Below are 72,089 nucleotides of genomic sequence, written 5' to 3' on the forward strand. Positions count from 1 at the left end.
CTCAAGCCATCAAGTCAAAAAAAAAAAAGGGTTTTCCCTTAAATTTTTTTTAAATCCAAACCATATCATTTGCTGCCTTGGCCACAGTGCAGATCTTCAAGCCCTTTGTTTTAAAAAAAAAATCAACATCCTTATTATTTCAAGAGGACTCTCATACCTTACGGTTAGTCGACCGTTGAGCAGTCAAGGCAATCGACTAAAGACATCCTGATCCACGATGGATAAATTTTGTTAAATAGATGGTCACTAATCTCTTTATTTCATGATTATTTCTTTCAAGAAACGCATCCAAAGACCGAAATAGGCGGCGATCAAAGGCCGCGTATCATTAGCGACTTTCCGCCACGACACCGGGCACGGATCAGGCAGTGACCATACCGTAAAATTGTCAATGTATTATTATTTTGGGGGTAAGAGAGACTGGACGCTACAAATTCAACTAGCTCGGTGATGCACCGTCGGACTGTCTACTCTCTAGCAATTTCCTAGTGCATCGCCATTCTGGACTGGACGCCACCGCTCTTTCTCAGCTAAGTACATTACATTTCTGTTTTTTATTTTATTTTATTCTGCATATTGCATCTGCAAATATCACCAAATAGCCTTTTTAAGCATTACCATTTAATTATTTATTATAAAAAAGAGAAAGGAAAAGAAAAGCACTCAATCATGGCACATCTTCCTCATGCACCCACGATTGCAGAGCAACTTCAAAATTTGCAGCAGTCGCTCACATATGAACGCATGCGAAGGCAAGAACTTGAAGATAAATTATTGCATTCTACACGCACCAAATCTGCACCGGCACCCAAGAAAAACAAAAATAGCAGAAAAGCCTTCACTTTCAAAGATTTTGATGGCACTAAAGATGCTAGCATGGTTCTAGCATGGGTTAGTCAACTAGATGACTACTTTCATGATGAAGACTTTCCCGAACGTGAAATGGTAAAGTGTGCATCCAATCATCTCACTAGCAGCGCTGCATTGTGGTGGAACGCCACCAAACAACATGGAAGAAGACCACGCACATGGAATGCATTTAAAAAGTGTTTTTATCCCAATTTTTGCCCACATAGTACAAAGCTAAGGCACGACGTCAATGGGATTTAATTCGACAGGATAGAAATGAAGATGTACAGGGTTACACTGACCGTTTTTGGAATTGTCTAATTCAATTGCAAGCTATTGAACATTTTAGTCGCAGGAAATTGAAGCGAAAGTACATATTAGGCTTGGCACTACAAATTAGTGCTGAGGTAGATATGTTCGAACCAGATTCTCTGTCAAAGTCCATTAATTTGGCTCTCAACGTAGAAAAGAAGAAAGGTGGACATTCCTCTCACACTGATCAACCTGCTAACACTAATCGCAACAAGAGACCTCCTTTTTCTCCTAACTTTGACATAAGTAAACACCAAAGCTGTACCTTTTTCAAAAGACGAAGATTTGACAATCCTCCTACCACTGCTCAACCTCATACGAGAAACAACCACAACCACACTCAGCAACGAGGCAACCAACATCCTTTCAACCAGCGTTCTCCTCCAAATTCTAATGGTCACAAAAAGGTGAAGTGTTTTACATGCTTTCAATATGGTCACTATGCAGATAAGTGCCAAATGGTCATGCTAAGGGCAATGGTCAATCCAATGGCCATTCCAATGGAGTCAACAGAAATTCAAATAAAAAACCCTTCAACAACAACCGCCGCAACGCAGCTACTCTTAACCTCATCGAAGATGCTATACTTGATGACAACGAAGTGGAAGTTAACTACGGTGAGGGATATGATCCTGATTATGATAACGATGACAACCCATCCTCGGGTACTCCTATATCTCCTCACACTTTGTTTAAAGTGCAAGGCACTGTTAAGGGTGAAAATGTCACCATTCTGCTAGATGATGGTAGTAGCCATGATTTCATTTCCACACAATTGGCACAGCAACTATCACTCTCTGAAATTTCATCCCCTCATAAGGTCAAAACTGTTTTTAATAATCAACGTTTTAATTGTAAAACTCAAGTCACTGTTGAAGTTTGCATTGGTGAATTCACACAAGCACGTACATTTTTGGTAGCACCATTGCATGGTCTTGATATGATTTTGGGAATGCCATTTCGTCATGAATTTGACCCGTTGATTAATTATAAAACACGTACAATGTCTCTCACTCATAATAATAAAACTTTCTCCATCCAAGCAACACTGGCACAACAAAAAATTCCACTTCTCTCTCACACTCAAGCCAAGCGAGCAATTCGAAAACAGGGGAAAACATATCTAGTATTGGTAAATCAAATTTCTGCTGAAACTGAAACTTCACGTCATTCCGCACACGATAAATTTCTCTCACAGTTTAAAGATTGTTTCATGCATGATCTGCCACCTGGAATTCCACCATCACGCCCTGAAGACCCATTAGGAGATTTCGGAGGTCTTTTGGAGGGCCTTTTGGAAGAGAGAGGAAAATAAGCTCCTCCAATGAGAGAAGAGCCTACGTTACGTAGAAAAATAGATTGATATTAACAAAAATATAAAACGTGTCCCTCTCCTCATTTAATAATCTAGTCGTCCTTGAAGACGATCACTCTCTTTCATTTAATGCGAGCACCTTTTTCAGAAGGTAGATGCGGTGCATTTGATACGGCTTACGTCATCACTAGAACTCAAAAAGGTACAAAACTATCAAGTGGTGGAAGATTTTGAAACTTTTGATACTGTCAATGCGTCCGGAACGCCCAAATATCCTAGAAATGAATGTCCAATTGCCTCGCTCCGACATCCAAAGAGGCAAAGAATGTCAAAAACCCCTAAAAGAACATTTTACTAACACCGCGCGAGGGGGCATTCCAAAATTTTGGACTGCCTCCTCGCGCGCCGTTAGTAAAAAGCCCCTTTTTTCCTCTTTTAGGGAGCTTTTTGAGAGGAAAATGTCAAAAAACCTCTAAAAAGGGGCTTTCTTGAAAGATAATTGTCCAAAAATCACTAAAAGGAGCTTTGTACTAGCGGTGCGCAGAGGGGCATTCTAGAATTTTAGAATGCCTCCTCGCACGCCTTAAGTAAAAAGCCCATTTTTGGGGGTTTTTTGACATTTTTTGCCTCTCCGGATGTCTGAATCAGACAAGTAGACATTCTTTTTTAGGGTATTTTGGCGTTCCGGACAGATTGGTGGTGTCAAAAGCCTCAAAATCTATCACTATTTGACAATTTGTGACTTTTCAACTTTCAGTGATGACGTAAGCTGCATTGAATGCGCCGCACCTGCCTCCTGAAAAAGACGCTCGCATTAAATAAAAAAGTGACCGCTTTCAAGGACGATTGGGAATATAAATCTACTTTTTAGAGTGTCTGGTTGCCTTTTTGGACGTACTCACAAGGTGCAAATGCATTTTAAAAAAAGTTTCTAGAGAGAGAAATACAATTTCTTACAAGGCCCTCCAAATGACCTCCGAAATTTTCTAATGACAAAATTGACATCATACCGGGTAGTGAACCTCCTTGTAGAGCACCTTATCATGTAAATCCTACCACACACAGGGAAATACAAACTCAAATCACTGATTTACTTGACTGAGGCCTAATCCGACCTAGTAGTTCACCATACGGAGCTCCATTACTTCTTGTCAAGAAGAAAAATGGAACCTTTCGTATGTGTATCGACTACAGGGCTTTAAACAAGATCACCATTAAGAATAGGTTTCCAATTCCTAGAGTGGATGACCTATTAGACAAACTGAAAGGGGCACACATCTTTAGCAAAATTGACCTTAAATCAGGATATCACCAAGTCAAAATGTTTGAACATGATGTCTACAAAACTGCTTTCAGAACACAAACTGGACACTATGAATTTCTTGTCATGTCATTTGGTTTGACAAATGCACCAGCTACATTCACACGCATGATGAATCTCATTTTCATTGACCATCAAGATTTTGTGATTGTATTTTTTGATGACATTTTGGTATTCAGTAAATCTGAAGAAGAGCATAAGCAACATTTAACACGTGTATTTGATCTGCTTGCACAAAATCACTTGTATTTAAATCCTGAAAAGAGTTCATTTTTCCAATCTGAAATTGAATATTTGGGACACATTGTATCGGGTAAGGGAATACATGTCGATCCAAAGAAAATTGAAGCCATTCAATCATGGCCTAGATCCAAAAACTTGCATGAGCTATGATCTTTTATTGGTCTTTGTAGCTATTATAGGAAATTTGTTCGTAATTTTGCTTACAAAGCACATTATTTGACTCTCTTATTGAAGAAAAACACGCCTTATGAATGGACTGATTTGCAAGAAAGCTCATTTAATGCACTTAAACATGCTTTGACTAATGCACCTGTATTGCAATTGCCTGATTTGGAAAGACCATTCTTTGTGGTAGTCACTGATGCTAGTGAAAAAGGTATCGGTGCAGTCCTTATGCAAGATAACCATCCAATTGCTTTCGAAAGTCGTAAATTCAAACCGTCTGAAACAAAGTTCAGTACTTATGATAAAGAGTTGACTGCTGTGGTACATGCACTGAAAATCTGGAAACACTATGTAATGGGTACTGACTTGATCATTAAACTGATCAACAAAGTATCAAATATTTACTTTCTCAACCCTTAATAGACGACATACATATTAAGTGGGCCGCTTTTATTCAAAGTTTTCAACCCAACATTCAATAACAACCTGGTAAAGAAAACGTTGTAGTAGCTGATGCTTTGAGTAGATGACCCTCACTTAACCATCTATCAACTATTACGGGAACTTCATTTGACTCTATGCCTGACACTTATGCACATGATGATGACTTCAAAACGACATGGTTGCACATGCTTGATAATTCTGTACACACATTCCTCGAATACACTATTCAAGAAAACTTACTTTATTTCAAACAAAAATTGTGTGTGAATAAACCTTTCTGTACATTAATTATTGAAGAATTGCACAAACCACCTTATGCTGGACATAGAGGATTTGCTGCAACTTTTCAAAATTTATGTCGTGATTTCTATTGGCCTACTATGAGAATGGATGTTAAACAGTATGTGTCAACTTGTTTGATTTGTCAAAAACTCAAAGCAGCTATATAGGTAAGAAATTGGGACTTTTACACCCTCTCCCCATTCCTGAAAGACCTTGGGAACATATTTCAATGGATTTTGTTACTAGTTTCCCACTCACAACGCACAAACATGACATGATATGGACTATTATTGATCGTTTCTCTAAACAAGCGTACTTTGTTCCATGTAAGAAAACACTCACAGCACATCAAGATGCACTTTTGTTTCTTAAGATTTTTTTTCCACATCATGGTTTGCCTAAAGTCATTATTTCTGATCGAGACTCGAAATTGTGTAGTGCTTTTTGGACTACTGTATTTGAAAATCTTGGTACTACACTTGACTTCACTTCTGCATTTCATCCTGAATCTAATGGTCAAACCGAAGTCACCAACCAAACTATTATTGACTTGTTAAAGGCTTATGTTTCTTCTCAACCTAAGAAATGGGATGATTACCTACATATTTTGCAATTTGCATACAACACCACTCACACCGCCATGGGTAAATCTCCATTTGAAATTGTATATGGTCACTCACTTTCTACTCCTGCTTCACGTCTTTCTAATGTTGTGCCTGTCCGCTGATGATTTCACTACTGACTTTCATGATATTTATGCAAGTGTGCATTCTTCCATTAAACACTCATAAGAACTTTACACCAAGCATGCTAACAAGCACCGCAAGGCACACCAATTCAAAGAAGGTGATCATGTTTTACTTCGCATCGAAAAACGAAGGATCAAAAGTGTTGATACTAATGTCTTTGTTAAGCTTGCTCCTCGTTTTTATGGACCTTTCAAAATTTCAGCTGTCATTAATGATGTTTCTTTTCGTTTAGACCTACCTGCACATTGGCACATTCACAATGCCTTTCACATTAGTCTTTTACTCCCATTCCGAGGACCCCTACCTACACACCACATTTATGAAGACCCACCTTCACTTGTAGACCAAGAAGAGCAACTCATCCTTGACAAAATAGTTGACCATGAGACCACCACTACACGCACTGGAATGGTTTATAACCGTTACCTTTTGACTTTCAAGGGCCACCCTAGAGAGGATGCTAAATGGATGCATGAAATTTTTTTTCGCAACTTTCCCGACCTTCTCCACACTTTCCATCACTCACGGTCCAATTGATTTCTCTATTGAGCAACCAAGGACAGTTTCTATCCCTGGTGGGAGGGATGTTACGAGACTGGGCACCCTCCTGTTGTAGTGGTTAGCTGCAATTGGGATAGCTGGGCGTAATGGTTAACTATGTGCTGTCTATTTATTTTACTAATTGAGTTGATGATGATTTTGTAGAGTGGAATGCGGGGAGTTGATGGAGAGGCGACGGCAATTACTCTTGGCCATTTTATATTTGCACAGTATCTTAGAACATCATTTCAATAAGCCACTATGGCTCTGTAAATAATTGTGGTGGGAACTCCCCTTATGGGTCATGCAAGAACTAATGAGCTTCACTCATTTGCAAAAGTAAAGTGGTTGTAAAAGAGGGGCCTCAATTTTTGTCACCTTAAACTCAAAATAATATATTAAATACCAACTCCACAAGAGAGGTGCCGTGGAGTTTGGGGCTAGATTTAGGCCTTTCTCTTGCAAATTCTCTTCTCTACACTCTCTTAAGCTATGGTTATTTTGTTGTGTACTCTCTAATCTAGTCTCCATCTCTTACACATCGCTTACACATCCCTTACACTCTCTTACAAGCTTGTCTATGTCAATTCTATGTTTACTCTGTGTGTGTGTGTGTGTCATAGTCTAGGTGAGTGAGTGTGCTAGGAAATTGGAAGAAGAGGTGGACAGTTTGATGGTGATGGCTTGAAAGCTTACGTTGAATATTCTAAGCGGTCGATCTCCCCCTCTTCTCCCAACAGTTTGATCCTCGATCGACTCACAACTTCATATAGACGGCATTGGCCATGAAGTTGGGCATTCAAGATTTCGACATGGGAGCTATGGTAACGAGCGACATAGCTTTCAAGGGATAGGAAGCCTTCGTTACTCTGTTATTGGGAAGCTGAGGCTTCATGTCCAAAGCTATGTCGACAAAAAAGACTTTTTCATCTCTCCTCTCCATCGTGAGGATGCTATCCTAGGGGCTCCATGGTTTGAGTGCATGGTTGCCAGTATGAAGTTCCCTGAAAGGAGAATCTTCTTCACCTACAGGGGGAAAGAACATGTATATAGATGCTAGTGAGCGTGGTCGCACTATTCCACTTGTAAATCCTCCTCCTTTTGATAAATCAATGAAGACCTCAGTTTCTACGTACATGATTTTTGTCTAAGAGTCTCTAAAGATCCTAATGTTTCATCAAATGTAAATGATAGGAGTCGAGAAGAGTTAGACTTGTCTAGTTTTCTAAAAGGATTCCAAGATGTGTTCATCGATGATATCCCTATGGACTTACCTCCAAAACGAGGGGATGATGACCATCACATTGAGCTCCTTCCAGGAAGCTCCCCGCCTAACAAGCCTCCTTATTGATTTTCTCAAGCTCAACAAGAGGAGATCGTGAGGCAAGTCAATGAATTGGTAGACAAAGGGATGATGAGACCTAGTTCCTCTACCTTTTGTTCTCCAGTCTTTTTAGTGCAGAACAAAGATGTGTGTAGACTATCGAGCACTAAACCATATCACTATCAAAAAAATATTTCCCGTCGTGCCTTGGGTAGAAGATCTGTTTGATAAGCTATAAGGTTCTACGTACTTTAGTAAGATTAACCTTAAAAGTGGCTATCATCAAATAAGAATAGTGCATGAAGATATCTTAAAGAATGTGTTTCGCACAACGTTTGGTCTTTATGAATATATAGTCATGCCTTTTGGCTTGACTAATGCACCAGCTACGTTCAGTCGTCTAATGGAGATAATTTTTAGACCTTATCGCAAATTCATTGGATGAATATCATCATCTACTCCAAGTCCTTGGAGGAACATAAGCAACATCTCCAAGAGACTTTTCAAGCATTGAGGGAGAATAAGATTTTTCTTACCAAAAGAAAAACGATTTTTCCTTCAAGAGATTCAATATCTAGGTCATATTATCTCTCAAGATGGTATCTATATGGACCGATGAAAGTTAGAGGTAATAAAATCATGGCCTAATCCAAGGAATCTACATGAGCTAAGAAGCTTTATTGGTATGTGCGCATACTATAGACACTTCATAGCAAAATTTTCTCAAATAGCAAGACCACTCCATGACTTGATTAAGAATAACGTTAAGTGCATATGGATTGCTCACGAGAAAAATGATTTTGATAAGCTCAAAGAAAAGCTTACCTCCCAACCAATCCTCGTACTTCCAGACCTCTCAAAGCCATTTGATGTCCAATGTGATGCTTGTGGTGATTGCCTTGGAGCAGTTTTACTTCAAGAAGGGCATTCCATAGCATATGAGATCCAAAGGCTCAATACCATTAGGGGAATTTTGAGGTCACTTTTGTGCCCTGTAAGAATATGTAGAGAGAGAATATATACTTTATATTAAAAATAGTGAAATGTTTGTAAAAAGGTGAGTTTGCGTCCTTTTTACCTCCGCGGAAACATCTCATTGTCAAATCTTTCTAGGATCTTTAGTATTCTAAAAAATACTCCCTCCAAAACTAACGAAAACGTCAGTTCTGGCCCAAAATTCAAAATTTCACTTGCTGAAACAAACCTTTTCTGTGTCGTCTTCTTCCTCGTATCTGCAGAGCTTTTCTCTATAGTACTATCTCTAACAAATACTGTTAATAGACTTCCATGGAGAAGAGAAGCTTATACCATCTACACATTGAGCTAAATGAAGAATATTGTCCAGTGCGCAAGAGAAACAAATGTGCAGAGGTGTCCTCGTCCATATTTGAAGCAATGCGGCAAGATTAAAAAAAACACATTGATCTCTGGACTGATGGAAGATTGTATCCAGTGGACCCAATGACAAAGAGCACTCCCCCATTATCAAATTGTTCATCTTTGATAAAATTTGTGGGTGATGGTCAAAGAGGGTTGCTGGTTTATACACAGAGTCTTGCGGTAGAGAGAGATATTCTTAAGTTAGAAGATCATTTGGCCAAACAAATGATAAATACTCTTAAACAACAGCTTGAGGAATGTAAAGAGAGCAACGAAAAGCTACAAACTCAACTCAAACAAGCTAGAAGAAAGAATACAATGTTAGGAAACAGACAAAGAGAAAAGAAGTCAAAGAACATTGAAGCCTTGAGACGTGGTGGAGGAGGTTGCAGCAGGAGAATCAGAGCAGCAAGGTATATATGCTTATTTTATATTGTTAAGTTGCTACTATTCTTTGTTAATATGCTTAGGTTACTTTTCTTTGTTAATATGCGTAGGTTACTTTTCTTTGTTAGGTTGTTAATCTTTTTGTTAGGTTGTTATTAAGACCCTATTGCAACTGTTCTTTATTAAATGATTTAATTTAGTTGATCACTTTTTGTTTATTTTGTTGGTGTCATTTGGACAAGATCAATAATCAGTTAATTTTGTACCTATCATGGTAAAAAGAGGGATCTTCAATTTGACGAGTTCAATAATATTTTCCTTGACTTGAAGACACTTAAGAAGGAAATGATCAGATTCTATGAGCTGGAGCATACAGAAGCAAATGGTGTTGTCAGTTTTGTGATAAAGCTTGATGAATGCGAGATTGTTAAGAACAGAAAAATTGAGAGGATTTCCATAACTTTAATGAGCAAAGCATTGAAACCGAAGGATACCAAGTACTTCAGCATGCAATCGGAGAAGAATGTCTGGTGGCTAGGTGCTTTTGAAGTAGAGAGTGAAGACTTTGATGTTCTAGATTGGGTTTTCCATCAAACAACAATACCCGAAGTCATTAATGCACAAGAATTAGGGGAAGAGCTTGAAGTTGAAGGGTTTGGAAGTTACAGGGTGGAATGGCACATGGGAGGAGACCTTAAAACCCTTAAATGTATGTACAATGTCTCCAAAGGAGCTATGGCAAAGAGCCCTTGTCTGTATTGTATGGCATCAACAAAAGAATGTAATCCTGCAAATTGGAACAAAGCACCCAATAGGCATACTCAAGATCCAAACTTCAAAGCAGTTTTAAATATTCCACTTGCTAATGTCCACATATACACTCTGCATGCTCTTTGCAAAATTGTGGAGAAAATTGTACATCTGTATGTGGGGTTTGCCTGGAAGTTACAGCCAAAAGCAGCTAGAGATGCTGCAATGAAATGTATTGAAAGGGTTTTATCAATAAGGTTAAGATTGAAACAGACCTGAAGAGATCTTCAAATGGAAACAATGTGCCTAGAAAGGTCTTTGTTGGTGGTGTGAAGGCCATAGCTTTCCTAGGGTTTCATGGCAAACTAGGAAAGGTAAATGCCAAGAAGGGTTCATCCAATGTGAAGTATAACCAGTGGAAAGCTCTCCACAATGCCATCAAAGATCATGGTCTTGAAGGTACATCAAGAAATGAGGTCCCATAGGATGTGGGCAAGCACATAGGATGCCATTGTGGCAAAATAACCAGCTCTAGAACCAATAAGTCCAGGGAAGAATCCAAAAATTCTGATGGCTTCCTCCTTTTCCACCAATATTAACTTCTCTAACCCTGGAGGAAGCTGATATGGACCAACAACCTTTGCAAGTGCTTTAATTGCAAGCATTGGCAGCAATGGTTCTCTTGTAAACTTGTTATGGAATATAATGACAGTCTCTTTGTTGAGCTTCCCAAGCTCTGGTTCCTTCCTAAATTTAATGGTCTGGAACCCTTCCCCCTGCCAAGGAATTTGTCTGTGTCCAGTATTTCAATCTCCAAAAATATGTCTTGGTTAATTGTTTGGCACATTAATTAGACAAAGCAAAATGGTCATAAACATACCTTAGGAGACTCATCCTCCTCAAAAAAGGCAGGTTCCCATATATCAATGGATCTAGTTGCCCTTACTTCATAATCTCTGGTCTTTTCCTCTCCCATATGCTCTATTTTAAGCCTTTTTTGGATCTCATTGAACTCCTCTTCAAAACGTACACCCTGTTGCTCATATCTCAGAACAATGTCCTGCACAAGCTTTCCAACACTTGAGCTGTCAATAAAATTTTCTGCCTCTGTGTCCAAGATTGCTAAGGGGCAAGAAGAGTAATCAATGAATCCTATGTCATTACATCCCCACTCCCTTAGATCAAAAAGATGTTGAATGTCATTCAGCAAAACATATTCCTTTTTGTTAACTTTGTATGTGGAAAATGTTGTTGTGCAATGCAAAGGATCAACATCTTCATCCTCAATGTCAACATTCTCCACTTTAGTGATGTTTTCTGCTTTAAATCTTGCAATGTCCAGCATCTCAATGCTTTGTAGTTTCTCTTCCTCTTCATGGAACTCCATCTCCCTCCTCTTCTTCCTCTTCCTCCTGGTCCTCCTCAGCCTGAGATATCTGCTTTGGAATCTGTTTGCCCTCTGGTGTTGGGAGTACACTGAAGAAAATGATAAGTCCAAGGTCATACTCTACCAACTGGCAATGCATATTACCATGAAATTTGCAAGGCTTTATGATCTTTTTCCAGTCCGGATGAAGGCTTGAACACTTCTTTGCAATACCTGTCCTTGCCAAGCTACCTGCTTTGCATATATCAAGAAAATGAACAAGATTATCAAGCCTGTGATCTTTGGTCAATGCTGTATATATCTCTATCAATTCACTAATTTGTGTGGAGAAGCCATCCACAAGTAGTTGAAGCTCAAAGGCATCATTAAAAATCTCTTTGACACTTTGAAATCTTGCAAGTTCATTAACTTTGTAAAGAAACGACATCAGCCTCTCATCAGCGGTCTCTTGCATATCCTCTGTATCCATTATGACAATCCACAAATGTCTGAGAAAGAGAAAGAGAATTCCATCAAGACATTAAGAAGTAGACATGACATTAAGAAATATATTTCTTCTATGACTAAAATATATCAATAAACTACCCTTCCTTAATAATGCAAAAAACTAATAATGGTTTACAAACAAGTATGAAAGTTGTAAATCTAAGCAAGCAAGAAAGAATTACAACAAATTGTGTCACTTGATATGCGAGCTGTGAGGGTGAGGAGAGAGTTGGCACTCAATAAATTCGCTTACGGCGTGTCACTGGGTAAGCGGTCGACACCTTCAAAATTCGCGCACGGGGTGTCGCGGGGTGTCGCTTGGAGGCTTTATTTCTAGCCTTGTGAAGGACAATGAGCGGAAAAGTGGGTTGGGTAGGTTGTTTATATGGCCAAAAATGCCGCCTCGGGGGGTGTGCCAAGCGGTTTCCGCCTCTAAGTTTGTGCCCAATAGCTAGTATGCGCCTAGGGAGTTGTGTACCTAGGGAGTTGCGCATAGCGCCCTATACAAGCCCGAGAAGCACTCAAATCGAGCACATTCTTGCCCAATTTTTCCCGATTCTTGTTGCGCTATTATCCGATTCTTGCAGCGCTTTCACAACCCAATTTTACCCGCACTTGGAACAATTGTCACCCCGTCACCCCGTGCGCGATCTTTGTATGTGTGAAATTTTTCCTCGCTTTGCTATTTCGCCTACGGGGTGTCACTCGGTCGCGAGCCGCTTGGAAGGTGAAAACTTCCAATGCTATGGTTATCCCGCACGGGGTGTCATAATAGGAAAAAAATGTTTGTTGTTTGTTGTGCAGCAATCATTCCTATTCCTTTTGAAGATGGAAAGGACCAAGAAGAACAATCGTCACCCCATGCGCGATCTTTGTATGTGTGAACTTTTTCCTCGCTTTGCTATTTCGCCTACGGAGTGTCACTCGGTCGCGAGCCGCTTGGAAGGTGGAAACTTCCAATGCTATGGTTATCCCGCACGGGGTGTCATAATAGGAAAAAAATGTTTGTTGTTTGTTGTGCAACAATCATTCCTATTCCTTTTGAAGATGGCAAGGACCAAGAAGACTGCAAGGAAAGTTGATGAGCCTCTATCCAAAGATGAAGAAGAGATTTCTAAGCCTAGCAAAGCTTCAGCTAGTACTTTACCAAACCAACCATCCACTTCTAAAGATCCTGGCAAACCAACCTCTGCTGGCACAAAGAAGACCAAATCTCAGAGGAAGGATTCTTCTCTACCCGACCCTAAAACAAGCAAAAGGAAAGATACACATCAGAGGAAAGCTTCCAAGCCTGTGCAGCTTAAGCCTCTCCTTACAAAGAGAAAGTTCAAGCAGGGGGTCAAATGTCTAAGAGAGATAAGGAAGGCCATAAAGGCCATCAATCTTGCAATTCCCAAACTGCCCTTCCAGAGACTGTGCAGACAAGTTGTAGAGGAGTATAAGATTTCCATGAGGTGGACTAGTACTGCATTGGCATGTATCCAGGAGGATTCTGAGGACTTTATGATTGAGATTTTCCAAGATGCCTATATTTGTGCAGCTCATGCCCATACGGTTACTCTGATGGACAAAGACATGATCACTCTTAGGAGGCTGACATACAGGTTTTCAAAATTTTTGGAGCCTGTCCCTATGCATGATATAAAGGCATTCAATATTCTCAACATTCCTCCATGGAGGAAGCCCAAGGAGCCTCAAGTAGGAGTTTTTTATATTACTGAAGAAGAGGAAAAGGAAAGGAAAAAGAGAGCCAAGTAAGACAAGGAAATTGCAGAGAGAAAGGAGCTTGACCTGTTGGAACCTCAGCCAGTGCCCCTCTTGAGGAGTGTCAATCCTACTGGTTTTGTTGTCACTCTATTCAGTGGGGAGGATCCTAGGGAGGATTACAATTCACTTGACTCTGAGACCTTGGAAATTCTCAAGGACTGGACCAAGGAGATGAATTCTCCACTCCTTATCACATGCCTTAGGTTGTTTTTGTTTTCCTCTGTATTTTTGTTTATAGCAAGAACTCTTTATATAACAAGAACTCTTTACCAGGTTAATGATGCATTCATATGAGCCAGACCTTCAACAAAAGGTGGAGATTTTAGACCCTACTATCTCCCAATTTCTCAGGACAGATACAAACATTAGAGAGCTCACAAAGTGGTTGACTCATGTGGACTTGGAAATCTGTGAATTTTTCTTGATTCCTTATCATGAGAGGTAAGTTTTCTACCTACACCTTGTGAAGAGAATTTGCTAATTCACGTTAGAAGGCTAACTGAGGCTTGTTTTTATAGCTCACATTGGAGTTTAATTGCAATTGATATTGTGAAAAGAAAATGCTACTTTGTCAATTCTCTTGCTGGAGTACATGGTCAAGCAAAATTGTAAGTATAGCAGCAGACACATTTTGTAAACCATAAGCACATACTTTTAGTAAAGCAGAACCTCATTTATAAAGAATTTTGGATAGTGCTACTATAAGATTTATAGATGCTGAATGACATCCATTTTGTAGTGGTGAAGGTTGGAATTCTTTATGCTTTGTTCACTTCAATGGATTATCCTCAAAGATTTTTTCCCAAAAATACATGTAATGAATTGCAGGTTCCAATCCAGCTTGAAAGCCATTCATGTGGATGGAGGGTATTGACAAATGCCAAGCTCCTCTTGGACTTCATATACTGCAATGACAATCAGGATATAGAAGTATAGCATATTTCATATTTGCCAGCTGTATTTTTTCTCATTTTATTGTTCCTAAAACTTGCTTTCTATTGCCTTGTATAGATCAACAGAGAGTGCTATGGTTGACAAGAGCAAGGATTATCAAGTATATGATTGAAGCAAATGGAGAACTGCAAGAGGTATTTGAAGATGATGATGTTGAAGAGAAGGGGAAAGCAAAGCTGGAAGATGAAGAAGAGAGTGGTGAGCAGGAAAAGGCAAGTGAAGAGATGGATGATAAGAGAAAGAGGAAGCAGCCTTCAAGCCCTCCATTCAAGCCCACTTCAAAAAGAAAATCTCCCAGGACAAAAGAGCCCACTTCAAAAAGAAAATCTCCTGCAAAAGCACCAACCCCATTAAGGAAGTCCCCTAGGGACAGGAAAACTCCTACCAAAAAACTATTCTAGCTTATTGTAGCCCACTTGTATCAAGCTTCTCAGTTCTCTATTGTATCCAATTGTCTATTCTATAGCCCACTTGTAACCAATTGGCCCTTATATGGACCCTTGTATGTAAGTGCAAATATTTGAAATTGAATACTTGTTTTAAGACTCTGTTACAAAATCAAATCATTGGATGTTTGAAAAAGTTGCATTTCAATAACAAAATAAAGATCCTTTTAAATCATGTGATACAAAATAAGATCTTTGTAGGTCATGTGATACAAAATAAGATCCTCGCAGGGCATGTGTTACAAAATTGCCTTGAAGGATGTTTAAGGCACCAAATGTACAATGCCATCCAAGATGTCCTTGCACTGTAGCCTGTTTTCATTCCTTTTTGATACCTACAAAAACAGTCAAAGTTAAATAAAGAACCAATAAGAGAACAAGAGACTTTTAGGCATAATAGTTACCTTTCTACCATTTAATTGAAAGCAGAATGTTGTGGGCAGTTCAATTTCATCATTTTGCAGGTCCAATCTCAATTGTTGTAAGCTACAAATGCCTCTTATCTTTACAATTGACAGATGCTCATTGTTTACCCATATATCAATGTCTTCTATTGGGCTGTCAATGAAGTCCTCCATGTCTTGATCAAGTGGAGTTAGCTGACCACCAACATAGTGCCATCTTCAGTAATAAAATGACATAATGAAGTTTTGTGTCCCTATCATATATTTGCAAGCAATTGAGCTAGCTTGCACATAACAAGTGATTCCATTCACTGTTTTGGTGTTCCAACCCTCATCCACAAATTCAAGTACATTTGCTGAGTCTAAAGTCTTCATTGAAAACATTGTTCTAGATTTTCTGACTTCAGCATTAGAGAACAAGTCTATAGAAACTACAATGGGCATGAATATAGAAATTCTACTCTATCCATTTTGATCAGTCGTGTTGTAAGTGATAATGGCTTCAATGGAAGTTCTTGGTCGTTTTGATCGTGATGAAGATTCCATGGTGAAAAAAGAAATGAGCAGAGAAGTCTAGTCTGAGTTCAAGAGAAGAATAAGCAGAATGTGCAAAAAACGGTTCAAAACTGGAAAAGATCATGAGATATAATCCAAACGTTGTTTTATGATGGCAACGTGCAAAATGAAAACAATATAATATGAGAAGTACGTCTTTCTAAAAGCGATAGCTATTAAATGCCTTTGCACTTTTACTTGTTTACATTGCTATTTACCAGCTCAAAGTTGCGGTAAAGATAGACTATTTTCTTTTTTTGTGAGTTTTCAAAAATAGAGGTTCCGTAACGGAAGCTCTTCAACCATTGGTTGAGACCACTCTCTCTCTACACGCTAAAAGGCACAAAAATGACCTCAAAATTCCCCTAATGCAATGAAAAAGTCTTGGGCATTTATGAGAAAGAGATTTTAGCTGTTCTACATGCCCTAGACACATGGAAACACTACTTATTGGGGACTCCATTTATTCTACAAATCGACCACCAAAGTCTTCAAGTATTTCATGACGCAAACCAAGCTTTTCAAAAAACAAATGAGGTGGGAAATTTTTCTTTTGCAATTTAATTTTGATATTGCTCATGTTGCTGGTAAGCACAATCAAGTGGCTAATACACTTTCACGACGATCAAAAGTTAATGCGGTGTCTATAGCTACGCACAATGATATATCTTCTATGATAGATGAGTATGCTAATGATCCTCATTTTAGAGACATAATGTCAACCCATGCTTTGGGTAAGAAAGAGGAACCATTCACCTTGCAAGATGGTTACCTTCTCCACGGAAATAGGCTATGTGTTACCCATTCCCTTCGTGAGAAATTTATGTATGAATCCCATGCTCCTCCCTACGCGGGGCATAGAGGTATTCAACCTACTCTTTGAGGAGTAGGAACGTATTTCCATTGGCCTACCATGAAAGTGGACATACAAGAGTATGTTTCAAAATGTGTAGCACACTTTATTCCTGTCAAAAAGACTATTAAGGCACACCAAATGGAAACTCTCTTCATATCTCAAATTTTCAAACACCATGGATTACCAGCATCCACCGTGTCAGATAGAGATCCCAGAATGACCAGTAACTTCTGGAAAGGTCTCTTTGAAAATCTAGGAACAAGATTGAATTTCTCGTTGGCCTATCACCCACAAACGGATGGCCAAAGTGAGGTAGCCAATATTACAATACTCGATCTCCTAAAGACATATGTTATAGAAGTAGCTCAACGCTCACAATGCAAAAATTATTTACCTCTCGTAGAGTATGCGTACAATAATACTGTACATACTTCTACAGGAAAATTACCTTTTGAGATCATTGAGGGAAGACCTAAAAGTCCCTTGCTACTCAAAGTACATGGGAAGATCTTTGCTGCCGATGAGTATAGCCGTGACCTACAAGAATCTTTTCAAAAGATTAAGGAGGCTATATCCATCTCTCAACAAAGGAAAAAAACTGCTTCTAACATTGAGCAGAGAATGGCCTTTATGTTAAATGATTGGGTCTTGATTAAGTCTCCTAAGGCTCGATTGAGGCAAACCACGGGAAAAACTCCTACGGGCCATCAAAAGTATTATGCTAAACTAGAAAAAAGATATTGTGGTCCTTTACAAATCTTGAAGCCTATCAATGAGATGTCTTGTCAACTCAAGTTGCCCAATCATTGGCTCATACACAATTATTTTCATGTGAGCCTACTCAAGCCCTACAAAGGCGAGCCACCAAGTGAACCAATTATTGAAGTCTACCCTCCCGAAGTTGAAGACCAAGAAGATGTGCTACAACCTGAAGCTATTCTTTGGCATGAAGACAAGGTACTACGACATGGTAAGATTATCCGACGGTATCTTATTAAGTTCAAAAATTATCCGTTTGAAGATGCTAGATGGATGCAAGGAATACAGCTTAAGGATAGTATGAACCTTATCAATGCTTACAATACTACATTAGAGTAAGCACATGTAAAAATTTCTTTTAAATGACCTTATCTTATAAGATTAGTTCTATTTTCCATTGTGCACAATATTTCAATACTATGCATGCTTAGAATCATGTATGTGATAATGACGTCTCTCAAACAGTAGAATTTGTCACTCTACTTTGGGAGAATGAAATGGACTAAAGAGTAGACATGCTTGCGGCAACTATGTCTCCCAAATACCAAATGGATTGGTCATCCATCTTGGAAAGATGTCGTAGGGTAAAAAGGGATCCTCTACCCGTTAAGTAAGACTGACTAATGACTAAGGCTTTTATCTCTTCTACCTCATAGTTGAGGACGACTATGATTTCAAGAGAGAGGTAATGTCATAACATCTAACAACTAACCAACCCAAATGATTTTCTCATATTAAACTGGTCACTTAATGTGGGAGAATAAATGGGACCAAGGGTTAAGATATAGACATGTGCTAGTTCTCGACATGTTTTGATGCTTGTAGGGAGAGCTAAGTGTTAAAATTGAAAGTTATGACCAATTTACAAGAATTGCATAATCCTGTTTTTTGGCCAAAAGTAGCACTTTTATGATTTTTTTGGTGGCTTTCTTGATATCCAAATTCAATTTTGATTGAGTAAGTGTAATTTATAACATAAAGCTAATCTTCCTTGAGTTTTGGGGGACCTAATATGCTATATAGCATAGTATATGATGATGGTTGAGTTTTTTGATTGCTGAAGAATACGATACATTTTAGACTAGCAAGTATAACTTTCTCAATATTGCTAGTTTCTTAGGCCAATTGTGTGTATTTTGTAGGTAGTAACCATATCTAATCATAGACTACAAACGTGGCTAGATATTGAGTAGTTTCTATGGGTTTCTAGAGGTCATAATGCTAAACCCAATTTTTTCATGTTTGCTATATTTAGCACTTTATTTTTGCCCCCAAAGTTCCAATTGTAAGAGATCCATTATCCTTTTGACATGCTCCATGGCTCCTTTTGAATCCAAATGCCCAAAGGGAACTAAGAAAACATGTATATAGTATATGTATTGAGCGTGACTATAGAAACTTTGATGATAGGTCCGCAGAATGGCAAAAATGCAACTTTTTTGTACCTTTTTTTTTTGCCCAAAAAAAATTTAGTGAGGTAAAAGTAACCATGTGTTTTGGTCACCAACCCATTGAAGTTAACGGGGCATTTTATCTCATGTCCTACAAAAATCCCCACTCTTATTTATATGCAATCAACCGTAAGAAATTGCTTTTTTGGGCAAAATGCACTGGTCCATCAACTTTGGAGGCTTGTAGTGACCAAGGGATGAGAAAAATTACAAGTTTCTCATTTTTTCCATATGTAGTAGTTATTGAACTATAAGCTCATGAAAGGATTTTTCAAAATGAGTGGATCTACTATGGTTTTGGAAATTTTTCCCAAAACCTTGAAAGGACACTTTTATGTCCTGTTAGGTTACCATTCTAGTGTTAAAGATAGGCCTTCAAAAAGTGGAATCTTTGTATTTTTCTTTTTTTCTTTATGAAAACATTCTTTTTTATTTTATGTCAAAATAAATCTATAGCTCAGGGGAATAATTATTGATGTAGGCTTGCACTTCTTTAATATTTACTACAAATTAAGTTCTTCCATCTCTTCCTTTGACAGAATGGAATTTAAAGCCCTAAGGTTACCAGTGAAAGAAAATACAAGTCTGTGGACTCGGGAAGAAAGTGACTTGCGAGCACATATAGCCACACCAACTTGTTTCCAAGGGTTATGTATAAAGGGTCCAATAAGTGACGTTCTTCGTTGTGGGTAGATAAACATCTTATCATGGAGGAGATTGGTTATTAGTAGAAGAATCTTGCTTTCATATTCTAGGGCATGAGAGCTAAAAATACAATAGTGCTTGGGACCTAGTCCCAACTTCTCCCTTATCATTGCCAAATGAAGATTATTTAAAATGTGGTCATGGCCCCAAAGAGTTACTTCAGTTATGTTGCACTGGATTCTCACATTTGTTAAGCTCCTGTTCACCCTTTATTAGGAAAAATGAGGTGGACAAAGTGTTTTAGCACGGTCTCTCTTTTTTTTCAAAGGAGCGACTTCCATTCGTTCTTGCACAATTTTGAGGACTTCATCTTCTAAAGAGGTCTCCATTACCTTAAAAAATTTTCATGTACATATGAGAGCTTCCCTTTGAATACGTCACTCTTTATTTTTGTAATTGAAGAGCCATTCAAAACCTTTCTTTGTCTAAGAAAACAAATCGCCCTCTGATACCACCTATGAGGGCCATGCCAAGGACCATTGATTGTACCATTTCTAAAAGGATACGTTGTGATCCTCGACATCCCCCCCTTGACACCGACACCAAGAGATGGCTCCTAATGCTCTTTGATGCTAACTCAAAAATGTGACATTATTCACTTATTTCATATAAATCCCTTAGCCCCGAAGACCTTTGCTTATCGGTCCAACTCCCCAATCAAAATCAACAAACTAACTTTGAACTCAACCTTCCACAGGGTCAATACGTGGATGTTAACTGAGTCAACCTCAGTTAATAGAAGTTGCTAAAGGACATTTTTTACACATTTTTAAGTTGCAGTAAAGATTAATATTACACATTTTTCACATTTTCCCAAAATGGTATGCATCGTAAATTATCGATTTATTTCAAGCCATTGTAATATTTTCACACTAACCCCTTGCTAATTTCACTAATTATGCTAACTTAGACACTAATTCTCTACTAAGGATTGGAGCTTTGAACCGTTCAACGGATCTTCATTGGAAAGGTAACCAAGGTGGTATTCTCAACCTCCCAAGAATATAAACATGTGTAAAGATGCCATGATGATGCCATGTCAATGCTATGTTATGCTAATTAACACCATGTCTATGCTATGTTAAATACAATGCCATGTCAATGTTATGTTCATTGCATGCCATGTCAATGCTATGTTATGATTTGAAATATTTTGAATTGTTCATTTTCATGCGGTCGTAATGCCGAAATTTTCCAGATTTGGAGGCGTATGGAATTGACAAGTTCAATTACCAGTTGGTGAATGTACATTGCTAATTGTGTGCCTAATTGATCTAATTGCATGCTTGAATGGTCAATTGCAAGTGTGTGCGCACTAAAATCAAGTGTGTGTGCATTCTAATTGAGTGTGTGTATGCCTAATTTTAAGTGTGTGTGCACTATTTTGCCCTTGTTTGTGCACCTAAAAACCACTTTGTGCTTAATAATTTTTCAATTGTGATGACTAATTTGTGTTGTGGTCATGACCAACTAGAGATTTATGAAATCAAGTTGCAATTTCGAAAAGATTAACCCTTTTGTGTGTGCACCTAAAAATTGGTAAAAACTGCCAATTATTAGTGTGTGTGTGTGTGTGTGTGTGTGTGTGTACGTGCCTAAAAAATGCTTAATGTGCATGATTAACTCAATGTTTGATTGCATATTTAATGTGTATAATGGTTAATTTTTTTGCCTTTTTTAGCTCGAAACAGGGATTTACACGCTCCAAATGCGTCAAATTTTGACCTAATTTTATCGTTAATTTTGCTGGTTTAATTGCCTAGTTTGGATTTTATTGATACGATTATTTGACAATTAGCTACAATAATCCCCTATGTGTGGAGAATTTTTAGTTTTTTTCTTCGGTATTTCTTGGATAATTGTTTTTAATTTTTTGACAATGTTTTGCTAATTTTTTCTTAAATCCCTATAAAGTTGATATCTTGCGATCTCATGAGCTGTTCTGTGTGCATTTACGGCATCATTTTGGGTGCATTTGTGCCCTCCTTGGCCGAGTTATACGCATTTTACTATTTTCAGGGGACCAAGTTGTTGATTTTGTGGTAAATTACGTTTTTGACAAAAACTACTATTTTTGGTGTGCTTATGTGTTTCAAAAGTGTTTGATTGTGATTACTGATGATTTTTTAATATTTTTGGAATTTTTTGGAAATGTTTTGTATTTGTTTGGTAATTTTTTGGATTTTTGGGTGATTTTTAGCATTGTCGCTTAATTTTCGGACTAATTTAGCTTTTTCGGGCATCAAGAATTTTTTTGAGAAAATTGCTTCAACGAGCGTCGGCGGTCGATCTCGAGCTTGGGTGCATGTTCCGGCAAAGTTCAATGGTTGTGCGGACTCGACGGCCAAAATTTGAGCGGCTTTGGATAAAGCGAACCTATCTTTTGTTGGGTCGTGTCTTTCGGTGCATGAGCTCTCTCCCTCTTTCTCTCTCTCAACTCTCCTCGTCGGATAGATCTTTACGGTCTCTTGGGATAGTTTCCTACGACGTTAGAATAATCTTCCATCTTCTTCTTGTTTTGCCCTTTCTCTCTTGTGGCGTGTGAACACCCCCCCCCCCCCCCCCCCCCCCCCACACACACACACAAACCCTCTCACCCTGTCTCTCTCTCTGTCCTACTAACACACACACACACACACACACACACACATTGCCCCTCTAACTTACTCTCTCTCTCTCTCTCTCTCTCTCTCTCTCTCTCTCTCTCTCTCTCTCTCTCTCTCTCTCTCTCTCTCTCTTCCCCATTTTATCTCTCATCTCAAAATCAAAATCACAAAACACCTTTAAAAATAACATAAACAATAATAAATAAATAAAAACAAAAAAAATCCATTAAAAAAACAAAAAAGGAGAGGTCTAAAAATTCTCAAAAAATAAAAAAGTCACAAAATGAAAAGAAAAATAGTTTTAAAAATTACAAAAAACTAGGAAAAAGCTCACCAAAAAAATACTATTTAAAAATAAAAACTCACAAAAAATCCATTAAAAAACAAAAATTGATCAAAAAAATCACAACAAATCAAAAAATTCTTATAAATTTCACACAAACCACAAACTTCACAAAAAAACTAGAAAACTATCAAAAAAGTTCTTTAAAAATCAAAACTTTCTCAAAACATTATAAGAAATCACATTAGAAAATTCAAAATTTCACAAAAAAAATAATAACAATAAAAGAGGAGTCGTTGAAAGAGGCAAAAAAGTAGAAAAAACACATTGTTGAAAAAAAATCACACACCCTAAAGCGAGCAAATTGAGAAGAAGCGAACTAGATTAGCCAAAAAAAAGCGAGCAAAAAGACCAACTCAAAGTCGTGAGCGGCAAAAAAGAAAAAAAAAATTGTCAAAATCGAGAAGTACAAATTGAGCTTCTAATTAGACGAACAAGGGCACAACTCACATGTGATTGCAGATTAGGCTAGTACGAGCAGCAAAAATTCTGCTAATTAATACCAAAATTTGCTAGGAGATAGTTTTTGTAGATTGAGCCAACATGAACTCAAATCGAGCTGAGAGTTCAAGTACAATAGGACAAGCCAATAGCAGTGGCAACACAAGTACAAGTGCAACAGACCAGATTTTACAACTATATGGCTACAATGGAGATAAAGTCTTATATGCAGATTCAAATGGCCATAGATACTTGATGAGAAGCAAAAGCGACACAGGAGCCAAGATCCTATTGATCAAAGTAAAGACAGATCTAGAAAACTCTCAGATGTTCATAGACTTTAGTGGACCCAGGTTTTGCAAACTCAAAGATGAAGTGCAGATAGAAGTTCAGAAATTTAACCCAAGTGTTCATCCAGAAATCTGCACAAGCTACCAAAACATACAGTTGGTGCATATGTAATCAGGGTCATTGTACATGGACTACAGTGGTAAGATCTATAGTCGAGAATCAAAAATAGAAGATCCAACAGATCAACCAATAGAAGACAGTCTAAATGGAGAACCAAGCCAAAGACGGTACAAAGGTCAAGATGGAGCATTCTACAGCTTGATACTAAGTGTTTTAAAAGAAAATGCCGACAACTTGGCCAGCATAGAATCAGAAACTTCTCAACAAGAGCTTGACATGACAGAACCAAATGAAATACCACCAGTCATGGCGTATTGCTCAGACTACGGACAAAAAGGTGGAAATTTTTCTAAAGATTGTCCAAGAAATCCAGCCAACAGGGACGCATCAACTGCCAAGAAACAAGGAAGAGAGAACATTGAAAATCCAAATCTCGATGTAAGTGCATCTAGCTCATCACTTTTAATGAAATTAGATGATTTTGCATTACCATTAGAAGCACCAATAAAAGCACTGCAAATTCAAAATCAGCATAAAGATGCACATGCACCTGAAAAGCTTAAAATTGATTCTTTGAACAACAAATTCCTGCACAAATTTGATCAAGGTGTCCAGATCTCACCGAAGGTTGAAAAGACTGTTAGCTTTGCCAATTATGCTACATCCACTTCCACAAGTGTGCAATCATTCACGAGTCTAAGGGACACATCAAACAGAATGATGTTAGCATTATACACACTATGTAGACCAAAAAGAGAATCTGTACAAAAAGGATCAACTAGTGTTTGAACGGCCCACATACCAGCTCATAGAAGTGCGTCCAGTGATAGACCAAAAAGGATCGTTCATTTCAGAGGAAAGAATCTATTATATCCCATCCTCTCTAGAGCTGAACGATATTACCTGAGTGAGCCCAGAAATCTGTTGAGAGTGAAACTCTCCTCCATCAAAAATCAAACTTCGAGCCCAAACGAGCATATACTTTGACCAAAATAGTTGTAGATATAGACAAGATTCTAGCATCTATGATGCCTTGGGTCTTAAAACCACAGAAACTCATGTCATAGGAGACCCATGGGATAGACAATATCAGGGCAAGGATAATGCTATCTACATCTTGACTTGGGGAATAATTTGTCATGTTTCACGGAGAAACATAGGAAACTATGCAGAAGGTTTACAAATGTCAAACATCAACAATGCTATCCAAAGTGTACCTTCACAATCCCAAAAGGTGAGACTAAACCAGAGCCAAATCGTTTTGAACTCTCACAATGAAGCAGGCTATAGTGGTCACCCTAGGAAGGGGGGACCTGCAAATCCATCAAGAGCAACTCTAATACCAGGAAATGCTACACGAGTTAGAAGCCCTAGAGCCTCTAGTCAATAGACACCTTCAAGCCAAAAACCAGTGAAAGATCATATGGTTGTTGGAAGTTTCCAGTTGACCCATATTCCATTAGAGTCTACAAATAAATTACTCTATAAAGATCATCAAGGATAGAAATTTCAACTGATCTCCACGAATCAAAGTAAAAAACCAACAAGTCCCATAGTGTTCAAGCAATTATATGTGACCAAGCTCACATATGCTTATCGAGATGCACATTATAACAAATATCAGCAAGATCATGACCTTGTACAAACCCATACGAATGGCCCAACTGAAGTCAAAGACTATCTGAAGATGATGCAAAATCTCAAGCTACTAAAATAGGTGATAGAAAATTCAAAGTCAATAGAAGCTAAAGTCCAAAAATCTACACAAAGGTCACCACTAGAATCTCCTCCAAAGAGATAAATTCTGCCAAAAAGTATTGTGGACCTATTAAGATCATGGGTTACTCAGATGGAGGCGAACAATGCTGAACAATTGCAAAAAGGTGCAATATTATAGCGAATGGAGTCAACATCAATTGAAGTAGGTGATCAAAGCAAAGAAAATGAAGATAAAGCTCAACCAAAGGACACTGTCATGATAGAATTAGTCAAAATAGAAAGAAAACTCGAGATGATCAAGTGCAACATTGTTGGTGAGAATGAAGAGAAACTATCAAGTAAAGTAAAGCTATATTTTCAGTTAGACAAGAACTTCATGTCCTTTTGCACTTGGAAAAGATGTGGACAACCACAGCTGGAAGATGCTCCTGAATTTGTGAGCATATCTCAAGACAAACAAGTAGAATGTTGGGGAATCACCTCCAACACCATTGAAGTAAGTTCACAAAACATTTCATGTGATCATAGCAAAGGATATGCCATACAACATCATAATGGGAATGCCAATGGCCCAAAAGATGTTAGAGATACAAAATGTAAACAAGATGGTGTCTTCAAAGACAACCAAGAATGAAGACCAACAATGGTCACTCGCGAATGATAGCACAAAGTGCTCAAAAACATTAAACATGGAGTCTGATATCAAAGCATATCTTGTTGAAGATGATTCATCTCCATCAAATAGAACTTTAGAAGAACTTAAAAGTAAATCAGGCAATAGCCAGTGCAGATCAAACAAAACAAAAAAAAACCACGTTAGCTATCGAGCAGAGGATGCCACCAAAGCCATAAGTAAAGAAGAACAAGGTTGCAGACAACTAGGAAGAAATAAGAAGCTCAAAGATCAATCACTCATTGCAAGCTGAATCAAAGGACAAATTAGAAAACAGAGACTCAAGCCACCCTCCATAGAGACACAATTCATGGAAAAAGAAGGATAGAGATCTTCAATAGAGCCAACAATGAGAATAGCTATACTTATTAGCAGTACAAACGAAGCAAGTGTCAGATGAAATGTTGTACTGGATAAAGAATCAAAGTGCAATATTGTTGTGAACAACATCTAGAGTATTCTAGAGCTTACTCCATGCAAGCCAAATAATAGAGAAATCATGGATAAGGCTACCCTTAGCATCCAAAATCATGAAGAGAAGGTGAAGTTTCAAGTGAAGCCTTCAAAGGAAATGCTTGCATATGTCATCATTGGACATCAGTGGTTAGACCAACACAAGGCCTACAAAGAAGATAAAATGCTAATATTCTCTTTTCCAAAAGGTAGCTAGTAACATTTCACAAGGCGTACAAAGAAGATAAAATGCTAATATTCTCTTTTTCAAAAGGTAGCTAGTAACATTTACAGGTACAAGCAACACAAGATTCCAAAAGGAAACTAGTAACATTTACAGGTACCATTAATGCTAGAATCAAAGTTGCAAACGACACAAGATTCATCAACAAATCTAATAGACAAAGGTAAAGCTAAAGTGGAACTATCATCTATCAACATCAAAGGAGTGACATCATATGCCTCTACATCAAAGAACCCTCATGAATTAGCTCCTTCAAGCAAGTCAGGATTTCAAAACTTCAAGTCAATTGCTGACCCAATTGAAACCTCTAAGGAGCCACCCAAAAAATCAAGGGTATATCAGCCCCAAAGTACTCAAGGAAGCAAAGGAAAGTCAAGCAAGTGTTTTTTATGAGCAGTTTAGTTAAAGTAAATGATCCGGTTTGGATTAAAGACAGGAAATTGACACAGAAAGACAAACATATGGGATTGATAGCCTCACAATGGATATTAAAAGAACAAGAGTACTATAGAAGTAACAGACAGATATGGGTACCAAAACCGCAGGTTAGAGCATACAAAGTAACATCAAGACCCTCCCAAGAAAAAGCACCCACAAGGTATCAATCTCGACAATATCCCACCAGGATACCTAAGCGGCAGGTATACAACAGAACAACATTGATAGATGCTAAAGTCTACCACAAATCTCAAGAGGATATAGAGCAAACAGAAATGGATCTCAAAGAATCTTCCTCTTAGACAAGGATTCTACACAGGGTATACAAATATTTGGCTACTATTCAACCACAAGCTAGCTACAACTACACCAGACCTGCATGAAGATCTCAAGAAATCAACTAGACCTGGAGCAAAGCAAACTTAACAAAGGAGATACAAAGGTCATCAAGAGATTTGGATTCTTAAGTCTTTCAATGCTTCTAGTCAAAAGCCAAATGCCGACAGTAAACAGAGGCCTACAACAACATCAAATACTCCTATCAATATGCCTAATTGGAGAATCAAATAGATAACGGAGTCTTCACAGTCAAAGAAGGACAACCCAACCAACGAGAATGCAGATTCAAAGAAGATAAAACAGGTATGGCAAAAGAAACATTCAATTCCAACCTGGTCCTTTATTAATTCTCTTTTTGAGGATTCAAGCTTACTTTTACTTGAAGAAATGTTTGTAGTAAGCACAAGAATGTAAAAAGTCAAGTCGCCAAGGTGCAAAAAACACTCTTTGGGCATAGTCAAAGTTGTCGGGTTGTTTGAGCCGTAAAATAAGAAAAGCATCAATCCCAAAGCTTCAAGTCATATTAAAATTTTTGCTAAGAGTCATAGTTATTAGGCTTACGCTCAAGCTGGAAGAGTTCAGTATATCTAAGACATGTCGCTCATGTTGGATGAGATGAGCATGAGTCAAAGTCTATTAGCTTACAATTGGTGGAGTGTCGTAGAGTCCAACACTCACGCATAGTGCACAGTAAGATGAGAGCAATATCCTCAACAACAAAAAACATTCTTAAAGGGGTTTCAGCTTGGAAAGCCATGTCATCATATACTTTTATAGATACACCATCTTTTTGAAGAACCCCTCAAAATCCTTCTTGCACAGCATATTGTTTCCCATGCATTTTTGTGTATGCATACAGGATGTCCCATCATTGGACATATGCATTAGACACTCATTTTTTGCTTCCACCTATGCACCTTGAGTAGACTACAACACGCAAACCAATGTTCCTTCATGCTACCCTCTCATATTTGCTACCTTTTTAATGCCATATCTATCATCAACTAACCCCTTGAGTACTTTACTAATATTTCCCATGCTAATAAGTACTCCAATAATGCATGTATCCCAAAGGCATTTTTTTCCCACTAGTGTTTTCCTCTTTGGTCATCACGGTATTAGACCCTAATTTAGAACCTCATCATTCTCCTTCTCTTGTACATACTTTTCATAAATAAACACCAACCTCATCATTATGCTATTACAACGGACAAATGTAGCATCATCTCTCTAATCAGACATATTCAAACCAATCAAGATGCTGCAACAAATTAAACCTCATCATCGAATCCAACAATAGATGAACATGATCAGCTCATAACCAACCATTCAAAAACCTTCCATAGCTTCCACAAACACTTTTCAACAGTGCGCGAGGACGGGCACTAAAATCCGAAGGGGGGAATGTTAACTGAGTTGATGTTAGTTAACAAAAGCTGCTATACGACAAGCCTTGCGGATGCACATCAAGGATCAACATGAAGAAGTAGTAAATATTGGAGGTACACATTTTTCACATTTTCCAAAAATGGTCATGTATTGGAAATTCTCGATTTATTTCAAGGCATTGTAATCTGTTTAATGTGTTACAGGCTCAATGGGAGCTCCAAGCGATAAAGAACAGGTCAATTAGTGTGCCTAGGTTGCAGATTCAATAAGTGGTGAAGCTATAAAGGCCTTGCGCGTTCGGACATTGCATATTCTTACCCTAGGTATATAAGACAGCGTGTAAAAGAAATTAGGGTTCTCAAGCTCATTTGTTGAGAGAACTCTTTGTCAAAGTTCTTGAGGTGTGTAGCTATGGAGTCCTTGAGCTTCTCCTTGCTCATGAGACTTGATTAACACTAATCAATGCTTGATTCTCTTTCACTATGTCTCTCTTATGCTTCTTGTGACTGCTAATGATGCTTTGATTAGCTAGATCTTAGCTAATTAGTGGTTAATCCCTCTCTAATCTTGTGTGATTGCCCTCTTTTTCTTGTGTGTGCATGTAAGTTTGATTGGAGTGTGGTGCTCGATAGATCTATGTGTGTGTGTGTGTGCTTGTGATTAGTGTGTTGCATGATAGGATTAGTGTCGTGTGCGTTATGCAATCATTAGTGTGTGTGTGATTGGGTTGATTGGAGGTGAAGGGAAGTGGATGTGGAGATTGACAATCATTATGGCTTAGCTCCTCCATAGACCGAGAAGCTCACCTTGTAGAGTCACCATTCAACTTGCCATGATTAGCTCACTATTGTGTGAGTGTTTCCATGCCCTATCCGGGTAGCTCATCCCTCCGAACTGATAATTTTGTTGGTCATTGGAGCTATGCAATGATGGTACCCACAACAGTGGGAGTTCTCTAATTCACCCTTGGTTCAAGGTCACTTATGGTTTTTACCTGGTTAATGACCGAGCACAACCATCAATATGTGTTCCCCTAAGGTGAGTGTATTTATAATCTACACGATTCCCTCGTTCCCAAGTTTTTCTCCCGCTCCCTAGATCGGAATCCCTCTCCCCTGCTCTTGACCTAACTTCTAGGACAACATAAAACTGGGTTCAACTTTTCGGCCAACAAATTAACCCTCCTTCAAAATCCACCTTCCCACCAAACCATTTGGTAAATGCACACTCTCAAGATAGTACTATGATTCTAGAAAACAGTATTCCAAATATTTTAAACAGGGACTCGGGTAACCTGTCTCCTCCACCACGTGTGATTGTGGCACGGGTGTCTAACCTCACTCCTATCTTATTTGCAGACATAACAAGAACCACAAATATAATTGTCAATCCATGGGACGAGGCTGATTCGACTAGTGCATAGAGGCTACAAGAGGTTGTCAATCTCTTGGAAAATAAAAAATAACTCGCATCTAACTCAAGCTACACTCAAATGACTAAAATCGCCAAAAGCTAATCGCTCATCGACAAACAAATCACATTCGTTACAGCATAAACGACATCCAAATGTTATGAAACTTCTAGGAAAAGTTTATAAGACCTAAGCTATCCCTTTAGGTCAAGTGCAAAAATCACAATTATTAACAGCAGGTGAGTTTTTGACCTAGTCGTTTTTTACCCAGAATGCATATAAATGCTTAGCAATGATGCCCCAATACCCTGCCTATACTTAGTTTTTGATTTTGAAGTGTAAATTCCTACTTATGATGAAATTAGGCCGTGGGTGGGCGACACCAAAAGCTATGAAATACCGTGAAATGCTTACGTCAATGTGTAGAGCTTGCAACTGCACTATAGGCTATTTGGATGTTTGAGCCATTTCGGCTTGTAGCTCTTTGGGTGGTTCCATGGCTGTGGTGGGGTTTCTACCTCTCCTTGAGGTTGTGTGGTTGGCTCGGCTGCTTTTTTTTCTTGAGGCTTCCTAGATGCCTCGACCGTTTCCTATTGGGTGGTTGTAAAAGGGGTAGCCTCTGTTTCTATTGCCTTGGGTTGCTTAAAACTTACTGCCTCCTGTGGTTCAGGCTCCTTTTCTTTGGATTCCTCTCCCTCAGTGGGTCGAACTGTTGGTGAAGGGGGGGGGCTTGGCATCGGATGGTCTTCTTGTTCCGTAGTAGGTGAGGTTGGATTCGGAGACATCTGTTCTTGGTCATGTTGTGTCTCTCCTTGTTCTGTTGCCTCTACCTACCTTTCTTGCCCTATTGAATCTTCTCTGGATTTTCTCTCAACCTCTTGAGCTTCTTTTAGCTTTAGTTCTTCTACCTCTGCATACATTCTTTCAAGAAAATCTACCGGGTTCTCTGCTTCTCTCCTTGCAGGGTTCTTAGTTCTGGGACCCCTTATCTCTTTGGGAACCCACTTTTCCGCGTCCTCACGTACAGCTTGGCGGCTTCTTTCGTAAGTATGTTTCTCTCTTTCATACCGTTCGCCTTCTTCTGTTGAGGTTCCTCTTGGTCTGCAGCCACTGCTTTTTTCTTCGTTTCTTCTATTTTGGATCTCCTCTCTTTATTGTCTGAGCTCTCACTGCTATGAGCTTCGTGAGAGCTTTTAGAAGACTCTTCATCAGATTTATAAACTCTCTTTGTCGATCGTGTGGCTCTAGGATAAGGTTGTGCAGACACAATCCATGTGTTCTGATCTAGGGGAGGCGGCAATGTATGAGATTTGGTGTGATTTGGATCACAAAATGTGACTGATAACTCAAATTTTGGATTAGAAGGACTTCTTTGCGTTTTTTGACAATTTCCAAGTTATCATTGATCATTGTGGCTCATATTTAAAATCTGGCATGTAAGAAGTGTGTACAAGTGATGGGTAAGGTGAAGGTACCATTTTTCAAACCAAAAATTTACAAAAGTAAATAATCACGATTATTTATAGCAATCAACTTTTTTTTGCTAAACTTGACAATTTTTGACCTAAACATATTCCACCTAAAACAATTCCTAAATTGAATTTGATAAAGTTTTATCTTGTCGGTATCACTTTGTGCTTTGTCGACTTTGAATTCACCGATTTTTTGTGACTACATGGCTTGTGGATTTGGTTAGTCACTTTTGAGGCTATGGACTTGTATGCTACATAGTCCTGCGCAGCAACCCATTCAGTTTTGACCCATTTGGAGTCAGTTTGACTTCGTATGTCAAATTTCACGCTTTGTAGCCTTCGTGCTGTTTTCTGCTTTTTGAGAGCTTGCCTTGATTGTTTTCATGAAATCAACCATATACATTGTATATAGACCCAGTCTACAAGCTGTCTGTGGAGTCAAAATCCAAGTCTGGCATCTGGCAAAAACCTAGATTTTCTACTTGGGACACCCCTCGACCCTTGTCGAATGGTCATCTGGTGATATAGAAATGTTCTATTATAAAGGAGCATGCTACAGTTCGAGTCTCGTCCGATTTGGTTGAGCTGTCAAGCCGCTATGGTCAATTTTTGATCGTAGGACTTCGTGCACTGCTCGGATTCTAGGGTTTTTTCCTGGGGTTTAGACTAGCTAACTGCCATACATGATGGATCATTGATACGTATAGAAGTTACCCCTCATGTCTTGTGTGAGACGGCGTAGTAAACAGGCGGCTGTGGACTCCAAAAATCGCGCGTGAAGAAGGTCGAAAGCTCTCTCTCCAAGGGTGACAAGTGGAAATGAGGTGATTTTAGACTACCTTGGATATCTATACTCGGACTTCTCGAACCATTTTTCCCAAATTCCCTGGTTATTCCTACTAGGCCGTGAAATCTATGTTAGACTTTAAAATTACTTCAATCGGATTCCTATAGCCCATTCTGCAAGAATTTGCGTAAGTAGGCCTTGGCCGCTTAATTTAGGCTTCCCGCTTCCATCTGCCGATTCAATTGAAATTTTTTGCACATCTTTGCCTTGTCCTTCTGATCATCAACGTATCTTCAATTTTTCTATCTGAGCTCATTTTCTATTTATGATGTAGCTGCAAAGCCAGACACCAACGAAGCCAACAGAAGGCTAGGCCTAAAGGACTTCTACGACCAGGAACCATGTGGTGTGGATTTCCAGAAGGCATATGAGTTACTGTCTATGATCAAAGAAGATGGGTCAGCCCAAACCAATGATCAACAGGGGTAGAAGTTAGAAGTAGTAATCACTAAGGAGATAGTGGCTGAGGCACTCAAGCTTCCAACTGAAGGTATGATGATGTAGGCTAGAGACAAAAAGACAGCAAATACCTTTACCAAAGAGACTGCTGCAGCCACCTTTTTTGATCTCATCCAAAGGCAAGTGGAAGAACCAAATTCGCCTATACCATCAACACTTCCACTTCTTATCAAAGAGACCGCCACGGTACACCACCCCAAACCATGCAGTTGTGATTACCTTCACCCAAGTATTGAAGTCCACAACCAGGTGGTCAATTGATCATGCGTAGTATGTGCTTACGATACTGAAAGGTAGAAGGAAAGAAGGAAAAATCACATATCTGGGCACCCCTGAAGTGCTGACAAGAATAGCATATCAAGCTATAGAAATGGCCGATAATTTACCGCCAGCCCCAGATCAAAACACCTGGATTGTGTCTGTTCAACCTTCTCCAAGAACCACTCATTCAACAAAGAGAGTGTACAAGACAGATGAACAATCTACCGAAGCTTCCATGAAGCTCATAGCAATGAGAGCTCAGACAACAAAGAAAGACAAGCAAGGATTGAAGAAATGAAAAAGCAAGTAGTAGCCGCACACCAAGAAGAACCTCAACAAAAGAAGCCAAGATTTGAAGAGAAAACCAGACTTATGAAAGGAGTTGCCAAGCTGTAGATGAGGACCCAGAAAGATGGAGTCCAAGAGATATAAGGGGACCCAGAACCAAGAACCCTGCAAGGAAAGGAACAAAGGATCCTAAGGATTTTCTATTACCATATACATGTGGTAGTGATGTGTGTGAACACACTAGCACAGCCGGGGCATTTTTCCCCTCTTTAGGAGGTTTTTTCCCCCGAGCATTGTATATACGCCCATCACTCTAGGGCTATCAATCTTCCCATTGCACACTAAGTAACACACTCTCTATTGTGTGCCTTGAGCTTCCTTCGTCTTCTCCAAGCTGTGTGTGTTTCTCTGCAACCCTAATTCCAACAATTGGTATCAGATCAGGTTGCGTCCTCCCAGGCTTAGTCGCCAGCTGCTCCAGTACACGCCTGCTCACTTTCTCCGATTTCAGTGAGCTTTGGTGAGAGTTCGCAAGTCGACAAATACTTCAGGAGAGGTCATAGAGATCGATCTGCTTAGATTTTTTATTTGCGCTCATTTCGGCCTCCGTTTCCATTACAGGTAGTACTGCACAGACTATTTCGTCACTTTGTGCAGAATTTTTGTCAGTGTCGTTTTCTGCATAACAGGTACCTTACAGCCTTCTACGGTTTGTGCTATATAGCGCGAGTTGTTCCCATTCCATTTCTCCTATTTTTAGCCAGTTTTCACATCAAGAGCAGCATTTACCATGGCTGACAACAACAACACATATGTGTTCAAGATGTTTGCTACTGAGGACAGGTTGGATGGGGACAATTACCCTATGTGGGCTTATATGATGCAACATGTTCTTGTGTCAAAGGGCATCTGGAACATTGTGCAGGGCATTGATGTACGTCCTGGTTCTGAGGATGTAGACAATGTTAAGGATGTTGCAGGTCTTGCTGCAAGGATTGCTACTGTTAGAGTTGTTTTGCCTACGGTAGAACAAGCTCGTTGGGATGTTAAGGATGTGCAGGCTCATGCATTGATTGCGTTGTCTGTGAAGCGCACCATTGTTCCTCACATCCGTTCAATGAAATCTGCAAAATAGTCTTGGGATATTTTGGCTGGTCTTTATGCAAGTCGCAATGACGCTAAAATTGCTTTGCTGCGTAAAGAGCTGGAGTCGAAGATTATGCATGAGGAAGATGATATGGACACTTTCCTTGCTAGTGTCAAGGATATCAATGAGCAGCTTATTTCTGCAGGTGAAGTCATTTCAGACAGTTCCCTTATGCAGACTGTTATTGATGCCTTACCAGATTCCTACCAAACTTTTGCTAGTACTTGGAGACTGATGACCCAAGGAAATCCTGAAGTTGTCAAGTTTGATGCATTATGCACATTGTTGTTGCAAGAGTCACTTTCTAGAAAAAACAGGACTAGGCAGCGTGCAGTTGAACAGGCTTTTATTGCTTCTCAAAGGAAGGGTGGTAACAGTAATGCAACCACTTCTTATGGTTCTGCCTGCGAGTGGCAAAAATTATTTTCCTAATGCTTCTGCTGGCAGCAATTCGTCTGGCAATTCTGGTGATAAGAGCAAAAAGAAGATGCATTGCCATTATTGTAAAGCCAATGATCACTTGATCAAGTCGTGTCCTAAGTTGAAGGTCAAAGATGCTAAGAAGAAAGAGGGTGGTTCCACTGCAAATGCTGGTTCCACTACAAATGCAACCATTGTTGAGTCTTCTGTGAAAGGAGACTGTGTTATTGATGTTGATGCAGAATGATCTTTTAGCTCATAGTGCACTTACAATCCTGTTGTCCATGATGCATGCTTGTCAGTTGCTGCAGATTCACATGTTTGGTATTTTGACAGTGGTGCTACAAATCACATTACCTCACATCGTGAATTGTTTACCTCTCTCGAGTCTGTCCCTCATGGAAATTCAGTCACTTGTGCCAACAACGCCTCTTATCCAGTTCAGGGAGTTCGAAAGATTGTGCTCACTACTGCTAATGGCAGTTCCTTCACACTTGTTGATGCACTTTATGTCCCTGGGATCAAGAAGAATCTCTTGTCTGTATCCGCACTTGCTAGACTTGAACTTGTAGTCAAATTTGTGGATGATAGATGTACAGCTCATGATCTCAGTTTTGGTGATGAAATTGTTGCATCTGGGCTTTTGTGCCATGGGCTGTATAAGCTCACTTTGTATGACAAGTGTGGACAAAATTTTGCAAATGCTGTTGCAAATTCAAGGGCTATTTCAGATGCAAAACTTTGGCATGCACGTTTTGGTCATCTGAATTTTGCCAGTTTGCTGCGTTTGCAGAAATTTGATATGGTTGCTTCTTTGCCAACTCTTGAAGCACCTGCCAAACACTCAGATTGGGCTGGTTGTTTTGACACGAGAGTGTCCACGAGTGGTTTTTGTTTCATGATTGGCAGTTCATGTATATCATGGTTGAGCAAGAAGCAACCTACTGTGGCCACTTCGAGTCGTGAGGCTGAGTACAGGGCAATCTTCACAGCTACGGTTGAGTGTGTATGGCTCAGACGCCTTATGGTTGATTTGGGTGTTTGACAGGACACTGCCAACACTATCTACACTGACACTCAGAGCGCATTGGCAGTTGCGAGGAACCCAGTTTTTCATGCTCGCACAAAGCACATTGAGGTGCATTACCATTATGTCAGGGAGAGGCTCTCAGTAGGAGAGATCATCTTGGCTTATGTGCCAACATAGGACAACCTTGCAGATCTTTTCACAAAGGCATTGTCTCGTGAGAAGCTTGAAGCTCTCCGCAAAGCTTTGGGATTACTCCCCTTTGTGGACTCATCATGTCCTCAGGGCATGTCACTTCCCTTTACTCATGTGCCAGCTCTCGTTCACCGCATCACTCCAGGGGGGATTTGTTACCATATACATGTGGTAGTGATGTGTGTGAACACACTAGGACCGCCGGGGCATTTTTTCCCTCTTTAGGAGGTTTTTCCCCCCGAGCATTGTATATACGCCCATCACTCTAGGGCTATCAATCTTTCCATTGCACACTAAGTAACACACTCTCTATTGTGTGCCTTGAGCTTCCTTCGTCTTCTCCAAGCTGTGTGTGTTTCTCTACAACCCTAATTCCAACATTTAATTGAGTGCATGTATGCAGAAGCAGAAGCCTTAAAGTTGAAAGAAGATGAAAGGAAAGCAAAGGAAGAAGCGGTCGAGCAACAGAGACAACTGAGGCTACGGAACAAGGTGAGTCACATCACAACCAAGGGAATGTGTCTCCAAAACCCATTTCAGCTGCTATAGAGCAATAAGACCAACCAATGCCGCTCAAGCCCTTCACCATCTGCTAAACCCAATGAAGGGGAGGACACAAAGGGAAAAGAGAAGCAACATGCAACAACAAGTTTTGAACAGCCAAAGGAACACAAAAAACTGAAGTTGGCCTTTCTACAACAACCCAACCAGAAACAGCTGAGGCATCCACAAAGCCTCAAGAGATGGAAACAAAACCATCCTGATGGTTGTGTTTCCATCTCATCTTGAGTGAGTGCTACTTGAAAGTCGACTCTGACTCTCCTGCAATGCATCAAGGAGGAGAAGTAGAATCCTCAACATAACCACAAGGCAGAAACCACAACACAACCCAAAGAGCCACAAACTGAAACGGCTGAAACCTCTAGATAGCCCCAAGTAGAGCCTCAAGAATGGGAAAAAAAATGATGAATTCATCATGCAGGTCCATGAATACACCAAGTAGATGCAACTGATGACAGATAAAATGCAAACAGCAGCACTTAGCCGCATTGCTAAAGCTAGGGAACTTGAACTTGTCATTGATGCTCTACAAGGAGAGTTGGATGACAGAATGAACATTATTACAGATCTCCAAATACAAATCAAAGAGTTGAAGGATGAAGCAGAACAACACCAGCTTGCCAAAGAGAAACAACATAAAGAAATAGAAGATTTGGGAGAGCCTCTAACTAACTTATCTGATGCTTGCAAAAGCAAAGATCAACAACTGACATAAGTAACCAATGAACTTATAACCACTACTCTGTCAGTACAAAAGATCCAAGTGCATATCGATGTAGAAAATGCTTTTTTGCAGTACTCCGAGCAAAGGATCAGTGATAAACAGCATTTTTGAGACGGATAAGAGAAAACCCTGTTGTTGCTTCGATCAAAGATACAGATGAAGTCTATAAGACTTTGGAAAAGAGAAACAAGGATCTTGAGCTAGACCTAAAGCTAGAACAATCACAAAGACGAGACCTTGCCTTGATGCGGGTCCAACGAGAAGAGCAATTGCTCAAAGAGATAGCAGAATTAAAGAGAGTCAATCAGCTGCTGAGAGAGGGACACCTAGAGACTCAGGATGAATCACGATCCTTTGAACAACCAACCATCAACACACCCTTAGTCTCATTTGCTGAGATGGAAACACAACCATCAAGAGGGCTAGCAGGAGAGTCAGAGTGGGATTTTCAAGTGGCACTCACTCAAGCTGAGCAAGTGCCCATGGTCCAGCTTTCTAAAGCTGAGGAAGATGCACTAAACGAGCCGATTGCCCAAGAAATAGATGTTGAATGGAAAGAAGCAATGGACTGGGAGTTGCGAGTTCTCCACTCAGTAAATGTAACTCAACTCACTCCCAAACAAATCAATTCTTAGTGGCATCATCAATCACTGCCATACCCCTTGATCAAAGTGGAGCTACTATAGGTAAAGGACAGATTATACAAAGATATGCAGACAGAAGACTTAGAGGATATCCACCCCAAGTGGAGAAAGAGCTGGTTGAACAAGAGTTTGAGATATCTTATTTTGTTCACAAGAGCACCTTCAACACTCCAGAAAGACCCCACATTCTGTCCAGTGCTAAGAGTAAGGACATGGCAGGCATGCAAAGCACTGAAAAAGAAGAGGCCGAAATGGCTGAATTACCCACGTCTACCAGCTCCAGAGCAAGGACCAACAAAACGGAAGAATACATGGTGAAAATCCTAACGGGCACCATGAATTTCTTCAAGAGCCTCCCTGACCTCTCATGTGCCATGCTGTATAAGATTTGTAGAATACTGCTCACCTGCATTCAAGCTTTTCAAGAACCTGAGCAAGCCAAAGCACCATGGATGTCTTTCCTCGAAGGCAATAAAGGTCTCTGTTATGACTTAAGTAGACAGCTTTGGAAGAAGTCGTTTATGGCTTCTACCCCAGATGCATTTTTCTATCCTTTAGCAATATGTTGGCGTTTGAGGAAGCATTCTATACAAGTTTCTTCACTTGCGGAATGAAGATATTTGGGCCAACGATAAGCAACCTTACATCCAGATTTGTTGGCTATTCAACCATTGAACTTAAAAATAGAGTCACCATGCAATTCTTGCAAGTTCTTGACAAAGAAAGAAGGCTCGGGTATAAAAAAGCACTATACGAGTGTAAAGACCACCTCGCTAGCTGTCAACCCAAAGATTACTTCAGTCCATGAAGTTGTGTCAAGGGATGACACAGTAGAGGCGGGGGGGGGGGATGTTAGCAGCAAGCTAACTTGGATAACATTTTTTGGAGCTTTTATTGTAAAAACACTCACTATTTTGATGAATCGAGAATGTTGTAACTCCTACTTTTTAGATAAACAGTGAAATCGATGAGCCAAGGCTACAAGCTTCTAGATTGTATCAACCTATCTTTAGTTAGAGCTCCCAGATTATTAGTTTTGACCACAAAAACCTTGGCTAAGGTATGAAAGCCAATTTTTGTAAGTATTTTATAAGTTTTGAATAATAGAAACACAGTGTGAGCTAACAGCGCTCACTTATTTCCTTCTTGCGCTTCCTACTCCCTCCTCGGTTGTCACATTGGAGTGTCGTATGTTGCGTTGCAACCGCGGGTAAGAGCTCTACGCATTGACGTAAGCATTTCATGGTAATCTGTAGCTTTTGACGTCACTAAATTGGGGCCTAATTTTATCATAAGTAGGAAATTAAACTTCAAAATCATAAAATAAGTATAGGTGGCGTATTGGGGCATCATTGCTAAGCATTTAGATGCATTCTTGTTGAAAACAACTAAGTCAAAAACTCACTCTCTGCTGTTAATAATCGCAATTTTTGCATTTGAACTAAAGTGAGATTTGAGAACATAAGCATATGTGCTCAGGTCTTATAAACATGTCCTAGAAGTTTTGTAGTGTTTGGATGTCGTTTGATGTTGTAACGGTTGTGGTCTGTTTGCCGATGAGCGACTAGCTTTTGGTGATTTCTGTCATTTGAGTGTAGCTTGAGTTAGATGCGAGTTGTTTGTTGTTTTCCAAGAGATAGACAACCTCTTGTAGCCTCTATGCACTAGTTGAGTCAGCTTCGTCCCATAGATTGACAATTATATTCGTGGTTCTTGCTATGTCTGCAGTAAGATAAGAGTGAGTTTAGACACCCGTCCCACAAAAGGCCCAAGAATATTCCCTCTTGTGGAATTGATACTTAAAATGAGAGGGTAGGCAAGCTTAAAACTCGTCCAAAACATGCCAAAAGTGTAAAGATATGAACTCATTTTTCAGAAAAGGGAAGGTGAATGTGGAGAGAGAGAGAGAGAGAGAGAGAGAGAGAGAGAGAGAGAGAGAGAGATTGAGAGATTGACCTAGAGTGAGTTGAGGGTAACAAAAAAGGACATCAAGAACCACAATAAAGTGACACGCTCTTATAGACCTCCCCCCCCGCCGCCCCCCCTTTCTTCTTGGATAAGAGAGAAAGAGAATGCACGAGGTTTTGGAGCTATTAGATGCAATGGACACGTGGAGTCACAAGCAAACACTGACTACATGAATTAGTATTAATCTAAGTAATTGAGAGAACTTGCTTGGGAGAGGTAGCTAGGACAATGGTGTGGTAACATCTTGGGTCACGATTTGAATCCGAGGTGTAGTTCAAGATGGTCATTAATGGCATTCAATTTTTGATTTATTGAACCCAACCCACCTTAAGAATCTCTCTAATTCTTTCACCCCTATTGATCCATTCTGGCGCTCTCGTGCCATTAGGATAGGCGAGCCAACATAGAGATGGCCAACTATGCAACACTATGGTTTCTAGATTTAGGCAAGAAGAAGTGTAGATGATGCATCTTGCATAGGGCTATCTAGCTATGTTAGAAATTCTTGATCGTGTGCAGTAAAAAAAAAAGATTCATTTTCACACTTCCCATTGCAGAAGGGGACACTTGAAGGAACAAAGATGCAATTGCACCTTTAGGGAGGCAACCCAACATAGGGTTTTGAACTCGTGTACTAGCGAATACAAAGGCAGCATGTTATCTTTTGTAAGATAACAACCCAAGTGGATTTTATTGATTATTGGGGGGTGCACAGGTTACTAAAGGAAAATGAAGTTGCTAGCTGCTCCATCTATAGAGGAGTCCCATCCTTGTGACAAACCGGGTAGTAATATAACAATTAAATACTTGTTCAAAGAAAGTCAAAATCAAGATTTGCCACTTGATTTGATAGCTATCGACAAAAAAATGAGAAGAAAAACAGATTTGGGGCTTAGAATTGCAACCCTTTTGACCTTTCCTTTCAAATATACCGTACAACATAGCTTTTTTCAACAATGAATGGACAAGTTGCACAAAAAGCCCTTCCTCAAACAAGGTAAAGAATTCACGATGGCCACAAGAAGGCAAGATTTTTTGCTGTAATATATTTGAGTGGTTACTAGAACACGTTTTTTGCTGTAATATATTTGAGTGTTTACTAGAGAGAGAGAGAGAGAGAGAGAGAGAGAGAGAGAGAGAGAGAGAGAAGTTATAGCTAAAGAGATAGAGAGGCTTTGTTTTATACATTAAATTGTGAAGATGAGAGATTTGTCTGTGTGTGTGTGTGAGAGAGAGAGAGAGAGAGAGAGGACGTGCACACAAACACACACTAAGAGAGAGAGGACGTGCACACAAACACACACTAACTTTCACAATGAAAATGTTAAAATGAGTATAGTAAGGCTTCATTACAAAGAATTTAAAGGGTCATTATTTGCTAGCACATTTGTAAGGTTCTTTCTCATATATATATATATATATATATATATATATATATATATATATATATATATATGTTACATACATATATATATATATATATATATATATATATACATACATACATACATATATATATATATATACATATATATATACATATATATATATATATATATATATATATATATATATATGTGTGTGTGTGTGTGTGTATATATATTTATATATATATATAGATACACACGCATGAGAATTTTAACATTATATACTAGCAATTCAAATAGATATTCTTCATATTTATTAAGCAAGCCAAGGCATGAACAATATAACCCTTGCGCATGATGGCTTTCTGTTGGCTGCAGCGCCTGCTCGAAGGCTTGGGGGGGTCATAGCAAGAGTTGTCTATGGGATAGGGGGTTGTTGTGCATATGAAGTGCATCCTGGAGCCAAATTTGCTACCACAAGAGAGGGATTGGTCAAATGTGCCTTGGTAGGGGGTTGCTCCGGAAGGGGAGCACACAGCTACTCCTCCCCTCACCCTGGGTGTTTGGTGGTGCTTCAAAAGGCGTATTTTTTACTAGCAAGGTAGGCGGCTCATTAGCTTCTTCGCTCACTCGGTTGGGGCTTGAGGCATGTTTGTTGGAGTCCTTTTGGCATGCAAGGCAAGTTGTGGCAGTATTTGCCCTGCATGGGGCACCGGAGGTCTCTTTGTGGTGGGTGAGCTCCCCTTGTAGCTCAAGTTTCTGGTGGTTGTTGCTTTGGTATTCTATTGGTATGAGGGCATGTGGATCGTCAAAAAATCATGAAGCTAGTGGTTTGTTTGAGGTGATAGATCTGAATGCTCCCCCCTTATGCACAACTATGTAGAAAGTTTGGTTCTGCTATGCTCCGACTGGAACGATGGTATGTTTCTGCCTTATGGAGGTTTTGCTCGGGTCATGAAGCTGTCTGTTGGCAGGGATAACTTCCTGGTTGCAACCTTGGGCACTCTCTCCGCATCAACGTTCTCTGTTGGTATGCCCTATTCTAGCAAGCCTTTGTGGTCTTTTATTGGTTCGTTTTTTTATTTGTACGAGTATTGGGTCCATGTAAAACCCTCGGTGTGTTGAACGGTTTGTAAGATGTAGCTGTCTTTGGTATGGTGGACTCTCATGACACATGTTGTGGATAATACTTTTGTTTGTAATTTTTTTGGTGTTTAATTCAATTTCAACTACCCTATTGGTGAATATTGCAAAACATAAAAACTAAAAATTATAGGGCAAGAGTTTTGTCCGAAATGCCTTGAAATGTCAAAAATTAAAGTTAATGTGATGGTGGTGACAATTGGATGGTGAAAGCTTTTTTGCACTTTTTCTCCACCACTCTTCAATGGCCTTCTTGGCCAAAAAGGGTGTTCAATCATTATAGCCTTGCACAAGAAAGGGTATGTTGGCAAGAAGCACAAGGAAAGATTTAAAAAAAATTAGAAGAAAAAAAAATATAGATAATGGTTATGTTACCAATTTTCAGCCAGTTGCTAGCGTGTGTCAGAGATAGTGAGAATGTGTCTACATTTGAAGTACAAGACCCAAGCGTAATATCACATATTCGGTTATGTCCCATCCCTGTCTGTCTTAGGTATAGATTCACTACATGAAGCTTGAGTCTAGAGAAGGTATCCATCCAGATGAAGTTAAAGCTGTTGTGATATCACAAATACGTTCTCATTAGATTGAATGCTTCAAGAATGAGAATGACGAAAAACCATGACTTACAACGGAATTGAAGTTTAACATGCAAGAGATGAGGGTTGGTTGCATTGCAAAGGAAAGAAGGGGCTAGAAGGACCTTGTGCATACCTTGTTTTTTTTTGGGCAAAACTCACAATTGCAAGTGACCGTAGTAGAAAGAAGGGGCTAGAAACATACCTATCTTCAAGGCCAATGGTTGAATTTGCAACAGCTACATGTTATTGCCATTAGTTTTTTGTACACAGTCCAATCCATGAATTGATCTGAGGCTAGAAATTCCTATCATTTAATTTATGGCATTGAGTAATTTTATTGTGAAGACAAGGGTCCTAGGTATGAGCCCAACTAGCATGGCAAGGGGACTATGATATCAAAGGCTATATAGGTGCTGGATGGGTGGAGCTCGTTGTATGCTATAGCCCAAGCTCTACATTGGTATCAAACTTTTCTTCAAGGGGGGTAGTAGGAGGAAAGAGGGTCCTCGTTAGAGCCTGAGAAAGGGACTATGAGCCCACATGGCATGGCAAGGGGACCTATGATAGCAAGGGCTATACAAGTTTTAGATGGGTCGAGAGTTGTATGGCATAACTCAAGCCTTGCAAATATATCAAAAATTGGACAAAAGTTGGTAAGGGTCCCAGTTTTTAACCCTTGTATTTTTATGGCCCAATCGGATTAGAGCCTTTCCTCAAGGACGAATAGCCATGGAAGTTTCCCTTCTTTAGGAAGTGTGAGAGAACCTTGGAATTTTTTCAATACTCCAAAAAGTAGAAAAAACATATGCACTCGATTAGAGAAAGGAGAAGTTAAGGCCTAGGTTGTATTGGACTGCCATCCTACATTTCGATCTCGACAAACTTCAATTGGCTCTTCCCTAACCACATGTCATCTTTGGTCCTTGAGAGCAAGCTTTTTTTTCTCGTTGTGCACTTTTTGAAGCAGGTTCTCCATAGGAAACTCCCTTTTGCATTGTGTCCCAAAGTGGATCCGCTTTATGAGCAAAAGGACCACCCTTTGTTTTTTTTTTTGCAAAACTCACAATTGTGAGTGGATAGTATTAAGAACATCATAAATATACACCAACCTCTGGCTCAGACTTGCACTACCCCTCTCTTGCTTCACCTCAGGTGCAACCTGAGCAGCTTGCGCTTCCCCTGCAATCGCTTTCTTCACGTCAGGCTTAAGCTTCACGTCCATTGCTTACCCTTGATGAAGTCACTTAAGCTTTTGTTGCACTAAGCTTCACGTCCTTGCAATCTCTTGCTTCAAAGTCTATGCACTTAAGTCCATTGCTCTCACCTTCCCTCCAAAAACTTAAGTGACTGCTTAGATTACAGAGCATTTCAATCTTTTAATCTTGATATTAAGATCCCCTTCTAACAAACAAACAATCACGGGAGATGGGGGATGCGAGGCTCCTCTACATCGAAATTGTGCGTGACAATGGGAGAAAAACTCGTCAATGCATTGCAACGGAAGAGTGCCGGGCTAACAAAATATGTTACGAGAAGAGGGCCGAGATGATGGACCATCTTCGAGATGATCATGGCATCGAGTGTGATATCCCGCTACACAAGGCTGGTCGACCTCGAGGCTTGACGAATAGGACTCGTCAAGGGAAAACACATACGAGAAGATCAAGGGTTCGAGGATGCGGCGTATAAGTTCGAGAGAAACAAATCAAAGTTTTAACAAGTGAGGGAGAAGTCCTTGCTTCGAAAATGGAATGCTTTTGATGCAAGTGAGAAAGCTAGCAAAGGGACCGAAAGAAGCTTTTGTAGAAAGAGAAATGGACAATGCATTAGAAGAGTACATGAGCACAAAAGATGCACACATTGGCGGGCATACAAAAACGGATTGATGGGAGCTTTGAGATGAATGTAAGCATTTCTATCCCAGCCATCACATTTTAATTTTATCAGGATTAAGTTGTTTTTTCGCTTTTCACTCTGGTCTCTCTTTAGAAACGTAATCCCGGTGAAAAAATCATAAAGAAGAGGAGAAAGTTGATATTGGGCAAGCTTGTACTCTGGTATGTCGCATGTAGTGTCGTTATTTTAAATGACTACTTGTATGGTATGACGCGGTTTTTGAATTTGGTGTTAAATGAGTTGCATGTCTTGTAGCCAAATCTCACATTGGATGATGTTCATGGTCCTTTGCTTGCACCCATGAAGCAAGGGAAAAAAAGAAGCTTCATAGAGGGTACTCCTATACCGTTAGGTGCTTCCTTGCTTGAAAATTTGGTGTCCGTTCAAAGAGGGAAACAGGTAGAACTTTGTTCATGTTAGGAGGTTCTAAATCATGCATATAGTAGATAATGCTACTTAGCTTCTCTTGACCTTGTCAATATACTTTGGATTCGGGTGACCAATTGGCTCATCAAAGCAAATCCAAATGACTAGTGACTCTCCTCTTTGCAAAGGAGACATGCCACTTTCTTTGGTGATAAGCAATGGGGGAGCTAACTTGGAAGCAAGTAGTAGTAATGGCAATGATTCCATACAACCAAGGTGAATATTAACATCCTCTACAGATTTAGAATTCTCTATCATTTGTTGATGTATGAATTTGCTTTGACATATAGTTTTGAAAGTGGATCACCAATTCACTTTAGATCTCATCGATCTAATATAATTTTGGAAGTGGACATGAAAATGCTTGAAGATAATTCCCATGCCAAAGCTTCCACAAAAACGATGAACTTGTTTATAATGTAGGTATAGTTTAAAGCTATTTGAATGCTTTCAAAAATATGCCGTTGTTATGTAAGTTTTCAACGCAATGTCTTTGATTTTTATGGAGATAGTTGGATAGAAAACACATTGCCAAAAGAGGTTTTAGACAAAGTTTGGTTCATGGATAGTTTATGGTATGACTATGTTACACTACATCACCATGAAGACATTGGAGTTATCAAGAATAACTTGCAAGGTTTAGATATGTCTCAACATTGGTTCCTTTTTCTAAGAATAGTTAGTAGGTATGCTTTATTCATTTTCTTTTAACTTGAAAGTGATGTGATGTACCTTTGGTTGTCATGCTTAATTTGTTGCATATTTATGTTTTGTTTAAGGAACCATTGGCTCCTTTATGTCATCTTCGAAATCACTTCAAAAAGCTTGACAAATTTCCATGGGAGACACATGCTATCATGTACTTCAATTCATTTCCAGATTGTAATGGCACAACCTATCTTGCTAGTGCTTATATGTATGTATGTGGTAATGAATATAGAGGTTATTGGGTGAGAGTTGGAACTAAGATCTTTCCTTGTAGGGTTCTTGAGATTCTATCTCACAATTTTTTGAATGAAGGTTTGAAAGAGTTCAGGGTAAAACCAAGAAAAGGACTATCACCACTAGAAATACATGAGGTGTGTCAATGGCTCATGTGTTATACGCATGTGTTTTCATGTTAATAAGATCAATTTATGTAAATTTGCAGTATTGAAAATTGATGCATGACTTTAGGTCCTCGCCAACCAAATGCCCATGATTGTGGGTTTTTCATTGGAAAAACACTTAACTTCATGTGGTGGTCTTAGTCTAGTGATTTACATGGTTCAATAACTCTCTATGTTTGATGTACAACTCACAAAGACTTGGTTCAAGCACCAATCAGTTCAAAGGCTAAAAGAGGATCTTATAGCTTGGAGCCAAAAGTCTAAGGACTTGATGGAGTGCAAGGATGATGTGTTTTGGACACTCTAGACTAGGATATTTATGTAGCATCTCTTTTTGATCTCATGCGTTGAAAATTGCTTCATATTATGTAAAAAATTTTTGATGTAACTTTTGAGATCTTATGAGAGCATAGCGCACCATATGCTAGTGTCCTTTATGTCACATGATGGAGTTTTGATATAAATTTTTTGTTCTTTACGCAATATAGTCTATCTTGTGTCCTCCAATATGTCTTCCACGTCTACTTTGGCTATCATTTGCCTACCTTTTGTACGTATTAAGACGAATATATCAAGGTTGATTCAAAATTCCTAAGAGTGATCTAAGTTCACAATTGCAAATAATGCAATGCTGTATGATGGGATTTTATGTAAAATTTTGTTCTTTATGCGATCTAACTCATCATGTTCTCTCAAAAAAGTGGTTTAAATTTTCTATTTCATGTGTGGTAAGAAGTGATGTGTTAAGATCAATTCTAATTCTCTAAGAGTGACCAAGGTAGGTGCACTTGTTTCCAAAACCTTGTGAGTGAAGATTGCGCTAGTACAATAATGAAATCTGTTTGGATGCACGTTGTTATGGTAGGTATATTTGTCGTTATTAATGGGGTGATCAACACGTATTGGTAGACCAATTATTGTAGGGGTGAAAGGCTCAAATGGTAATGAGGAGCTGCTATAAAATATAAGCAAGTGATGCTTAAAGTAAGGTAATTCAAATAACATGACAACTATAAGCACAGGCCTCCATTTGGAATGCAAACTATGCATAAGTTGTGAACCAGGGGTGAATGAGGGGTGAACTAGGGGTGAAATATGAGTGGACTAGGGGTGTACTAGGGGTGAAGTAGGGGTGTACTAAGGGTGAACTAGGGTGGAAATCTAAGTGACCTAGGGGTGAACTAGGGAGGAAATTTGAGAATGATTCCTGAGAGCATGGTTTTGTAGTGGTGAACTAGGGGTAAACTAGGGACCTAAACTGAGAATGGTTCTCGAGGGGTGAACTAGGGACCAAATCTGAGAATGATTCTCGACAGCATGGTTTGGGCCTTATAGTGGTAAACTAAGGGTAAGGTAGGGATATACTAGGGACCTAATCTAAGAATGATTCCCGAGAGCATGAGTTTTGGCCATACAATGGTGAACTAAGGGTGAACTAGGGATGAACTAGGGTGAACTAGGGATAAGCATTAGTTTTGGCCTAAAAATACTGAACTAGGGGTGATCTGAGGGTGAACTAAGAGTGAACCAAGGGAGAACTGGGGATGAGCATGGGTTTTGGTATGCAGTGGTGAACCAAAAGTGAACTTAGGGTGAACTAAGGGTGAACTTGGGGTGAACTAGGGTGGATTTGGTGTGAGCACCACATAATTTTTTAGGGGATATCAAATGCAAACCAAATGTAAATTCATATATTGAGTGCAAGAGTATTAAGACAAGTGTAACTAGAAGAAAAATAGATGTAAACCAAGTTTAAACCAAATATACATGACCAAAATGGATCCATCATACAAGCACAAGCCTCCATTGGGATGCAAACACATTACGGAGAACTTCACAATTGTCTTGAACCAATGTGAACAATCTCTCATCAGTTGGGGATTATCTCGATGTACAAGAAATAATCTCGCATACTACATTTGTTGGGATATCACATATTCTCACAGGTTTATCTATTAGGTAGGTCTCTGCATCTGTCGGGGTATGTCGTGCCAATAAAGGCAATAATGCATTGAAAGTGGCACATGTAATGGTAACCCTAGGTTCAACCATGAATGTTTGGTGCAACAATGTGGACACCAAATTCGGGGCGTCTCATGAAATCTAACCCAAGACCCGTCACGTTATGTGAGCTCTCTTTGTTGGTTGGAATGTCTCAGCTTCATAAACCTCTAGATTTGGCTCCACTTCTCGTGGCCTCTTCACATGCCCAAGTCTTCTTTGAGTCTTATGTACTTGTATTTTCCATATACTTCCTCTCATAGGCATCTCAATCGCCTTCGGTGGCGAGGTCTTTAGTAAGGTATCCCTGTAAACGTTGAGTTCACGTAATAAGACAGCTTTTTGAACCGGATCATTGTCTGTCAAGCCTTCTTCACTGATCCTTGTAAGTATGCTTCTAGCATTGTATACACAATTCAAGACCTCATTATCATCAACCCCATCCTCAAATGAGTTGTCCATGAAATATTCATTGGTATCTTCCATGTCTAGGAGATCTTTATCAATGACATACTCATTATCCATAGTTGGAATGAAGGGATACAAGCATGGAAAGTACTTCTTTATGATTAGGTGAAGTGCATATACATTAGGAAAAGAATGGGGTCTAGGAGGCCTCTTTATTTGGCAATTTAAGGAAGTCAAACCTTTACTATTAAGAAAGTAATCAAAGGAAATCTTTTGAATTCAAACATGCAAAAAGGCTACTTTATTTGAATTAAAAGTTTCCTCCCAAAATGGAATTTAAAATCTAGCGGGTAAAACCATGTCATGTAGCATATCTATGGAAAGAGCTTGATGTGTAGATTGCAAATCTATTATCTCCGCTCAAGTTGGAGATCAAATGTGAGAGTTATGGAAGGCCGAAAATCATAAAATTGTCCACCTCCTTTTTGGGGAGAGAAGTGTATCCTTTGAACACACTTACACATCTCTTACACACCCACCATTCTTTCACACATGGCATATACTTATTTGTCAAAATGTTAATCACCTTCCTAAGCTCATGGAAAGTAAAGAGGCCCTCCTACACCCCCTCCTCTTCCTAATGGGTGTTTACACCCACTTGCCCAATGTGGGCAATCACAGTAGTTGCATTGCATGCTCACATGATGCCAGTGGCTTGGATTAGAAATACTTCAAAACCTTGAATAATAATGTCATCTCATTCACAATTTCCAAGGTGGAAGGATCACCCTCGTACAATTGTATTATTTTCTCCCCACCATGTAATCGCGTAGTGTGTTGCTTTGAAGAGCCCCGGATGTTGTAGTGGCCCGCGTGAACTAGAGTAACAATACCAAAAGAAACCAAGTTTAAGAACCCTCTTTCAACAAAGAGAGAAATTAATCCATGAGGGCTTGCCTTACCTATTTCTTGTTTTTGTTTGAAGAACTCCAATAAAGTACCACCCATTCTAGTGCCAGTTGTTGAATCACCCACAATAGCATGCAAGAGATCTACAATAGATCTATTGATCCACGCATCTAATAAGGTATACTTTATCTATTTCCAAAAATTATCCACTAAGTTGATAGTGTCATCATTTCCATTATTGAATAAATGGCCAAACTTAGGCCATCTTCTGCACCATGGGCAGTCACGTCCACACCAACCATTTGTCACATATCTTTGTACATTACCATTTCGTGCATAGTGTTGAAGAAGTGTTTGATAGTGATTCTCAAATTCTACTTCGTTGAAGGCATGCATAAGTGCTATCATTGATGAATAAAGATAATCTTGTTGCTCCTTTGGTACCTACATATACAAGAACTATTGGTTATCAAGTTGCATGGGGACCCACACATGCATTGCATTCACACATAAGAGTCTACAAAGCTTTGGAAGAGGATTTTCCACCCATGCTTTTTTTGTGTGGAACTAGCACACAAAAATGTGGAAAAAACATTGCTCATGAGGCCCGTTTCATAAGAATGCCAACAACATTCATCTCCATTGATGACCTTTGAGAATGCTTCAAGCTCTAATTGAGATTTTTCAATGACAAGGGTTGTAGGTCGAACATTCCCCATTCTAGATAGAATTGTAGATAATGTTATCTCTAGTGCTATTATCTCATGGTACGAGCCTGGGTCATTAGAGCACATCATAAACCAGATTGGAATACCCACACCATGTTGGTTTGGCAAGACAACGGCATATAGTGGTAGCCCAAATGAATTTGTCTTGAAAGTGCTATAAACAGCCCATGAGTTACGTTCAGAGAATCCCATAGCCATTTCCAACATCCATTGGTCTTGAATGATAAGAATAAAGGGCTTTTCAATGTCATTTGTTGCATGAGGATTGTAAGGCTAGTAGTAGCACACTTGCATGTTTTCACCAAAAAGGCTTCAATAAGCACTATGCACAAACAAATTTTGGTCACTACAACTCTCCCAAACAAATCAAAATATTATGGATACCTTTCCCTGCTTCTTTAGCATTGTAGCCTTGATCCACATACATGTCCAATCATCCTTAGAAATGTTTTCTTAGAGCACAAAAGGAGAAGTATACCTAAAATGCATTAGTTTCACCACGAGAAATAAGATCGTGTATTTGAGTCAAAGAGATAGTGTCATAAAATCTAATATCTAACCAACCCAAATGACTTTCTCATATTAAGCTGATCATTTAATGTGGGATAATAAACGAGAACGAGGGTTAAGATATAGACATGTGCTTATAGATCTATCTCAAAACGGGGCCAATGGTAAAGGGGCCGAAATGAGAGATGGTCTATCAAAGAGCAAGGCTAACCAATGGAGCATAAGACCTTAAGGTTAGCTTCATTGAAGACCTCCAATAATGTGTGTAAACTTCCTTTGAACTTAGGTAAGCTAGGGTTGAGCTTAAGGTGGGAACCCGTCCTAGCCTTAAGATGGTTGAGGTGCTTGTCGTGCTTGATGACTAAGGTGCTTGAGGTTCTTGCTTGTTGAGATGCTTGAGGTGCATGGCTAGGCCTGGAGGGGTCCAATGAGCTTCAATCATGAGCTACAAGGGGGGTTGACCAAAGCAAGCTAGGGGGTTGGTTAGGGGGTATACTCCCCACACACACTCACACACACTCATTATGCATTGTGCAAAGTGCAATAGCTCCCTCTCCTTCTCCAAACAAGTAGAGGTTGCGAGCCTACGCCAACACTATTGGCTATGGAGTGCAAATGCAACCAAGATCCATGCTTCAATGCGTTTTGTTTTCTTCTATAATTGAAAAAATCAACCATCATTGTGTACTATGCAAAATAGGGTATTAGGCGCCCCAAAACTCAAGGAATATTAGCTTTATGTTAAAATATGCGTCATAGAAAATATCATGAAAGCCACCAAAAAAATCATAGAAGAGCTAAAATTGGCTAAAAAACAGGATTTGATAATTTTTGTAATTGGATCATAACTTACAACTCTAACATATTTCTCCCTAGAAGCATCAGGACATGTTGAGGAATACTAAAGATAGTTCTCTAGCATTATAGACCTCACAAACACGAATTCTAGAGTGGTATAGTTGCAAAAGGTTGAAAAAAGACAAAAGTAGGACCCGTTTTTTCACACATAGGTTGCGAAATGTTGTGCAAGGACAAGGTTAAAGATGGAATTGATATTCCAAAAAAATGTATAGATGAGACAACTTTCTAGATAGAAAGCACCTCAAAATCCATTTTGAAACCCTTGACATAATTCAAGGATAATGGTCACTTAATAGGACATAAAAGTGTCCCAGACATAAAAGTGTCCCATTACCAACCTAGTTTTAACACTAGGTTGATAACCTAACAGGACATAGAAGTGTCCTTTTAAGGTTTTGAACAAAACCTCCAAAACCATACTAGATCCGCTCATTTTGTAAAATTCATTCATGAGGTTATAGTTCAAGGCGTACTACACATGGAAAAAGTGAGAAACTTATAAAATTTCTCATCTTTTGATCACACCAAGCCTCCAAAGCTGATGGACTAGTAGATTTTCATCAAAACAGTCATTTCTTATGTTTTGTTGCATATTAATAAGACTAGGGAATTTGTAGGACTTGAGATAAATTCCCTAGTTAACTTAAATGGGTTGATGATCATAACATATGATTGCTTCTCACTCACTTTTTTTTGTTTGGCCAAAAGAAATAGGTAAAAAAGGTTGAAACTTTGCCATTTTGCGAACCTATCATCAAAGTTTCTATAGCCACGCTCAATACAAATAGGTTCATAAGGATCCATGGAGCATGTCAAAAGCATAATACATCTCTTACCAAGAAGAGTCTTGGGGACAAAGATGAAGTGCGAAATACAGCAAACATGGAAAAATTGGGCTCAATATTATGAGTTGTAGAATCCATAGAAAATATTCAATATCTAGCCAAATCTAGATATGTTACTACCTACAAAATGCATATAGTTGTCTGTTAGCAGTTGGACACACCCCATAGCATCTAACTACTCGAAAGATTATTATTTTTGTAATTATTCATTCATTGAGGAAAACCTGATTTTTCACCTTGTAAATATTGGGACTTACAGAAGTTTCCAGATTGTATCCCAGTTTTGATAGTTAGATTGAGTAGATGGTTGATTTTGGAACTTTAGGGTTTGAGAATTGTAAGGTATATATACCACTTTTTGACCTTAATGAAGGATATTTTGTCAATTTTAAAAACAAGTTTTGAAGTCTAAGAGTGAGCGTACTGTGTACGAGAGAGAGTGTGAGCTTCATCTTGATGCTACGTGTGCTCCAGTGGTCAGAATCAAGTGCGGAGAAGTGCAGCGTGTTGCCCCCGACAAGAGCTATGCGCTGATACCTACATTGCGCACGTGCGGTCCGGTTTTGCGAGCTCTTTCTACGAGCTTCATCTGGTGTTTGGGTGAGCATACGTTGTCCGATTTTGCATTGTAGCATATCCACGCGCTGACATTGAGTAGAAATACACATTAGGCACTTTAGATTTTGGAAACGAAGACCTTCAGATTTCGGCCAGACATCCTACGTGATTTTGCATCGGGTGTTTTGGGTTAGGATTTTGGGTTCATAGACCTTAGGGAGAGCGTCCTATTGGTGTTAGTAGGGTCTCCTTCATGTTCTATGGTGTTTCCAGATTGTTTGATGGGTGTTTGGCTGTAGAAAGCGTTGTAGGAAGTTTCCTCTTATGCACTCCTGAAGGCTGTGATTTAGACAATTGGTAGAGACCTCTGTAGGAATTAGTTAGGAGTCGGTCGAGTGTCGGTTGACACTTTATGCTTGCTTCCACGCGCCTGTGGATTGAGCTTCGTCTTTAGCTGACATTATATGTTAGGTGAGTTCTCGCGTGTCGGTTGACACCTTATGCTTGCTTCCATGCGCCTGCGGGTCGAGCTTCATCTTTAGCTGACATTATATGTTAGGTGAGTTCTCGTTGTGCTGACATCCATCGCGGTGTATCCGCCTAACATTGGCGCCGATGCCGGGGACGAAAACCTTAGGTAGGTGACCGAGACTAATCCTTGAGGATTGTGGTTTTTGGCTTGCCAAGAGTCTTGTTTTACATTGAGATAGGATCAGAGGGTGGAGGACTCTCTAGGTCTTAGAGGGAGTTTAGGAAGCGTGTGTCTAGCCTAGATCCTTCGACTTAGGTAGATTAGGTAGACCAAGATAGTTTTAGGTAGTAGTGGAGTTCTTGAGTAGGAGTTGGAGTGGTAGAAGCGGTGAGAGGAGAGCTTGAGAGTCTAGAGAGGCCATAAAGCAACCAAAAGCACCATTATCACCATTCCGCATGATAAGTAGGAGTAGAGTAAGTAGGACATCATGATTCAGGATCTAGAGCATTTCATGCATGAATACTTGCTTGGTAAAGTCATCACAAGTTTGTAAAAGACGCAAAAAGACGCAAAAGTGTGTTTGAAAGTGTAATTGAAGTCCAGAAGTTACTATGAGTGTTTCTGATAGATCTACAGAGCATCATGAGCATTCCTTTCATAAAAAAACTTAATTTCAAGTCAGGAGACATCCTACGCGTAGGATGTCTATAGGCTAATCTGGGGGGAATTTTGGGATTTTGAGTTGACCAGTGTGTTCAGAAGGTGGGGTTTACCCTAATTACAATTGGAAAGTGGAAATTTGACCATATCTTGAGAGGATAAGGCCAGATGGACTGAAATTGCCAGACATCCTACCCAAATTGTGCCAAAACATTATTTTGAGACCAAAACCATAAGATGCCTGGATGAGCATGTCTTTCATGATATATTGAGTGACTGAAAGGGGTTTCACCTCATTTGGGTGAAAAAATTGGGTTCAAAGCAGACTTTAGCAGTTTTGACTGAAAAAGGCAAGAACAACTTAAATTTGGGACTTTTGAAATCCAAACCAAAATCTAAGCATACCACTGGGTTACTGACATCAAGGGGAAGCTGTGGGAAAAGTCTGGGGTCAAACAGGCCAAAAAGACATCCTACACGTAGGATGTCTTCTGTGTGATTTTGGACTCTAAACCAAATTTTGAGTATACCAAAGTGATCAACAACTCAAGGGGAGCCTAGGCTTTGAGTTTGAAGCCATTTTGATGAAAACGACATCCTACGCGTAGGATGTCAAAAGCAAGAAATTGGAGCCAAACTTTGACAGTGAGTATAGCAAGGTGTTGTATAGCCTAAGGCAAGCCTCCTAGTCAAGTTTGGTCCAAATTGGAGTTGATTAGACTGATCAAGATCAGCAGCAGGTTGTCGGAATAGATTTTTGACTCATTGACCAGCTTATAGGTGTCCAAATCAAAAAGTAAAAACAGTTGTAGACTCGGCACATCAAGGGGAAACCATAGTACAAAAACCCAGGCAAAACAAAGCAGGAGACATCCTACGCGTAGGATGTCTATTGGAGCCTACTGAAGAGAAAATTTTGACTGGGCATAGACAGTGAGATTCCATTTGGCTTAAGGGTTCCAAAACTTCTTTCAGAAGTGAAATTGGACCTTGTTTGCCCATTTGACGGAGCAAAGACTGAATTCAGAGTTTTTCGCGTAAATTGACCAACATCTGTGTGAAGTACAATTTCAGATTAGCAGACCTAATCCAGAACATCAGAAGAGTATAAAATACAATAGTGGTTGAGATTAACTCTCGAGTTATACCAATCATTACTAAAATAACCTCTAGCAGATAAATGCTTTGATTCGATTGTCGAAATTAAACACTTGTGTACAGGTATATTCAGCAACAAAGCAAGAAGTTGTGAAGAAACTGATCCTTTTCCAGCCACCATAAGGGATAATTATCCCTTGTAAATCACAGAACATGTACTTGAGCGAGTGACCGGGAAACGGACTTATTCCTTTCTGAATGGGTTTTCAGGATACAACCAATTGGCAATAGCAAGGGAGGATCAACACAAAACAGCTTTTGCCACAGACTGGGGGATTTATGCGTATCGAGTTTTGCCATTTGGCTTAACTAATGCCCAGCCACGTTCCAAAGGTTAATGACTCACGCATTCAAGGAATACCTAAGAATATTCTTAGAAATTTACATGGATGATCTTTGTGTACACTCTCTTCTACGAGAGGAACATATTGACCATTTGCAAAAGGTCTTTGAAAAATGCAGGACATATCGAATCTGTCTTAACCCGGAAAAGTGTGTATTCATGGTTAAGCAAGGCCACATCTTAGGACACATTGTCTCAAGAAATGTCATAACAACTGACCTAGACAAAGTCAAAGTCATTGTCGACCTACCGAGGCCTACTAATGCAAAACAAGTGCAATCCTTCATGGGACACTGCGGATATTATCGAAGATTCATATACATGTATGCGGTTATCGCACAACCTTTGTATCGTTTGCTAGTCAATTTCGATTGGACCGAGGAGTGTGAAACTTCATTCCAAAAGCTGAAGGAAAACCTTATATCAGCACCTATACTGAAAGCACAAGATTGGGAAAAGATATTCAATGTTCACATTGATGCTTCTGCATATGCCATCGGGAGTATTCTGGCTCAACCTGGAGACGGAACAATGGATTTTCCGGTTTGCTATGCGAGCCGACAGCTAGACAGTGCGGAAAAGAACTACACAACCACTGAGCAAGAAGGGTTAGGAATGATTTATGCTGTAAAGAAAATTTTGCATTATTTGCTTGCAAACAAATTTGTGTTCTTCACAGATCATCGAGCTCTTTTGTATCTGGTAAATAAACCGTGCAATACAGGGAGAATCGTACGCTGGTTTATTATATTGCTAGAATTTGACTTCACAGTGGTGGTCAAGAAGGGTAAAACACATCTACGAGCGGATCATCTTTCAAGGATACACAACGGAGAAGCTCCTGAAGGAGTAGATGATGACATACCAGATGCTTATCTTTTCAATATTGAAATGGTACCCAAATGGTCTCAGGAAATTGTTAGCATTCTTTCCTTTGGAAGTGAGTTTGATAATACGGAATACAGATCCAAACAACAAACAATTTGACAAACAAAAAACTTCCAGTCGATAGCAGGACGACTGTATCATCTTGGATTGGACCTAATCCTACGATTATGTATAAATCCGGAAGAATTCGAGTGCTACCTTGAAGAGGCACATGTCCAGGATTGTGCATTTCATTATTCAATAGTGAAAACACACCAGAGATTGAAACAGTTAGGGGTTTATTGGCCAACTATGTATGCGAACACACATTCTTATGTTACCAATTGTACTATATGTAGTGCCAAATGACCAATGGATCACGCAACTTTGTTTCAGATAAACATTGCATCTGCATGGAGTCAATATATCATTGACTTCTTAACCACCAGGACGTTCCCCGAGAACATCACAAGAGCACGGAAAAAAGCTATAGAGCTGGAAGTTCGTGACTTTCAGTTAATTGAGAACCAACTCTATAAGCGAGGAAAGGACAATCAACCTAGAATATGTGCAAGTGAAAGCGAATACCTGCTGATTCTAGAACATGCACATAGCGGAATAAGTGGAGGCCATTTTTCGGGCGATAAGACGGCAAAAATTGGCTTAACCCCGCAGGTATATGGTGACCTACAGTGCACATGGATGTTGAAGAGTTTGTAAAGCGTTGTGACGCCTGTCAGCGCACCAAGGTGCCAATAAAAAGAGTTGAGATGCCACTACGGCCAATGATGGGAGCAAGAGCATTTGCAAAATGGGGCATTGATTTTGTAGGACCTATATCACCCCCTGCATATCGCACCCATACCCAATATATCATTGTGGCTATGGACTATCTCACAAAATGGGTCCAAGCCAAGGAAACACAAAAAGCTAATGCATGCACCACTGCACAATTTTTATATGAGAATGTTTTTGTACGATACGGGTTACCAATAGAAATTGTCAGTGATTGTGGAACACACTTTCTCAATGAAGTCATTGAATATCTGCTAGAGGAATTCATGGTCATACATAGGAAATCTGCTCCATACCATCCACAGGAAAATGGACAAGCTGAGGCCACAAATAAAACACTATGCACGGTTCTCACTAAAATAGTGTCAGAATCAAGAACAGATTGGGATCAGTAGCTACACTCAACACTATGGGCATACAGGGTAGCTTACAAAACATCAATAGGAACAACACCGTACAATATGGTGTTTGGTCTAAATGCTATACTACCCATAGAGTTTTTAATTCCAACTCTACGAGTAGCAAAACGCTTAGAATGGACAAGGCATGAACTCTCCTAAGAATAGATGATCTTGAAAAGCTAGATGAACTCCGCTTACGAGCTGTAGCTTCAATCTATGCTAAAAAGAGAAGACAAAAAGAATTTTTTGACAAACATGTGCGCACTAAAGAGTTCCAAACAGGTGATTACGTACTTGTTTATACTTTGAAGCAACATGCGAAGAAACTTAAAAAGCAAGGGATAGGCCCCTTTGTGATTAGTGATCTATCATAAAGTGGAGCTGTCAAGGTTGCTACATTAGGAGACGAAGAAATGCCGAACTGGATTAGTGGATGTTGACTGAAGAGATATCATCTACCACTCACACAGGAGATGCTCCAACAAATTCATCAAGGAAAACAACGAATGAAGGAAAAACAAAGAGTACGAGAGGAAGCTCAAGCAGAAGCACAAGAACGCATAGCAAAAAGAAGATTTCTGCGACAACAACAACAAAGTGGAGCACCATTGCGAATCAATGCCATTCGACTGATGAAGTGGGATGAAGACACAGTGGAACCAATAATTGCAGTCAAAGTTGGCAGCACTCAAGTTGAATCGACAGCATTGCTTGATTCTGGAGCTCAAGCAAATTTGATTTCGTACGGATTATACCAACAACTCAAATTCACAGGTCCACTTCATCCTACTCCTCAAGTGCTGGAAAGTAGCACATCACACCCGTTGAAAACACAGGGATGGACTATATTGCATGTACAGATACATCAATATATTTACCCACACAAATTCTATGTGGTGGAGGATGAAAGCACACAACACCCAATGATGTTGGGACAACCGTGGCAAAAAGAGTACAATGTGTGCAGATAGATTGGAATGCAAAGGCAGTCAAAATTGAGCATGCAAATGAACAACAGGTGATAGCCTTTGCTCAACAATACCATAATAATCAGCTGCAAGCCATGCAATCACTGGAAAAAGAGCCAAAAGCAAAAATTCCACCAAACAACAACATGATAACCGAGACCAACAATCATGTAAAGGCCAAACATGCTAACTACAAACATACGAAGTCACCGGCCGCAATGCAAAGATCTCGCTTACCAAAACAAGGGAAACAAGTATGGATGCGGAAGGATAGAAATGACAGAGTAGACCAACAACAATGCAACGAAAGAAATCGACCAAAGCAGATGGTTCAATAAAAAACCAAGGGCATAAAACAGATATGAATCCCCAAGAAAATGCTTAGCCATAACCCAAATGTCACTCGCATTTGGATACCAAAACAAAAGCAAAAGGAACTCCCTTCAGTACAAGCAACATCAGAAGGCAGACAACTGCATTTGAAAAAGGAAAGCCGGCTTATGTGGATGTAAATTAGCAACAAAACAATGGAAACAACGGAAGTAGCAAAACATTTCCAAAAACTGTCAAAAGCAAAATACCAATGGAAAGCAAAGGCAATACGGCCCATAGCCATTCCGGCAAAGCCAATCCTCTCCATAGAAACAACTATGGTTATATCAACAGTATCTGCAAAGCAATTGCCTTTTGCAAAAAAGACAATTAAACAAAGAGCAATAGAGCTACAGCTGTTACTTACAAAGAAAACAGGAAACCTCGACGGCGAATGCCAATAAGCATCTTGCTTATTCCCTTCTCTTGCATAGCATTAATTTTTCCATGCATTGACCGAGTATGCATAAAATAGGGCCACATTAATCAGCCAGGCATTAGTACAACTTTTTCAACCTATGCACGGCACATACTCCGAGGCGATACCTTGTCGTCCGGGAGGAATCTGGCTAGGAGGGGGGGGGGGGGGGGGGGGGCATTCTCAAAGGCGGAACCAATAACAGAAAGAGCAAAAAAGGGCATGATTTTTGACTATTTTAAGGGTTGTTGTTTGATTGCAAATTTTTTTGGAGTAACCCAAGTATAGATGCCCGTATACAGCATGTATCTATAAGTATATGGGGCCAAACGCCAAATCAAGCCCCTAGATGTGTGTATATAAGTAGAAATAGCCATTTTTCGGGCAAAAATAGTGGTAAAACGGAGAAATCCGGCCATAAAAATTGCATGTGAGTGTATATAATGTTTTTTGGTGATGTTTGTGATTTATTATGATTTTTGGGGATTTTTTGGGTTTGATTTGCTATTTTTCTCTTAATTTTGCTAATTTTTGACAGAAAAACTTCAAAAATACAAAAAGCAGGTGAAAAACGGTCGTAATGAAAAACAAAAAATATGGGAATGATCAGTGACTATGGGACAACCTATGGTACAATGGGGGTGCAATTATGAGACTGGAGCGGAAAGCGTGTTTTGGCCAGGTTTTGACCAAAATGCCAAATTTATGGTAAACAGAGAAAATGGAGTCCAAATCAAGAAATATTTGAGCCTAAACCGCATCTCGCAAGAAGATAGGAGCACATGTCAAATTTCATGAAAAGTGGTTCAAGAACCTCCATTATAAGAAATTTTCACCTCAATTTTAGCTCATTCTCACTATTGACTTTGTGGAGAGAGCTTCTGCCACCTAGAGCGGACCGACCTTCCAGCACCTTCTACGATGCACACGACTACCTGACGAGCTCCAGACATGCGATATAGGCTCACTACCTTGAGCTTTTCGCGCATGTTTGTCGTTTTGTCGCGAAAACTAGCGTAGGAGTCACACACAAAGCGGGCGGTAGAGACCTACAAGTAGAGACGGCGGCCTAACGGCTAACCCAAAAGCAACAAGACTTCATCGGCAGCTTACCCTAGCCTAGGAGACCAGTCCTGGATGTCCAAAGGCAGTAGAAATCCATCGAAAAAACCCTAATTCCTAGAAACCCGCAAGAGGCCACCAAATGGGAAATGGGTGAAACGACGACCAAATGCTACCAAAATTCATGGGTAGGAGCATCTCGACATGCTCGACAAGTCTATGTGATCCGCATGACCAAGAAGTGACCCGAGGCGGCACTAAACTTCAGAAACGGCATCAGACACACAAAGCGTCAAATTGCTCTTGCGGCCAAACCGCAAGCCCGTTTGCCACCAAACTGCACGAGCGGCTTTCCTAGACCATCAACAACCAATTCCTATGGTAGTAGACCACCACAAATCATCGAAGGTATGTAAACGCAACCACGGGTGCTTCTAGAGCGACAAATTTCCAATTGAAGCTCAAGTGAAGCCAAAGTCGACAAAAACCATACGACAAGGATCCCAAAGGCATCGGGAAGCTATGGAGACCAACATCAAGAAATTTCATCGCCGAAAAGCACTCTAAAAGTCAGAAAATGGCTCAGGGGCTCTAAAGTCCACATAGGGAGTTATTCTCTATCCATTTGACTTTTTTGTTGAAATTAGGCTCAAAAGGGACTCAGGGGGACCAAGGGCAGGCACTAGGAGCACCACCCATGAAAAAATCATCAAGAGACATCCTACGCGAGGGCACTTATGGGCACAAACTCCAACATTTTTCATCACACACATTTTTTGAATGACATTTACAAGCTATCCACCAAGTCTCATCACATTTGGACCAAAATTGACCTCATATGCATGAAAAAACGCAAAGTTAGGGCATAGAGGCAATAACGGGCCATAGACCTACCAAATCTTGTCCAAATCACATGAAACTTGCACAACACATTCACCAACACATAAACAACCAGTTTGTGTGGTCAGAAGCAAAAAATGGTGAAGTAGACATCCGACGCGTAGGATGTCTATTTGACTTTTTTGGCCTGCATAGGATTTTTGTTCATTCCAGATCCAATCACCTCATCATCAGGAGCTCATATATCAAGTTTGAAGCCATTCTAATCATTTTTGACCCCCAACACCTTCAAGATACACTTTTGGATCCCAAGAACACCACACAAGCCCTTAGAAGCATCAATCCTTGTCCAAATCCAAATCCAAGAACATGGCCATGTTTCATAGGCCAAGGACTACCCACAGAACAAATTTCATGACATTTTGATGAAAAAGACATCCTATGCGTAGGATGTCTCCAGCATAAATTATGCCTTTTGTGCAAAGAGTGACATCATGGGAGCCAATACCATGGTGCAATAAGCCCATATACCAATTTTCAACCCATTTGGACATCAATTGCTACCTATGATGGACTTTTTACCCAATTTGTGTCCTAAAGTCTGAATCAGCCCAAAAATCCACTTTTCATATCCAAATTCAAATCCAAGCATATAGCCATGTTCCATGAGCCATGCACTACCAGCATGTCAAGTATGAACCAATTCTGATGAAAAAGACATCCTACGCGTAGGATGTCTAAATGGAAAATTTTGGCAAGATTTGCACTGTGAGCACATGCACAGCTTCACAAGTTCCTTTTAAGCTTTATTTTCAATTTTCAAGTCATTTGGATAGTTAAAACTTAGTTTCGCAGCTAATATGCAAAAAACGCTAGCTTCGGACTATTGAGTGCAACAGGATCTATGGCAGCCGCGAAGTCACCGGCAAAGAAGAAAAGAATGACCATCAAGGATTACCTGGAAGAAGTGGAACCCTTCGTCATTCCAAAAGGAACACTAAAGCCCACTAGCACATGGATCCAAGAAGATCTGTTAGAGTCCAACGACCTAAAGATCTACCAAGGAGTGTTCCAAGACACTAAAGGCAATGTCATCGAGCTACCAATGCTGTCGCGAGAACTCAATGTGTTCGTACGAAGCAAGATGGCCGGGTACTTGGAGAAGATTGATCTCAACAACTACTTTGAAGCAATACCGGCAGGGGTGGACATAAAGAGAGTGTGGGAGTTTGTGAGAACCATCAAAGAGGATGGAGTGGCCAAAGTAACAGATCTACAAGGCAGGCCAGAAACAGAGATAATCATCACTGAGCAGGTTGTAGCAGATGTAGTAGACCTCTCCAACAAGGGGGATAGTGTAACGAAAAGAAGAGATGAGGTAAAGGTGTACAATGAGAAGAAAGGGAATTACACCTTTGAAGATATTGCCAACCCAAGAGTGGAAATCATGAGCCAGCTGTCTGTGTACAAAGAGGCCACAAAAGTACAGAATGCCTCCAGGTGCAATCGCCACGACATTCAATTGGGCAATGACGAAAGGCACCCCAAAGATAATCAATTATGCGGCATATATACATGACAACCTAGTAAATATGGGTAACAAGAAGCCAAACTATATAGTGCCAGGAGAACTAATCACCAAGGTGATTTATGTGGCACTACATGCAAAAGGAAGGTGGCTTGACCCCCCATCTCAAAACGACTGGCTGAGGCTAAAAGAAGACAAAGAAGACGAGCCTCAAAGAGCACCAAGGGTGGCTACAAGACTGAAGAGACGGCTAGAGCCGGTTCAAGAGGAGGTTCAAGAGGAGCAGCCGGAGCAAAAGAAAGGAAAGAAGGAATTTACCCAAGTACCTGCAAAAGAAACAAGGTCACAGAAAGCGGCAAGATTAGAGAGGTTGATGGAGAGCTTCTGAGCAGAGAGATCCCTTAAGGGTGATTTAAGTGAACTCTAGAAGCCTTCTCTAGAGTCAATGTTAGGATCATCTCGAAGAGTGAAAAGGAACAGATTCGAGGACTATATGAAGAATTTTCAGATTCTTGATGCAGCATCAGAGAATATACCTCATGTCCCTTTCATAGAAGTGGAAGTACAACAAATACGGCAGAAACTGCTAGATGAGCAAGAGAGCCAAGAAAGAGAAAGAAAAACTAAACCTGACAAGTATTTAAAGGGCAAGCCTACATCTCTACCGGCCAGCCCTAAACCCAGCCCATAGCCATCACCACCGCCCTCACCACCTCCTAGCAGCCCTCCACAAGAAGATAAGGAGGCTGAAGACAAACCAGAAGAATGGCAAGCAAGACAGCAATAGCAGAGTCAGGAGCAAAAGCCAAAGGAAGAGGCTAAGCCTCAAAGCGAGCAAAAAGAATTAGAAGATTCTTATTACGCATTTTTGGACCTGCTAGCTGCAGGATACACGAAGGAAGAAGCCTCCACAATCGCATTCGACTTGGTGAGGACACGGCCTAAAGAAAAAATGCAAGGCATCAGGCTAGTGGAATTAAAGGAAATTGCCACAGATAATGTGGACCTGCACCCGCCCTCCAACTACTGGTACGTGGTGATGACGAAGCTAATCGGGTTGAGAGCGCAATCCATGGCTTCGGAAAGAGAGATGGCAGCTCTCAAAGACACTGAACTGAAGATTAAGATGGAAGTAGATTCTCTACAAGGACAAAGCCAAAGGCAGAAGGAGAGGGAAGCTGAGCTATAGTCTAGCCTAGCAAGGGCACTGCAAAAATGCCAGGCAATGGAGGAAGCAGATCAAGCAGCAACAGAAAGAATGCAAGCAGTTGAAGAAGAATGTCAGCAGCTCAGCAAATCACTGCTAGATGCCGAGAAGGAAAGAGATAACTTGACCCTACAGCTGGCAGAAGAATCTAAAAAAGTAGAAGCCATGAGAAACGCCAAAGAAAAGGCGGAGATAGAACAAGAAGCCAGCCAGGATGAGGTCCTTGAGCTCAAGGACCAACTCAAAGTAAAATATCATACCATCCAGAGGCTACGAGCATCACCTGCCAAAGTCATAGCTACTAGCTCGACTCAAATCACGATTGAGAGTCAACTCTATGAAGAAAAAATGCAAGAACTTCAGAAAGAGATGACTCTAAATAAAAAGCAGACATTGATGATGGCAGAAGGATCTATAGTCATGCAGACAAGAATGGAGAAGAGCAAAAAGCCCTCCAAGAGGAGGTAGAAAGTATGAAAAGAAAGCTCGAGGAGGCGAAGAGAATAAACGCCGAATTAAATGACCTCCTCGTGAATATGGGCGAAGAAGCGGAAACGAAAAAGCAAAAACTCCTGAGGAAAATTGAGGGGTTGAAAGGACAGCAAGCAGGAGAGCCAAAGAGCATAGGGCGAACAGCCAATGAGGGCATTGACTTAGAGAATGTGGCAGATCCGGTGGACACGCCTATGCAAGAGGAAATCCTAGAAGGATCCTCTCAAGAGCAACAGGATCTAACACATGAAGAGGAAGAAAAATTGCGTAAAGCAATAGAGGTGGAGCTCAGAGAGACAACAAAGGAAGCCTTGGAGTGGGAGCAGAGGGTTTTCAAGTCTATGACCATTCAGAAGATTGACGCCAGCAACCTCAGGCACGAGTGGCTTCAACCCTCTCTCCCATATCCATTGCTGAAATATGAGGCCGCCACCATAAACAAGTAGATACGAGAAGAGCCAACCATACCTCTTTACAATGCAGATACCTCACAACTAGAAGGGGTCAGGCTCATTGTTGATTATCAGCCAAAGTGGAGGAAGGCCTGGCTTACAAAGTACCCAGAATACCTAATCCACTTGGTAGAGGCACCGAAAAATATCAGAGACAACCTCAGCTTTTGTCCTCTACCAAGGATCAGGACGTGGAAAGCGCATGAAATATTACAAAGGATCCAACCCACTTGGCTGAACTACCCTAAGCTGCCGGGCTTGAAGGCACGTGAGAGAATAAGTGTCCAATATATGGTGAAAACCCTAACGGGCGCCATCAAGTTGTTCACTAGCTCACCTGACCTTACATGCATTATGATGAAGAAAATCTGCAAAACCCTCTTAGCAGTGTTTGAGACTTTCAAGACAGGCCAGGTGATCGACAACATCTTTTTCTTCCAGGATACTTACAGATGCGCTTATGACCTGTCTGGTAAGCCTTCCAAGGAGGTGATACATGCGCTGTATCAGACGATAATGTTTCTACCATCCTATCACCTCCAAGCCTTTGAAGAAGCATTCTACACAAGCTTCTTCACAATAAACACAGATATTTTCAGCCCGACAAGGATGGACTTGCATGCAAGATACGAATCACTAATAAAGATGCGAGAAATGATACGATGAAGAAGAACATCAACGGTCATGTTCGGGACGGCATGAGCAAGGAGGGGGAGAGTGTTAGCAGCTGGACACACCCCACGGCATCTAACTACTCGGAAGATTATTATTTTTGTAATTATTCATTCATTGAGGAAAACCTGATTTTTCACCTTGTAAATATTGGGACTTACAGATGTTTCCAAATTGTATCTCAGTTTTGATAGTTAGATTGAGTAGATGGTTGATTTTGGAACTTTAGGGTTTGATAATTGTAAGGTATATATACCACTTTTTGACTTTAATGAAAGACCTTTTGTCATTTTTAAAAACAAGTTTTGAAGTCTGAGAGTGAGCGTACTGTGTACCAGAGAGAGTATGAGCTTCATCTTGACGCTACGTGTGCTCCAGTGGGTCGGAATTGAGGTGGAGAAGTGCAGCGCGTTTCCCTCGACGAGAGCTACGCGCCGATACCTACATTGCGCGCGTGCGGTTCGGTTTTGCGAGCTCTTTCTACGAGCTTCATTTGGTGTTTGGGTGAGCATACATTGTCCGATTTTGCATTGTAGCATGTCCACGCATTCACATTGAGTAGAACTCCACATTAGATACTTTAGACTTCGGAAACGAAGACCTGCAGATTTCGTCCAGACATCCTACGTGATTTTGCACCGGGTGTTTTGGGTTGGGATTTTGGGTTCATAGACCTTAGGGAGAGCGTCCTATTGGTGTTATTAGGGTCTCCTTCAAGGTCTATGGTGTTTCGAGATTGTTTGATGGGTGTTCGGCTCTAGAAAGCGTTGTAGGAAGTTTCCTCTTATGCACTCCTGAAGGCTGGGACTTAGACAATTGGTAGAGACCTCTGTAGGAATTAGTTAGGAGTCGGTCGAGTGTAGGTAGACACCTTATGCTTGCTTCCACGTGCCTGCGGGTCGAGCTTCGTCCTTAGCTGATATTATATGTTAGGTGAGTTCTCGCTGTGCTGACGTCTGTCGCGGCATATCCGTCCAACACTGTCACAAGAAAGTAGCAATATTGAGAAAGCTATACTTGATATACTAGAATGCTTTGTTTTCTATTATAATTAAAAAAATAAACTATCACTGTTTACTATGAAAAATAGGGTATTAGGTGCCTTAAAACTCAAGCAATATTAGCTTTATGTTACAATATTCCACATAGAAAATCAAAATTGCAGTTGGATATATGAAATCCACCATAAAATTTATAGAAGAGCTAAAATTGGCTAAAAAGCAAGATTTGGTAATTTTTATAATTTGGCCATAACTTACAACGTTAACATTTATTTCTCCCTAGAAGCATCATGAAATGTTGAGGATCACTAAAGATAGTTCTCTAGCATTATAGACCTCACAAACATGAATTCTACAGTGGTATAGCTACGAAATGCCAAAAACAGGACCCATTTTTTCACATAGTTTAGGTTGCAAAATGTTGCGCAAGGTCAAGGTTAAAGATGGAATTGATATTCCAAAAAAATGTTGAGTTTTTTTCAGCTCATGATACAAATTTCTACATAGAAGCACCTCAAAAATCCATTTGAAACTCTTGACAAAATTCAAGCAAAATGGTCACTTAACAGGACACAAAAGTGTCCCAGGACATAAAAGTGTCCCATTACCAACCTAGTGTTAATTAAAACAACCTACTTTAGGTTACTTTAAACAAATGTACAAGAACTAGAGCACAGTTCAACCAATGTGGACAAGTGCGAGATAGCCCCAATTAGGTTCCTAGCCTTTCCAAGGTTCATTTTTGCCAAACAATTTCCGAACAGTTTTGAAAACAAGTGCTCTTTAATTAATCATAACTCCCTTCCCTATCCAATCCATTCCCAAGATCAGTACCGTTTTTCCTTATTTGATCCTTAAGGATTTAATCTCCTTCCTACTTTTCTTGTCAGCATTAGAACAACCCGGACTATGCCAATTTTAAGACATATCCATGAGTCCCTATCACCCTCTCGGGACTCACTCCCATTCATTCCTAATTCCAGGGCATTGCATGATTTTGAGCTGAAAATATAGACAAAACGTTCAGAGTCCTAGCTAGAAAAGAGCATTTCCTATTGTATCCCAACGGTAAACACTTGTGCCGGCCTTTTACCAGCCAATAGGAAATATTATACACTTAAACTGCTACGTTATGCTATGGTTATCCATCCCCAACCTTCTCCGTAAATTCCTAATCCTAGGTTAGATTTAAACTAGGTTCTTTGCATTAGAATCCTTTGGTTCCTATATTCTTTTAATGTCTACTCAAACATAACATGAAAAAAACAACGAATCTCTTGGGAGCTAGAGTCTTGTCTCGATGTAAGTTTCAAGTTAACCTCATCTTGGAATAGTCCCATTGGATTTCTTTGCATCATTTGCAATCCATGGGGCATGTCCATGGAAGCTGTGAGAGTTTTATGTTTAAGCAACACGGTCATCACTTCTATGAAGCTATCCCTTACTCCTCCCTTTCCCAATAACAAAACTAACTTGAAAGTAAACAAACTTGAGATGGCCATGCATATTCTTTCTACAATGACCCTTTCTTGAGCAGTCGATACTTGAATTTAGAATGCAAGAATCCAATTCTCAAGGCAAATAATCTTAAACTTTCTTTGATAGATTATGCAAGAGATGATGAGTGTTTATGCATGAGCAGGACCCTTTTTATGAGTGATAGTGTAAGACAAGAAAATGCGACATTCCTAGGAGTGGGCATGCTTGTGTAGATGGAAAATATTCATGTTATGAAAGATTAACAAGTCCTTTTTGTACAATGGGATTTAGGCTTACCATTTTATTTTGTGGAGAGGATCAATCACGTAGCAAGAAGAGGCTTATGGTTTCGGGACTTTCCAATTGATAAGAGGGGACATAACCTTAAATGGAAGGAAATTCTCAATTCTGAGGAAAAATTCCTTTGATAAAGATAGAGCTACCCTTCAAATTTTAACTCTCCTTGAGAGAATTAGTATTAATTGAATTTGTATCACTAAACAAATCTAACACACATGCTCTTTTTCTCTTTGAAAGAAGAAAATCCTATTTCTTGAATTTAAAGAAAAACTTGTGAACCTTTATAATAAATTATAATACCACTTTAAATAGAATGTTTAATTCCAAAAATCTCCAATACTTAATTGCTCAACAATTATCTCGTGCATCTTAGAAATAGAAAAATACAATTTTGGTGGGGTTTAAAGGTACGCATAGATATTTAATCATCATCCAACATGCATGCGATTTTAGTATGATCTCCAGTCAGCTATGGTTAAAGAGAGTGCTTTCTACTCTCTCTCTCTATGCCATATTAGTATGGTACTCTAAAGACAAAACTTGGAATATGAGTATGATTTTCAATCACCTATAGTTAAAGAGAGTGCTTTCTACTCTCACTATGCCATATATTAGTCTATTAATCTAGAGAACATGAATTAATGAAACTTGAAATATAAGTATGATCTCCAGTTACCTATGGTTAAAGAGAGTTATTTCTACTCTCTTTATGCCATATAGTTTTGTAATCTAGAGAACAAAACTTGGAATATAAGTATGATGTCCAATCACCTATGGTTAAAGAGAGTGTTTTCTATTCTCTCTATGCCATATTAATCTAGTAATCTAGAGAGCTTGAAACAATGGAACATGAAATATAAGTACGATCTCCAGTCACCTATGGTAAAAGAGAGTGCTTTCCTTAATGAGAAAAAGACAAAAGTGGATTCCTCCATTTTATAGAATCCAACTTTTGAATTGTGCCAAGTCCAAAGGAGGATTTTTCCATAGTTGGAAAAAGACAAAAATTGGACTCCTCCATTTTATAGAATCCAACTTTTGAGTTGTGCCAAGTCCACAAGAGACTTTTCCCATGCTCTTCTCTTTATAGCTGAGATCTTATTATAATCATGAAACCTTGACACTGATGGGCTAAGTAGTTATCGTTGCCTAAAACTTCACATCATGAATTTAGGGGCATCACCATTTTAGAGATATTTATGGTCAAGATTGTCTCATTCCACTACAAATGCAAGACCCAAGACTTCTAGCACCTGTCGCCAAGAATACACTTGAAGAAATGGATCACTAAATTTAGATCATAAGTGAAAGTCTTAAATGAGCGACAGAAAAAAAAGTTACACTAACCCACATAGATCTCCCCCAAAAAAAAAATAAAAAAATATTTGAATCAATCCAAAAGAAGTTACAAGAAGTGCACTTAAAAGTAAGAATGGCCAATGAAAGGATGTTGCTTACAAATTCATATAAGGAATCAAAGACGGATACTCCTTTCAATTACTTTAGCACCAAAAGTTAAAAATTTTCTAAAGACTTTAGAGATCAAAGAATTGAAGGGTACAAAAAAAGGGTACAACATTTTTTCTTTTTAAGATACATCTTACATAAAGAGAAAGGGAAGTTCTACAAATCATTAACTCGGAAAAAAGGATACAACATTTATTTTTTTAAAGATACACCCTACATAAAGAGAAAGGGAGGTTCTACAAATCATTAAGTCCGTCCATCATATGATCACAGAAGCAAGAATCACAAGTAAGAAACATATCAGGCTTTTTGCCCAGAGGAAGAGTTTGTTGGCTGATTGCCACACTAACCTCTCTAGTATGAGGTGAGAAGTTAAATGGGCCTCTAAGAGGTAAGACAAATCAAGGCTAAAGACATATATTATGGTGTAGAAGAAACTATGCTAACAAGAAAAGGAACTTAAAAAAGGCATGGTTGGATGTTCAAATGACAGAATAGAGTCAAGTCCTAGACCCAAAGCCTCCATCACCATGGAAAGTTGAATATTTTTACAAAAATGATATTGACCCCTAAAAGTCACCCTCTGTAACAGTGCACCATGATCTCCAGACAGTCTGCCCAACAAAAGACCATAACTCAAGAAATAGAAGTTGACTATACCTCGCTATGAATTCTCTTTTCTTGAACTTCAATTTTATTTTGCAAGTGTGTAATACTAAAATATAAGATCAAGTCATGTTGCCATGAAGCCATCAGACAAGAGTAAAGAATTAAGAAAGAGACTAAGCTACGAGAAGACAAAGCTTGCAAAGAAGAGTAATAAGACTAAGTAAAGAGAAAGCTGATATGTTGTAACCTACATAGAAGAAAACAATGGATTATTGATGAAGCCACATCTAAGATAAATCAAGTATAGTCATTGAATAATTACCCGACAAGACAGCAAGACATCTGAGATAATAATATCAAGTATAGTGATTCAAGGAGGACATGCCAAGACAACACAACTTCTATATAAAGAATAAAGAAGTGTAATCAAGAAGACAAATGAAATTATTAATAACAAGTTAAATTACCAGACGTGTCCAGGACCTACAATAAACGTTCAATTGGAGATATGTCAATCAGTTTACATCATCATGAAACTATTACATATCCTTGTAATGTCCGCTTATCAAGCATATTCCCATTTTTCCAGCTTGTTATATATCTTAGGTAAACAAGTAATCACACTTATACCTTGTCATCCTTCCTCAATAGGTCCCAGATGACTGAGGTTTCTACCGCTTCTCCATGGTAGCTGCTTCAAAAAAATCCAACTTAAATTGTGTGGGAAAGGCTTTAATTTTAGTTTCAAGTTGATTTTTAATTTACACTAAGAGGTGGATCTACAGTCTGTGATGGGTTGGATGAGCGAAATAGCTCATATGGATCCTAGCCTTTCCATGTAAGAAATTCAGACAAGTTTCTTAATTATGCACA

The sequence above is a fragment of the Adiantum capillus-veneris genome, chromosome 5 (genome assembly GCF_014529385.1).
Source record: "Adiantum capillus-veneris isolate H3 chromosome 5, ASM1452938v2, whole genome shotgun sequence".
NCBI lineage: Eukaryota > Viridiplantae > Streptophyta > Polypodiopsida > Polypodiales > Pteridaceae > Adiantum > Adiantum capillus-veneris.